General features: G+C 38.9%; 1 protein-coding gene across 1 annotated transcript; it reads right to left on the bottom strand.

Moving 5' to 3' along the window:
• Positions 1-23,409: 23,409 nt before the first annotated feature.
• Positions 23,410-53,505, bottom strand: LOC122050233 (pentatricopeptide repeat-containing protein At1g06140, mitochondrial-like). Its single transcript, XM_042611158.1, has 2 exons — positions 53,427-53,505; positions 23,410-24,083 (listed from the first exon to the last, which is right to left on the bottom strand). Exons 1-2 carry the CDS (start codon positions 53,503-53,505, stop codon positions 23,410-23,412), a joined length of 753 nt encoding a protein of 250 aa, XP_042467092.1.
• Between the last annotated feature and the right edge of the window lie 18,584 nt (positions 53,506-72,089).

Raw genomic sequence — 72,089 nt, 5'->3', positions numbered from 1 at the left:
GAAGACCAAGAGAAAGTAAGCTTCATTACGACGGATGGCACCTATTGCTATAACGTAATGTCGTTCGGACTGAAGACCGCCGATGCTACGTACTAGCGACTCATGAACAAGGTGTTCTGAAAGTAGATCGGGTGAAACCTAGAGGTATATGTTAATGATATACTCATTAAATCACTCCAAACGACCGACCTCTGTGCAGATATAGAAGAAACCTTCCGGACATTACGGACGTACGAGGTCAAGTTGAACTCGTAAAAGTGTCTGTTCGGAGCAAAAGGTGGTCGTTTCCTAGGCTACATAGTCACTGAGCGAGGCATTGAAGCCAACCCTAGCAAGGTCAAAGCGCTACAGGATACGTCGCCGCCCAGAAACTTGAAGGAAGTCCAACGCCTTATGGGTCGCATAACAACACTATCCCGGTTCATCTCCAGGACGGCCGATCGAAGCATGCCCTTCTTCAGGATCCTGCGCCGAGCAACAAAATTCAAATGGGATGAGGAATGTGACCAAGCATTCGAAGAATTGAAGGCCTACCTAAACTCATTACCTATATTAGCTAAGCTATCTGTCAGCGAGCCTCTCCGCATTTATTTGTCTTCAACCAAGCACGCGGTCGGTTCGGCGCTAGTTCGGCCGAACGGCGAAGAACAGCCAGTGTATTTCCTTAGCCACATTCTAAAGGATGCTGAGTCTCGTTATACTAGTCTTGAGAAGCTTGCCTTCGCACTTGTTCTCGCCGCTCGGAGGCTCCGACCCTATTTCCTGGGGCATACGATCATTGTCATGACAAATAGTCCCTTAGGTCGAGTTCTGCTGAACCCTGAGGTGTCCGGACGACTGATCAAATGGACCATGGAGCTTAGCGAGTTCGACATACAGTATCAGCCCCGGACGGCTATCAAGGCGCAGTCATTGGCAGACTTCGTCACTGAGGTACAAAATCCTGAGCCCGAAGCAACCTGGAAGGTGTACATAGATGAATCGTCTACTCAGCAGGGAAGTGGGGTTGGTGTGCTGCTGGTTTCCCCCCACGGAGAACGGATGCACCTGTCCGTACGGCTGGACTATTGAGCAACCAACAATGAAGCAAAGTATGAGGCGCTAATAGCAGGGTTGTAGGTCGCTCGGCATGTGGGAGCTAGCAATGTTTTGATTCATTCAGATTCACAGTTGGCTGCTCAGCAACTTTCGAGAGCATTTGAGATAAGCAATGTCAGGCTCAAGCTTTATGCGAAATCCTTCACAAAACTGAAAGCCAGTTTCCGAGAGGTGCTGATACAGAAGATCCCCCAAGCGGAGAATCAGGCTGTAGATGAGCTGGCTAAGCTAGCCAGCTCGATATCACTGATCGTCATCGAGCAACTAGTCGAGCAGGTGTCTCTGGTCGGCCACATCGACCGGATGGAGGGACTCACATTTCCAAATGATTGGTGAACGGCTATAACAGAGTTTCTGAAGTCATGAGCAACGCCGTCTGATCGGTTGGAAGCGCATCTGCTCAAAAGGAGAGCTGGTCGGTTTGTCCTCATTGGCGACCAGCTCTACAAAAAAGCGTTCTCCAGGCCTCTGCTTAAATGCGTTGGCCCGGAGGATGTGGATTATATTTTGCAAGAGGTACACCAAGGCTCATGCGGCGGGCACCCGGGCGGCCGCTCGTTGGCGAGGAAGATTTTTTTTGCCGGCTACTTTTGGCCAACTTTGTAGGAGGACGCCGCCCGGACAGTCGCCACATGCTTATCCTGCCAAAGGTACCATAATTTCTCACATCGTCCCGCGGAAGAATTAAAGACATCCACGGTGTCCTGCCCGTTCGATCAATGGGGCATGGACATTGTGGGACCATTTCCAATGGCGACCAGACATTGGAAGTTCTTACTAGTGGCGGTCGACTATTTCTCTAAGTGAATCGAGGCCAAACCAATAGCTAAAATAACCGAGCAGATGGTCAAAAAATTCATCTGGCAGCACATCATTTGTCGGTTCGGCATTCCGCGGTGACTCATCTTAGACAACGGAAGACAGTTCTCGGGCCAACAACTCAAGGAGTGGTGTGAGGGGTACGGCATCCAGCAGGCTTTTACCTCCGTTGCGTATCCCTAAAGCAATGGGCAAGCTGAAGTCGCCAATCGGGAGATCTTGAGAGTTTTACGGGCTCGACTCGACCATGAAGGCAGGAGTTGGGTAGACATGCTGCCCGGGGTATTATGGGCACTCCGAACGATGCCCAAGGAAGGAATAGGAGCAACCCCCTTCCACCTGGTGTATGGGGGAGAGGCTATCGTCCCAGTAGAAGTCGGAGTAGAATCCGATAGGATCAGAGTCTACGACGAGAACAATGTTGAGTGGAGGCATTTGGAGCTGGACCTGGTGGACGAGGCGCGAGCCAAGGCCGCCGTCCGGTTGATGGCATACCGGCAGATGATGAAGCAAAACTACAACAAGCGGATAATGCCCAGATCTTTTTCAGGTCGGCGACCTCGTTTGGAAGAAAGTCAAGCCGGTCGGCGATGTGACCAAGCTGGGGGCTCCTTGGGCTGGACTGTTCAAGATAGTAGAAAAGCTCCATTCGGGCGCCTATTACCTCGAGGATGAAGACGGACGAAAGCTAGAGAAACCTTGGAGTGCGAGCCACCTCCAGTCATACCGAGCTGGATAAAAGGTGCGCCAATGTAATACACGACATATATTTATCACCCTTTGTCTCTTCAACCGCAGGGAGTAAAATAGAAGGGTTTTTGCAAAATCACTGTCGAGCGGCTAGTCTTCCCAAACCGTCGAGCGGCGACGTTAAATCCCCGAGTCGGACCGGCAACTATAAACCCCCCGGCCCGAAGACCGTCGAGCAGCGACGTTAAATCCCAGAGTCGAACCAGCGACTATAAACCCCCCGGCCCGAAGACCGTCGAGTGGCGATGTTAAATCCCAGAGTCGGACTGGCGACTATAAACCCCCCGGCCCGAAGACCGTCGAGCGGCGACGATAAATCCCAGAGTCGGATTGGCCACTATAAACCCCCCGGCTCGAATACCACCGAGTGTCGCTCAGAAAGAATGTGTTTTGAGAAGTAAACAAGAACAAAATTGAAAGGTTATGTTGACTCGTCGCATGGCCAGTACGTAGATAAAAGTTGAATAAAAGTAGGATAAATTCGGATAATATTAACTCATCGAACGGCGAGTATATAGATGAACTTCAAAATTTAAAAGCACTCCTCACTCCAGAATATCGAAGATTGGCTCGGAGATGGTTTCCAACAGTTCGGCCAGGTCTATAGGGGGGACGGACACCATCTCCAGAAGATGGCCCTTGGCCTTCAGATAGGCAGTCGTAGCATGGATGGCTTCCTCAAAGGCCAGGACAAGCCGATCGTTGAGCTTATTGCCAAATTCTTCCGAACGAACATAGTTTTGCCTCATCACCGCGAAGCGACTTGATTCGCCATCTTGGTACTCCTTGAGAGCGGCTCGGGCAGCTTCGAGGGCGTCCTGGAGATCCTTCTTATCTCATTGAAATTTAGCTTGGTCTGCCAATCAACTTTCCCGCTCGGTGGATAGCAGGCTAGTCAATTCTTGGACGCGTTGCTCCAGCGCTCGGGCCTGCACATTCTTTGCCTCTAGATCAGAAACGACCCTATTTTTCCTGTTAGTCGCCAGCTTGAACTCCTAGTCGTGAGACTTAACCTGGGCTTCGAGCCCAACTACCCTGGTTTCCAGGCCAGAAGATTTGTGTCGCTCGGCCTCCAGCAGTTTTTCTGTTTTGTTCAGCTCGGTCCGAAGCATGGCATACGAGGGCCCCTGAACGGGCGCCCCTCCAGAAATCTAAAGTTTCTTCAACTCTTCCTCCAGCGCCGCCAGGCGGTTGCTGACCGCGATATTCTCCACCCAGTTCTGCACTCAGATGAAATAATATCAAGAACCAAGCAAAATAATCATATAGGAGTTTGAGGGCATACCCCGGTAGCTTGCTGCAAGTGGCTATCATCGAGCTGACCGAGAGTCATTAGGGCAACACGGGCCCTCACATCCTCCCATATTTGGCAAGTGGTCCGCGGATGGTGATATGATGTTCAGGGGCAGTTGGCCGATCAGCTGCCAGAAGGAATTCTTCTGTTGGGAGATGTAGGACGGTCTTAATAACTCGACGGCCGCTCGGATCAGACTGTGCTGAAGGTGAGCGACCGGACGACTCGCCGAGCGGAGCGGAGATTATGCCCGAGCGCCTAAGCCGACGATGGACTTGTGGCAGAGAACTAACGGGCTGCGCCTCGAGGGAAGCCACTGGCAGATCGAGTTGTGAGGGAGTCCGATCCGAGGAAATTACCTCGACCGAAACGGGGGATGGGTCGACTGCTGCAGAAGGAGCGCCGACCTGCTCTGACACTGGTTCCACAGATGTAGCCGAATGGGCAGGAGGATCCGTCCTGTGCCGCTTCCGTGTCACCAGCGGAGCGTCATTGGCCGAGTGCCTCATGTCCTCCAACGTAGGATGTCCAGCAGACGAGGTAGCATCGCCGACCGCTTCGGTTGCAGGGACCCGAACGACCGACTCTCCTACGGCGGGTGTAGCTTCTTCGCTCTCACCCTCGTGTGAGCCGACCGACGTAATGCCCCGGTCGGCCATCTCCTTAGCTATCGCCGCCTCTATCTCGGCGGCCCTCAACTTCATCCGCTCAGTGGCCTTGGCACGCCACATGATGTCGGCTACATAGTAGAAGAATAAATCAATTAGACCAAAAGGAAAGGGGGCAAGGAAAATGTTTACCCATGCTGCTCGGAAGCTTCGTTCGGATCGGCCTCAATCCGAATATGTACAGCACACCCTCACAAAGCAGCTTATGGATGTTGAATTTCTGCCCGGCCAGTTGGTTGGCTGCATGGAGGTAGGTCGGCTGGCTCTTGTATTTACCAAGGTCTGGCAGGGTCGGCACAACGGTCTGCCATTTGGTTCGGAAAGTTGGCAGCTCGGCAAGACGAAGGTAAAAGTAGTACTCCTTCCAATGTTTATTTGAGGTCGGCATTTTGTCAAAGAAAACAAGGTCAATCCGCGACTGGAAGAGGAAGGTGCCCCACTCAGATTGTTTGGGATAGTAGAAATAATGGAAAATTTTGGGGACTAAGGGAATGGCGTGCAGCCTAAAGAGGACAACTACTCCGCACAACAACCTGAAGGAGTTTGGGACAAGTTGGATGAGCGGGAGGCGGAAATAGTTACATACTTCAAGGATAAACGGACGTAAAGGAAAACGCAAACCAGCTACAAACTGGTCTCAGAAGAAACAAATAGTGTCGGGCGGCGGATCGTGTGGCCGATCGGATGGGGTAGCTAATATTAATATATGGGTAGAGGGGAGTTCGAAGTCGCGGGCGAAGTTCATCGCGTCATCCTCATCGAACCCGCTCTCCATGGTCATATACCATAGGCCGAGAGAGGGATTAGACGGTTGTGAGGTGCTCGCCATCGCCGGAACAGTAGAAAAAGCAAAAACCAGAGAAAAGCAAAAAGATGGACGAAAGAGAGGGTCAGAACAGTACCGAACGAGCACAGATATTGCTAGAATAATAGAGAAAACACAAAGGAGAAGGAAAAGGGCAGAGAGTCCTTACAAGAAAGGATGATTGTGAGAGGTGGCAAGAGATTGTCGGGATGCTGAGAAACTGGTTCGCCGGAGCACGAAGCGCGAATGAAAGCCTCTGAACGCACGAACGCAAAAGTGCGGCGGGGGATAGCGATGAAGGCTTTACAAGGATGGGCCCGATGCTGCCTAGCTGTTGGATTCAGGTCACGGGACCCGAGGCCTGCATCTGACCGTTCATTTCAAACAGCCGAGGGTCCCATCGGAAGTGACAACACCACTGCGTGATGATGGCGACAGCGCCACGTGGCACCCGGTAATAGGATCGCTTTTAATGAGCGCCATCACGTGTTCAGGGACGCATGCTCAGCCTTAATGGCGAGGATTTGCACGAATTCTAAGGGGATTCTAAAAACATCAACATGGACCGACTTACAACCGGCCCGGCGGCTAGCGGAAAGAAATGAAACAAGTTCTATCAGGTAATCTGCCGAACGGCCGTAGGGCACTTTCGTTAGGCCCGTGCAGAAGAACATTTATATCAGGGGCCGAGCGACCATCATACCACTGAGCTAATAGTCCAGTCCGTCGGACCTACAGCCTTCTTCGACTAGACTTGAAGGGAAGGCAAGTGATCCGGTGATAAGGATAGGGGGCCCACATTGGTAGAGGTCAATGACACGTGGGCAGGGAAGTCAAAGTCCAAGGGTCCCGCCAATGGTTCCTGCCGATAGGAGACAAGACTTGGCCTAGTAGCCGAGATAGCAGCCGAACCAGTACGCAGCCGAACCAAACCGCAGGTCGGGTCTGCTGAGCGGTCTGTCCGCCCGGCTGAACGCCTAGCCGAATAGTGTTGCTCGTCCAAGTGTTCGACCGAGCGGTCTTCCCGCTCAACTCGGCACGCTCCCTTGACCGGATGCTGGGAGGCCTAAGCGGCCGTCCCGTTCGGCCTGGTAACAGACAAACAACGCAGAAGAGGACAAAAGGGGCAGTGGGTGACATCGACCTCGAGACAGCTACCGCCGACGGGCAGCATGGTCGGTGACCGGGTCGTACAGAGAATCGTACGGTGGAAGTTTCCACTGTCCTGTCAGAGATTTGCTCGGATAGTTGTGGTATGGCGTCAGACATGCTTTTCTGACACGGGCACTCCAGGTATGCTTTGAGGAACATGTATGCCTTGGGATGCGTGCACGCATTCCCCCGGAAGCCCTATATAAGGACCCCCAGGCTTCGACAGAGGTATGCTTTCTACATCACTGTAGCTACAGTCTTCATTCTCGTCATTCTTTCTTTCCACCGGAGTTAACTTGAGCGTCGGAGGGTCGTTGCCGGGAACCCCCTCCCGCCTCGGTTTTGTGCTTGCAGGTTCTCGCTGGAGGTTCATAGCAGTCGAAGATACGTCATCACTGGGAGCGCCACAGACCTAGCGTTGATCGACTCAGCACTCTGACAGGATCATACCCATTTTCATTCACAAAATTACATCATATACCAAAAAATAATGACGCATGTACCCTTTTTGTTTATAAAATTACATCGCATGTATCCATCTTCTTCAATGAAGATAAACAAGAATACAAAGGAAGGGATTTCTTTACCCTTTCTCTTCTCTTCCTCCGAGAATAATTTTCTACCATAGATTCCTTTCCTTTCTTTATTCTCGATTGAGGGTAAACATAGCAGTAGTGTCTACCTTTTGCTAAAAGATCAAGTTTCCAGTGGATAACGTGGTAGGAGAAATCAAAGGTGACCAATTGGCCGCTCGGTGGTGCTACATCGAGATGGTCAAGTCAGAGGCAAAAGCTGCTTGGAAGACTCAGTGTCTGGAGGTGAACACAATCATGGAGGAACCATCGGCATTGGTCTACGATGAAAAAGACGAGATTCAGATCCATCCCAGTCGATCAGAAGCCACAACATTTGTCATCGCCGACCTGACAGACGAGAAGAAGGCAGAGTTGTTCGCCTGCCTTAGGCAAAACCATGACGTGTTTGCCTGGTCAACTCACGAGCACCCGGGCATCTCGCCGAGCATGGCTCAGCACGAGCTTCACGTCCGACCGGATGCTCGGCATGTGAAGGAGAGGAAGAGGGACTTCAGCTCGAAGCAGAATCAAATCATCCAAGCGGAGATAAAAAAAATTACTAGAAGTCATTCACATCCGTGAGTTGTAATTTTTGTGCTGGCTGGCCAATGTCGAGTTGGTCTCCAAGCTAGGTAACAAGTGGTGAGTCTGCATCAACTTCCATAACTTAAACAAAGCTTCTCGAAGGACTTCTATCCCTTGCCTCATATAGATCAGATGGTGGACTTCACGACAGGTTGTGAGCTGATCTACATGCTTAGCGTACCAGGGCTACCATCAAGTGTCGCTCGCTAAGGAAGACCAAGAAAAGATCAGCTTCATTATGGCCGACGGGACCTACTGCTACAACGTTATATCATTTAGATTGAAGAACGTCAACACCACTTATCAAAAACTGATAAATAAGGTGTTCCGATGACAAATCGACCGAAATATGGACGTATATATCTATGACATACTAATAAAATCACTCCGAGCCGCTAACCTTTGTGCAGATATCAAAGAAACTTACCACACTCTGAGGGCGTACAGAATTAAGCTGAATCCAAGCAAGTGCCTATTCAGAGTGAAGAGTGGCTGATTCCTCAGGTACATAGTGACCACGCGAGGAATAGAGGCAAATCCGAGCAAGGTGAAGGCACTGCATGATATACCCCCGTCTCGTAACTTGAAGGAGGCCTAACGGTTGACCGGACAGATCACTATGTTGTCGAGATTTATCTCCAAATCATCCAACCAAAGTCACCTATCCTTCAAGATCCTGCGATGCGTGATGAAATTCTAATGGGACGTGGAATGTGACAAGGCCCTGGAGGAACTCAAGAAATATCTTACCTCCCTACCGATACTAGCAAAGCCCAATGCTGGAGAGCTACTATGGATTTATTGCCATCCACAGAACATGTTGTTGGCTCGGTGTTGGTGTGGTAGAATGGCTTTAAACAATAGCCAGTATACTTTCTTAAGCATATATTGAAAGATATAAAATTACGCTCTACTGGTCTCGAAAAATTAGCATGTGCATTAGTACTCACCTCTCGAAGTCTTTGCTCATATTTTCTCTCACATTCCATTATGGTGATGACTAACAGTGCATTGAGAAGAGTCCTCCTTAATCAAAAAACATCCGGACGGCTGATCAAATGGACCACTGAGCTAAGCGAGTTTGACATACAGTATCAACCATGGACAGCAATCAAGGCCCAAGCCTTAGATGATTTTTTCACTAAGGTCCAGAACACCGAGTCGAACACAACCTAGAAGATATATGTGAACGGTTCATCCACTTGCCAAGGCAGTGGAATTGGCATCCTTTTAATATCGCCGTGTGAGGATATGATGCATTTGTCCATACTGCTGGATTATCAGGTGATAAATAATAAGGCAGAATATGAAGACTTGATAGTTGGCCTGCAAGTAGTTCAGCAGGTGAGAACCACAAGAGTCTTCATTCATTCAGATTCTTAGCTGGCAGTCCAGCAGCTATTGGGGATGTTCGAGATAAGTAACACTTGGCTCAAATTGTATGCCAAAGGTTTTGAGAAATCGAAGATAAGTTTCCAAGAAGTGACTATATAGAAGATCCCCTAGTCAGAGAACCAATACGCGAATGATCTATCTATGTTAGCTAGTTCTTTATCTCCAATCATCATGGATAAGTTGGTCGAATAGGTTTTGCTAGTGGCACACATCGACCGGACAGCTAGAATAACCTTCTCGAGTGATTGGAGGATACCGTTGATAGAGTTACTTCAATCGGGCGTTATACCAGCTGACCAGGAGGAAGCTCATCTATTAAAAAAAAGGGCGGAGTGGTCCACCATAATTAGAGACCAGTTATATAAAAGATCTTTCTCAAGGCCGCTACTCAAGTGTGTCGGATCGGAAGACATTGAGTACATCTTATAGGAGGTTCATCATGGCTCCTGTAGTAGTCATCCAAGCGGTAGATCACTGACTCGCAAGATCTTGTTGACCGGATATTTCTGACCCGCATTACAAGATGACACCGCTCGAATGGTGGCCACTTACCTGTCTTGTCAAAATAATCAGAACATCCCGCACTGACCTACTGAAGAGTTGAAAGCATCCGTCGTGTCTTGTCCATTCGACTAGTGGGACATGGACATTATTGGACTATTTCCTATGGCTACTGGGCAACGAAGATTTCTACTCATCGTGGTAGATTATTTCTCAAAATGGGTGGAGGCCCAACCGCTTGCCAAAATAATCGAGCACATAGTTATTAAGTTTATATGGCAAAACATCCTGTGTCGGTTCGGCATCCCTCGCCAACTTGTCTTGGACAACGGAAGGCAGTTCATATGGTGGAAGCTCAATGAGTGGTGTGAGGTCTATGACATCTTGTAGGCCTTCACATCAGTGGCCTACTCCTAAAGTAATGGCCAGGCGGAAGTTACCAATAAGGAGATCCTCAGAGGGTTACTAACTCGGCTCGATTAGGTCGAGGGCCACTGGGTCGATGAACTCCCGAGTGTATTGTGGGCTTATCGCACCACACCCTGAGAGGTGATTGGCATAACCATTCCATCTAGTGTACGGGGGTGAAGAAGTGGTTTCAGTGGAAGTCAGAGTAGAGTTCGACCGGGTGCAGCTCTATGATGAAAGAAATGTTGATCGGAGGCTCATGGAGCTCAACCTAGTAGAGAAAGTGCAAGATAAGGCCACCATCTAGCTTATGGCATACCGACAGTGCATGAAACAGAGCTACAATAGGAGGGTGATCCCAAGATCATTCCAAGTCGGCGACCTGGTATGGAAAAGAATTAAGCCAGTCAGCGATGTCACCAAATTAGAAGCCCCGTGGGGAGGACTCTATAAAGTGTTAGTCCATTGGCGGCCAGCTAGAGGGGGTGAATAACCCTGCAAATAAAAATAAATACCTTCCTCAAACTTTACAGCTTTATTAAAACCGAAACTTACATAAAAAGAATAGTAAGTAAACTAAAGATAGAGGCACAAAAGGAATTACCTGGTTTGCAATCATAAGATTGCTAATCCAAGGCAATTAGAGCTCACTATCAAAGTCTCCTTCAGGCAGAGAAATCTCTTACAGAGTTGATAGCTCACACAGTAGTAGAACAGACAAAGAAATTGTTTACAAGTGTTATTTTTTTAACTACTAGGATCAGGGTTGTATTTATAGCCCTGATTGGGGCACCTAGAAGTGTTCCAGGTGTTTGGAGGGGGATAAAATTTTATCTCCCATCGCAACAGATCGTGCCCCGTTGCAATAGATCGTGCTAGGTCGTGTTTTGATAAAGTTTCTGGTCCGAGTGCCTGGAAGGGTTCCGGGCACCCGGACCGAGCTGTTCCAGCTCGACCAGGTCTCGCGCTTGGGGTGCTCTGGGTCGGAGTGGTCTGAGTGCTCGGAGCATAGTAAACCTCCAATTGACTTTTCCTCCAGGTCTTCCACTCCGGCTCCACTCACTTGGGTGATTTCGATCATCCGGAATAAGGCTCACCTGAACCTATTTTCAGTCCTTCTCGATCAACCTTCCGCTATGACTTCTCGTCCCTCGAAAATGTTGGCGCCTCCTTCTCATCCGCCAGCGTACTCTTCCACAGCACTTCGTCCCTCAGACGCACTGAGCCCGTCGACTCCCTCCCGTGTTGTCCTTCTTGCTAACTACTTCTTTCGCTCAACTTCTTGTGCTCCTAAGTTTCTACACACTTAGACACAAGGGTTAAAATACAACAGAATCTAACTTGTCTTAGTCGATCACATCAAAACTACCACGGGGTACTTAGAATTTTTTTATTTTTGATGTGAGCAACCCAAATTAAGTTAGGGTAAATCAAACATAAATAACAGTAAGGTAATGAATTTTGTAAGTACAAAATATGTAAAAAAATTAATAAATGATACCCTCCCTCTAAACTTAATCTCTAATTCTCCCTCTTTAATCACATTAAAATAGAGTAATCTATGCAAATAATTGGAAATAAATTGAAGCAAAGTCCAAGGAATAAAATATAGTGGCTATCATTATAAAAAAGTCAAAAAGTTTTAAGTTTTAAAAATCTTGATTAATTATAATATTTTTGAAAGAAATTATTTTTAATTGTTCAAAAAATTCTGAGAATTTAAAAATCAGAGAAATATCTAAAAGTTGTGATAAAATTTTCACAAAAGATTGAATTAGTTTTAAGCAGAAATAAAATATTTTCTACAAAAGGTTGTATTAAAAAATATTTAAAGATAGTTTTCAAACACAAGGAAATCATGGAAAATTTTCTAAAAATGAAATAGAGCATCCATTTTTGCAAAAACATTATTTTTTAAAAATTAAAAAAAAATCAAATTTTTAACATTTAAAATATGATTAAAATATCATAGAAAAATAATACAACGGTCAAAGAAAATTTTGAAAATATTTTCTTTAATTGATAATATGAGAATATTTTCTAGAAAAATAATGTTTGCAAAAAATACCTCTTAGAAGTAATTTTAAATTGAAAAATATGATTTTTGTGAAAAAAATATAATGAACAAAAAATTTTGAAAAGTTTTCCATAGATAAGAGATAAAATTATCTTTCTCAAAAAAATTAAATTCTAATTAATTTCTAACAGAAATTATGCAAAGAAATTTATTTGAAAACATTAATAAAAACTTTAATTCAGTTAAAATTAGGGCATGCGAAAACAAATTAATTTTGGCACAATTTTGGTACCCAATATAAATTCCATCTAACAAGATTAATCAAAATTTTCTTTAGGATATTTTTTGATGATAATTTTATAATTTGGCCCTGATGATATCTAAATTGCCAATTTAGTCTATTATTATTTCGAGTTTATTGAACATGTGAGCATGCAAGATTTTTTTTTAAATTTTTTTTTTATTTTTATTTTGTCAAAATCCTCTAATCGACAAGACATTGCTAAAGTTCCTTTTAACTCATTATTTTCTTTTAATAATTTTTTGTTTTCTATTTATAATTTGTAAGAAATTTTTGACAACATTTTTATAAATTCAAATAATTTATCCGGAGGTAGAGATCGTACCTGACTTATCTTGTCGATCTCAGAATCTAATGCTCCCCCTGTAGAGATGTTTTCTTCTGATGTTCCTTCCCCTTCATCAATGCTTATCTCAGATGAGCTTTCATTATCTTCAGGTATGTATTCAGCTATAAGAGTTGTTCTGGAAACTTCCTCGGTCTCGGATTCTTCTGACGACGACTCAGTGTCTATCGAGGAGTTGGATTCGACTTTTTTTAATTCTTCATAGAGCTTCAAGAACTTTTCCCAGAGTTCTTTTACACTTTTGTATTTGATGATTCTGTCAAAATCCTGAGCAAGCAGAATGCTCATAAGGTGGAACTCAACCTTACCATTAGTCATAAAATCATTGCGGTGCTTCTCTGCCCATCGATGCTCCTCTAGTTCTTTTCCTTCTTCACTTTTGGGCATATCAAAACCATACTTAATTGTTAGTAAATATAGAAATTGGTTTTAAAGTATACCTCCATTTGACGTGTCTAAAACGTGAACTCTCCCTCGAATACTGGTGGGTAGATGCTAGCTCTAGCCATTTCTTGTTCTTCGATCGGCGGTTAGTCCTTCTGAAGCCACCTTGCTCTAATACCAATTGTTGGTCCCTTAGCCGCCGACTAGAGGGGATGAATAGCCTTGTAAATAAAAATGAATACCTTCCTCAAACTTCACAGCTTTATTAAAACTGACACTTTCATAAAAGGATTAGTAAGTAAACTAAAGATAGAGGCACAAAAGGAATTACTTGGTTTGCAATTAGAGGATTGCTAATCCAAGGTAATTAGAGCTCACTATCAAAGTCTCCTTCGGGCAAAGAAGACTCTTACAATGTTGACAGCTCACACAGTAGTAGAACAAACAAAGGAATTGTTTACAAGTGTTGTTTTTTAACTACTGGGATCGGGATTGTATTTATAGCCCTGATCGAAGCGCCTAGAAGGGTTACAGGCCCCTAGAGGGGGATAAAATTTTATCCCAATCTCAACTGATCGTGCCACGTCATGCTTCGATAAAGTTTCTGGTCTGAGTGCCGGAAGGGTTCCAGGAACCCAGACAGAGTTGTTCCAGCTCGACCAAGGCATGCGCCTAGGGTGCCTTGTTCCAGATAGACCCGACCCCGGGCCGGGTCTGGCCCGAACCCATCCCGGGCCGTAACTGGATCAATAGGGATGGTTTCCCGTTGACTCGGTTCGTCGAGTCGAACTGGAACCGGCCTGGCAAGTTGTTGGGTTGGTTCCGGTTCCATTGGTGCAAAATCGACGGACCACTGGTTAACCACCGATTCAACATTTGGTTTTTTTTTACCGGCTTGAACCGTCGGTTAACCAGCAGTTTATAGCCGTTGGAACCACCAGTTAACCGGCGGTTCATAGCCGTTGGGAGAGGGTGGGGGTTTTTTGAGTATTTTTTTCAACGGTTAGGATCATTCGACCGTTTTTTGATCAATGGCTATGATTTAGTATCTGTTACTATCAAAACTCTATAAATAGAGAGCTTATTTCATCATTTTCACACACATCTTCTCTACTCTTAATCTCAATTTTGTATTCTCTACACGCTTTCATTTTTAATTTTCAATTACAATGGAAGGAGGTCACGGAGGTGCATCATCTTAAGCTCGGAAGGGAAAGAAAATAATGAATCCAGGGGAGGAAGACCCCCAACATTCAATCCACCGATGATGAGAACAAGCATCCTCCGAATCTGACACCCGAAACACAAGGAAGTACCGATGCAATTACTTCTAAGGTTTGGGAACTTCCTCCTCTAAAGTCTTCTATTTTCACTAAATATTTTGAGAAGGCCACTCTTCCGTCAGAAGAAATGCGTGCAAAATGTAAGCACTGTAATGCTTCTTACAAATTCCAAGCCGACGATGGCTATGGGTCATTAAAATGATATATAGAGACGAAGCACCCGATGGAATTTGGACTCGACCGTTCTCAAACACAATTTTCAAGATTTTCTTCAACTAGCGGTAGTACCGATTCCGATTTATTTTTATATTCAGATAATAAATTAAGAGAATTATTAGCTAAATTTGTTTCTGTAGAACATCTTTCTTTTAGTTTTGGATCTAAATGCATATTTGAAGATTTTTATAAAGAATCTCTTAATCCATGTGCTAAACGTGTTCCTAGAATTACACTTACTCGTATAATTAAAAAATTAGTAAAACAAGGAAAAAAATTTTTAATTGATGAATTTAGTAATTTAGATAATAAAGTTTCTTTATATTCTGATATTTCGAATGATCATTCGCAAACACATTCGTATATGGGTGTGACTTGCCATTAGATCGATAACTCTTGAAACCTCTAAAAAGATTGTTAGCTTATAGAGTTTTTGATGAATCACATAAAGCTCATAACATCGCACAATTATTATGTTTAATTTTAGAAGAATATGGCTTAACTCAAAATATTTTCAATATCATTAGATAATGCTAGTTCCAATACCGCTTGTATAGATGATCTAAAATTTGTTTGTCAACCTATTATTGGTGGTTTATTTTTTTCATATTAATTGTGTATACCATGTTTTAAATTTTTGTGTTCAAGATGGTTTAAAATTTTAGAAAGTTATATTAAACCAATTAGAATTGCAATTTCTTATTTATGGCCTCATCCATCTATAATGAAACAATGGGATAGGTTTTGTAAAACTAATAGAATGAGGCATAAAAAATGTTCACGTAATGTACCAACACGTTGGAATTCAACATACCAATTATTACAAGATTCATTTGAATATAAAGAATTATTATGTTCATTTTTTGCACAAAATACTAATACTAATATATATTTATTTTCACAATAATGGAATATTTGTAGTAGTATTTGTGAAATTTTAAAAATATTTAATGATGTAATCGAACAACTTTCCGGTGTTTATTATCCTACTGCTCAATTAGTTTTAGAAAATTTTTCTAATATAGATTAATTTTAAATGAACATATTAATAATGAATCTTTATCTCCTTGCATCTTAGCTATGAAAACTAAATGGGAAAAATATTTTTATTTTATTCCTGAAATTTATTTAATTGCATTTGCTTTAAATCCTAGATTTAAATTAGAAGTTTTACAAGAAATGTTAACTTTATATTACGACACTTTAATTCCAATTAAAGATTCTTCTTTTCCTGATCCTGCTAATATTATATATAATGTTAGAATTTATTTACATGATATTTATAATCAATATTATGCAAAATGTGGAATACAAATTATTATTTCTGAAATACAACAAACTACTAGTAGTAATTTAAAACTTACAAAAGCACAACTTTTATTAAAAGAACGGATAAAACACCCACGAGGATCCTCAAGTTCCACACAGGAACTTGAGAATTACTTTCCGACTTCTTTTGATTTTAATGAAGCAGATAGCGAAAATTTTGATATCTTAAAGTGGTGGCCACAAAAGGCTCAAAGCTTTCCCATCCTCTCCGTGATCGCCAAAGAAATTTTAGCTTGTCCAGTGTCAACTGTTGCTGTGAAGCAGGCATTCAGTGTCGGTGGCAACATATTAGATGAACGACGATCAACTTTATCTCCCAACTCATTGGAAGCCCAAGCATTACTGGATGATAGGACCAGAGTGGAGAAAAGAATCCAAGGAATGCAACTTTCAGATAATGAAGTTGAAGATTTTGATACTGAAGGAACAAATACGACAGGAACGGGAAATGGAAGTGAGTGAAAATGTAAAAGAATAAAAATATAAAAGAACTATGTGGGCTTTGATTCCCCTAAGGAGATGCGTAGGCAACTTAAATAAGTGCAAGCCCTTTTCCAATAAATTTTAATTGTAATTTGTAATTTTTAATTTTTAATGTTTAATTTTTAATTTTTTTAACATAATAATCTTGAACCGTGGTGAACCATGATGAACCGTGAACCGGCGGTTCCGAACCGTGAATTGTAACCGTCTTGGGCGGTTAAGGTTAAAGGTCGACCTGCCTAGAACCGTCGAACTGGCGGTTCTGAACTGTCGGTTCCGAACTGTGGTCAGGTCTAGGTCCGGGTGGTCTGGGTGGTCCGGGCGCCTAGACTCCGGGTGCCCAAAGCATAGTCAACCTTTAATTAACTTTTCCTCTAGGTCTTCGACTCCAGCTCCGCTCGCTTGGGTGATTTCAGTTATCCGAAATAGGGCTCACCTGAACTCATTTTCCATCCTTCTCGAGCAACCTTCCACTCTAGCTTCTCGTCCCTCAGAAATGTCACACGCCTCCTTCTCGTCTGCCAGCGTACTCTTCTGTGGCACCTCATCCCTCGAACGCACCGAGCCCATCAACTCTTTCTTGTGACGCCCTTCTTGCTAGCTGCGTCTTTCGCTCAACTTCCTATGCTCCTAAATTATTACACACTTAGACACAAGGGTTAAAACACAATAGGACCTAACTTGACTTGGTTGATCACATCAAAACTACCATGAGGTACTTACATAAAGTTATTCGAAAGCTTCGCTCGGGAGCTTATTATTTACAAGATAAGAATGGAAGAGATCTTGACTGGCCCTGGAGTGTGAACCATCTCCAGCTCTACAGGGCAGGGTGATAGGTGCATAGTCGAATACCACTACAATTGTAAAACTATTCTATAATTGCAAGGGAACGATGAATGAAAATCCCAAGTTTCCCAGACTCTTACGCTGATCGACCAAGTTAAAAGTCGAGCTGCGACTATAAACCCTAGATACGAAATTATTTATGTAAGAAAATCGAGCGACAACTATAAACCCAAGAGTCGATGAATTAACAGTTGAGCGACAGCTATAAATCCGAGAGTCTATGTCAATTAAAGTCGAGTGATGACTATAAACCCAAGAGTCGATGAATCAATAGCCGAGCAACGGCTATAAACCCGAGAGTTTACGTCAACTAAAGTCGAGCGACGACTATAAATCCAAGAGTCGACGAATCAACAGCCAAGCGGTGGCTATAAATCCAAGAGTCTATGCCAATTAAAGTTGAGCAGTGACTATAAACCCAAGAGTCAACGAATCAACAGCTAAGCAGTGGCTAGGAACCCATAGAATCTGCATCAACTAAAGTCGAGAGGTGACTATAAACCAAAGAGTCGAAGAATCAGCAGTTGAGTGGCAACTATAAACCCAAGAGTCTACCCAACTAAAGTCGAGCAACGACTATAAACCCGAAAGTCGACAAATCAACAATCGAGCGGTGATTATAAACCTGAGAGTCTACACCAACTAAAGTCTAGCGGTGACTATAAACACAAGAGTCGACAAATCAACAGCCGAGCGATGGCTATAAAAACGAGAGTCTACGCCAACTAAAGTCGAGCGGTGACTATAAACCCAAGAGTCAATGGATCAACAACTGAGCGGCTACTATAAACCTGAGAGTCTATGCCAACTAAAGTAGAACGGCGACTATAAACCCAAGAGCTAACTAACGAAATTAACAATTGCGCGGCGGCTAAACCTGAGCAGAATGTCATCAAAAAGTTGAGCGGCGACCATAAACCCCAGTTCAACCATCGAGTGGTGGATAAGATATTTGATTAAGAAGGTAAATAGGTCGTTCGGCCTACACTGAAGTGATTAGTCAGAGGGTGAAGAAAACAATCACTATGTAGAGGGGAAGCGTATGGATTCATACTTGGAAGACTTTCGCAAGCGATATAAGGCTGTAGAAAGTTGGACAACCTTACGGAGTCGAACGGCGATGCATGGAAGGATACTTGGACATTTAACAATTCCCTATGACAAAAGCTAAGAAACTGCCGAATGAGCATGCATTCATTGACACTTAGAAATTTTTACAAACTAGCAAAGGGAGTACAAAAGGCGGCCTAAAAAACTAAAAAGAAGGTTATTCGAGATAGTCAAGCACATAGTCCAACAGTGACTCAGTGAGCTTCTCTCTGTTTATGATCTTGTTGGTTAGCATGGGAGAAAGATAGTCACCGTCCTTCAGTTGTTAGAGAGTCCCATCAATGTCATAGTTGAAGAGGCGAAGAGCTCGATCGGTGAGTCTATCATTGAAATGGTCAGAACGGACATAATTGCACTTGAAAACTTCAAGTTGTCCAGGCTCTTCCTCTTGGTACGTTTTGAAGGCCGCTCGAGATGCCTCTAATTCATCTTTCAGCGAGGCTAGCTTGGCATCTTTAGCGTCGAGCTGGAGCTTCATAGTCGCTTCCTGTGTAGATCGACTATCTCGTTCAGCCACGAGAGCAGCCTCCGCCTCCTTAAGATTTTGGGCCAAGACTCGAGTCTCTTTATTTTTGATGTCTAAGTCCTCGATGGCTCGGAACTTCCTAGCATTGACGAAGTTGATCTTAGATTCAAAACTATTGGCCTGCTTGGTGAGCCACTCAATTTGTAAGGCATGATTGTTGTTCCTGCTCCTCTCCACATTTAGCACCTGCTCGAAGCCCATTAGCTCCTCAAACCTCCTTTCCAGGTTAGCCTTCAACTGAGCCACTTCTGCGGTCAACTACTCAAGGTGAGCCCGGGAGGCTTCCAAATGTCCGCCCAAGGCGCGTAACTATTGCACTTCGCGCTCTAAAAAGGCTAACCTCTATCATATGGTCAGGCTTTCAACCCAGAACTATAATAAAATAAATTGAGTGACAGTCGGGAAATACAGAGGCAAATATAATAATATACATACCTAGTGGACTTCTGAGTATGTCCGTCCGTGAGCTCCCCAGGTGAAAGTCACTGCACGGGCCCGAGCATCAGCCCAGACTTGTGCCAGTGGTCCTTGAATTCTAATTTGATTTTCGAGGGAGTGCGGCTCAGTGTTGGTAGGATGGCGCCACTAGTTCGTCGGTAGGTGGATGATGGTCGTTATGTGTCTTTAGCCACTCGGACCTGATGGCTTAGAGGTGGGCTAGCTTGTAAACTTAGGCAAAAGGGAGGAGTGGATAGTGGACACCTGGGCGGCGGGCAAGGAGGACTGGGGTGGCATATAGGCAACGAGCGACACGCATATGGTCCCTAGCGGCAATGCAAAGAGCGAAGGTGTCCAATCAGATGACAGAGGAGTAGGAACCGCAGCGGTCCCCTGTTTGGGAAAGGCAGGAGATGAAGTCTCAACCCGCTCGGACGATGGACACAAGGCAACATGGGTGGGGGTCTGTAGTGCAAAGGTAGCCAAATGAGACGAGCCTTCTCCTCGATGCCTCTTGCTTCATTAGATTAAGGGCTCGCCCGAGGTTGTTGACTCCAAGGGCACCGCGATCAGCAATAGTGAAGGCCGCTCGGGAGGAAGTACAGTTGTGGTGGTCGCGGCGTTGCTAGCCATCGTCTAGCTTCCTCTCGCCTCGCCAATCGCAATGTCATCGGTCGGATCATCGGATTGGTCAACCGGCTGTAAGCCACGACTCTCCAACTCGGCAACGCCCATGGTATTAATGGCCGAGTCAGTGAGCCTCCTTTTTTTGCTCAGTCGTGCCCTCAACATGATTTGAGCTGCAAGAAAGGAAGAGAAATCAGTTAGATTCAAAGACGGGGAGAAAAAAGAGCATACCTAGGGTAAGGGACAGATGAGTGTGGATCGGGTTTAGCCCCAACACATATAAGACACCCTCCAACATAAACCGATCGATATGATATTTTTTACAGTCCAGACTGGAGGCTACTTGGAGGTAGTCCGCTCGGCTTCGATATCTCCTGAGCGATGGAGGCTTCATCACTTTCATCTGCCAGCCGGTCGAAAAGTTGGGTCGAGCAAAAAAAATGAACAAAAAAATAATGTTCTTTCCAACGCTTATTGGAGGATGACATTTTGTCAAAAAAAGATGGTGCCCACTCAGACTTCAAAGAGAAAGGTCCTCGGCTCGAACAACTTGGCATAGTAAAAATAATGGAACACCCTAGGTACTAAAGGGATGTCATGCAGACAGAATAGTACGACCACCTCGCATAGCAACCTAAAGGAGTTGGGCACTAGTTGATGCAGGAAGATATGAAAATATTTACACACAGCGTAGTGAATGAGAAAGCGGAGACCGGTGCAGAATTGGTCCTTAAAGAAAGGCAAAAAGTCGTCGGGAGGCAAATAGGCTGGTCATAAACAGAAGGGATGGTGATTTGATAATCGGAGGGAAAACGATAGGTAAGTTTCATCTGATCAATTTCATCTCCGTTGAACTTAGACTCAGTAGAAGTATACCACAACTCGGGGGCGGGCGCAGGAGGTTGAGGAGACGCAGCCATGGAAAACAAAAAAAGAAAAAGATCAACGACACAGTGAGAGAAGGAAAAAAGAAAGCTTAGTGAGAAAGATCGCCGACGATGAAGAGGAAGAAGGGAATCGGTAGACCACGTACGCAAAGGAGAAAGGCAATGAAGTAGGGGGATGACGACAAATAAGGGCTTATAAACCCAGTGGACGGTCGCTCTGAGTTGTCCGATCAAGGGTTATAGAAATTGAAGTCGAGATCTGGACATAGAATTTGAAACGGCGCTTGTCACATCAATTACGGATATCTGCTTATCACATCAAGCATGCGGTGGCAGAGATCGGGACATGTGGGAGCTAGCAACAAGGGTTCATTAATGAGGTTTAATTAAAAGGCATGGGTGGTGTGATCGGCAATAATGACCAGAGATTTGTACAGTCTTCCAGAAAAGGGGATGACATCAACAACCATTAAAAGGCACTCGTCCGAGGAAGCGGCAAGAAGTAGAAAATTCGCTAAGTGTGTCATCGCCAATCATCCCGACCCGCAAGGATCCTTGACTGAGAAGCGGTCGAGTAGAGACATTGTTAACATTTAGGTTAGCCAAGCGGCAACTCTAAACTCAAGTTGGTAACTGATAGCCGAGTGGTGTCTCTAAACCTAGGGCTTGAAGCAACTACAGTATTTCTTATTGCCGAGCGGCAGCTCTAAACCCATTGCAGCAGTGGTAGCCAAGCAGTGACTCTAAAGCTTAGAATTTTTGATCAACCATAGAGGTCACCGGAGATATGGTTTGTCCAATCAATCGAACTTATAGCCTCCTTCAACTAGACTTGAGGGGAAGGCTTATAATGCGGCAATAAAGGGGGCCCACCAAGTGTGGGTCAAGGGCGGGGATAACAGTCGACGTGGAGGTCAAAATCAGGGCAGTCAACACCAGGGAACCAATGGGCTCACCAAAAGTGTGTCGAGCAGAGATCAACCTCAACTACTGGTCGTGCCTAAAGGGTCCAATCGACCAGGAAGCTCATCGAAGCAGATCACTCATCCAGCGGGGATCAGTATAAAAAGAACGTTAGAGACTCACAGCTGACCAAGTGAGTGCCAGGACGACTGGAGCTCGTGCCCGGCCGGGCAAGAAACAATTTGTCGAACTGAGCTTCTAAGATGAAAAGTAGCTGAGATTAATCGGACGGGGAGTCTCAGCCAAGTGGATACACTGTTCAGCCAAACAATGGGACCCTTTCCATATATTTTAATATCCCTCTGGGAGGTAATGCCATTGACAACAAGGCATGATCAACAGAGAAATCGTACGATGGAAGCTTCTACTGTCATGTCAAGGATTTGCATATCCTGTTGAGGTATGGTGTCGGAGACACTTTTCTGACATGCCCTTTCATAGGACGGTTGGTAAAATGTGCCCACGCCTTGAGGGGTGTGTATATCGTCTACTGTAGCACTATATAAAGGGGGTTCATGCACCGATGGAGATATGTACTATTCGTTATTTATGCTTGTGCTTTCATTGCTACTACGTTGCTCCGCCTTCTTTCTATTATTCCGGTGACTGACTTGAACATCAGAGGGTCAATATCGGGGACCCCTTCCTTAGCCCGGTACTGACGTTCTATATATTACATATTAGAACGGAATCTTCATGAGATTAACAGAGGAGCTATGTTCCCAATCAATCTTTTTTATAATTTTCGGATAGGATCATGTGTCAAAGTATGTATGTATGTTACCGAGGGAGACATTACTAGGGAGAGCAGGGCATATATAAACTCCTCACGATTCGCGAACGCTTTGAGAAGAATTGAGAAGAAAATAAAAATAAATAACTACAAAATTAATATTTAGACTTGGGGTTTATCCTACTATGTGTCTATGGCCTGTGTACCTACATGTATCTCTCTCCATATCCGTGGGGCTGACACTAGGGGGGTCGCTAAGGTAGCGGATATACCTTTTTTGAAAGCCTCTTCATGCTTATCTCACCATGCGTCTATGGCCTATGTATCTACATATACCTCTCTCCATATCCGTGGGCCCGACACTAAGAGGCCACTAAGGTAGCGAATTTACCTTTTGAAAGCCTCTTCATGCATGCCATTTTTGACATAACCAACAACCCTAACACTCCAGGAAATGTTATTGGCTACCGATCCTACCATAAATTTTGATGTGCCAGTAAAAAAATGACAATACTAAATGATTAAAATCGGATCTATCAGAATACATTTTATAAGTTATTATTAAAAATATTTTAATAATATCATCTTCATATATTAATTAAATATATGTATTATAATTCAATTCTGACCCATGATAGATTTATCCTTTAAAGAAAGGACAGCTTCCAAATCACCACATTTGGCATGCATATATAAAAGTGCAGTTCTAATAAATGCATTGTCATTATATCCAACTCTAAGTATTAGACAAGGAAGCTCTTTTCCTAAATTCAGCATGGGTAATCTATTGGCTAACACTAAAGCTGAGGTGAAAGTGAAGTGATCAAAAGGTGGTCCTTTCTCCACCATAATATTGAGGATCGGCCCTCACACCACAACCATGCTCCATTTGTCAATTAATGATTGTGTTCCAACTCGAATCATCTTGATTGGGTGAAGGCATGAATAACTCATGGCTGTTTCAACAGCTCCATCTCGTAGGTATGTACCGATCATAATATTCAACAATATAACATCCTTCTCCCTCATCAATCGGAAAACATTTTTCGTGCAAGCCAAGGTGCCATATTTTGCATATAAATCAAGAATGGAGTTCTGCAAAGCGACATCAAACTTAATCCCGTTCCTCAATGCCCTCCCATGTATGCTTTTTCCCTTTGGGAGATCAACGAAGTCCATGCAGTACTTCAGAACGATAGACAGGCTAACGCAGTTTGGCGAGACCCCATCAGCAAGCATGTCGGCGAAAACGTTGATCCCGTCTTCAAATTTTCCAACACGAGAGTGGCTGGAGATAAGAATAGTCCACGAGAGAACATTTCTATTTCGCATTTCGTCGAACAACTTGCAGGCGGTATAAAAAAAACCGCATTTGGCGTAGATATTCAGAAGGCCAAGACGAACTCCATCGTCGTAGAAAAGAGAAGCCTTGAGTGCGACGGAATGCCGACTCTGAGCTTCGAGGAGGGGCGTGACGGTTCTAGAGGATGCCTTGAACAAGTGGACGAAGGTAGCGGTGGGGGTCTTCCGTTCGCTAGGTTCTGAATTCACTTATCTCAAACCAGACTGTCTCAAAGTTTCCCGAGGCCTTAGGTCAAAAAAAAAAAAAAAAAAAAAAAAGAAAAAAAAAAAAAGACTTTTAATAATATTTTTTTAAAAAAATAATTTTTTTATTTTTTTCAGACTTGACAACGACGGATTTAATATTTTTTTTAATAAATCAGATTTAAAAGTTGAAGTCATGTAATTTAATTTTAATTTTATGATATTTCAAAATTTGACTATTATCGACATAAATATATAAGAAAATTTTCATACAATTGTTAATAATCTAAGTTCATAAAATTTATCATTTATACAAAATAATAAAAAATATTTCGACGAAAAAAAAAAGCGAAAAAAATATTACCGAGTGAGATAGGAGAAGAATGTCTTCTTAGAGAAACTAATGACGAGGGAGGGAAAAAAATACATGGAGCACTAATGAGAGAATGAGTAGATGATCAACTAATTACAAAATGAGATGAAAAAAAAACAGACATTAGGTGTAAGGTCTTATATAGTTATTTGATAACTCTATATATGATTTTAGGACTAGAGAATATAATAATTATAATTAATATGTAATTAAATGTAGTTGTCATTGTAATTAATTGAAGAGCACTGTGGGAATTGAAAGGAGCAAAATTTGCATTAGAGGCCAGCAAAGTCGTTGCATTGAAAGCCAGCAAAATCTAAAAAGCAATAGAAAGCCAGCAAAATCTGACGTGGCATTAGGGCCCATTAAGCACTAGCACTAAATCGAAGCAAGCCAAATCTGGAACAAAATCTAAATGAAATTTATTTATTATTTAAAATAATAATAGACCCTAATAAAATTGGGGCCCTCGGCATATGCATTAATGGCCAATGCCTTGAGTCGGGTCTCTCTCAAACAAATCTTGACTCATATAATTTTAATTTTAACGTAAAAAATAATTCTTCTAACATACTTGTTGGAATGTATACTAAAAGTCTAGCTTTTTGTATAAACATTTACTTAGAAATAAGAATCATATTAGTCAAATATCTACATTTATAAGCTAAGTGTAGTTGTTCAATTAATTTATATTGTAAATAACATAGTGTGTGGTGTCACACACAGAAGATAATGTTATCAATTCCTTATAAATTATAAACAGTAGCTCATGACTGAGATGGAAAGGAACAAACCATTGGAATAGTCGTAGTGTAATTAGGTATTAGTTTATCTTGACTGATAAATTACACTAGTACACTCTGAGTGTATTGAGCAGGACTATTTAAGATAAGTTCTTTTTATACTGACTTAATAAAAGAACAAGACCTTTGTTATTATGGAAGAGTGTGCTCTTAATCTCGATATAGTAACAAGTACGTGTACTTAGTATTTATTTCTTTGACTTATCAAAGGGTGAGATTTAGCTCGATAAATCAACATGCCCGATAAGTAGGTATATGATATTATTTATAGTGTGTGTTGCTGATTATAGAAGGAAACTGTGTCCTAGTAATCTAGGTTAATGATGTCCCCAAGAGGAGCTCATAAGGATTGTCATGTAAACCCTGTAGGTGGACTTAGTCCGACATGACGATAAGGTTGAGTGGTACTACTCTTGGAACTAGATATTAATTAAGTAAGTTGTCAGTAACTCATTTAATTAGTGGGCATTCTATATCTTAAATACAGGGAGATTAACACACTCATGATAAGAAGGAGCCCAAAATGTAATTTGGGATTGGTGCGATAGTTCAATAATAATTCTTTAATGGTATAAATTATTATTGATGAAATTAAGTTGGGTGTTCGGGGTGAACACGGGAAGCTTAATTTCATCGGGAGACCAAAATCAATTCCTCCTCTCGGTCTCTATCGTAGCCTCTTATTTATAAAGTATTATACCCACTCATACCCACCTTCTTACCCATCTTAGGGTGACCGACCAAGCTTAGCTTTAAACCCAAGCACGGGCCGACCACATTAAGCATTAGATGGTTCAAGTAGTGGTCGGCCCTAGCTTAGAGCCCAAGCTTAGGTGGTTGGCCACATCATAATAAAAGGATTTTATTTTTTTTAAATCTTTCTTATGTGGAAGCTATGGTTTTAAAAGAGAGTTTAAAATTTAAATCTTTCCTTTTATAGCTTGCTACAAAAGATTAAGAGAAAGATTTGAAATCTTTCCTTATTTGTAGTTAAAAGGAAGATTTTATTTTTTGATAAAACTTTCCTTTTTTGTAACCATGTTCATGATTTAAAAGAGAGTTTTAAAATTAAATCTTTCCTATTATAGTTTCTACAAAAGATTAAGAAAAGATTTGATATCTTTCCTTATTTGTAGATTGAGAAGAAGATTTTAATTTTAAAGATAATTTCCCTATTTGGAAATCATCCACAATTTTGTGTTTAAAACTTGCCTTATTTGGAGCACATGAGGTGGCCGACCATGATAAGGGTTAAAAGGAATTTTTAATTAAATTTTCCTTTTTAGCCAATGGCAAGGAACATAAGGGAATTTTAATTTCCTTATTTGCCAAGACCAAGTATTATAAAAGAGAGGGTAGAGGTGCCTCACCTCATAGCACATATTCTATTGGTTCCTCTCTCTTTTCTTCCTTGGTGTGGTCTGTTGGTTGCTACTCGGAAAACCTAGAGGTTTCACTGCATAAAAATTTTGTACAAAGGTCTGAACCTTTTTCTAGCTACCATGTGTTCTTTTAAATTAAATTTTGGATTGCCTGTGGAACTTAACACGTTTGATCCAAAACTTAATCTATTCATTCTTTTAGGTTTTGACTTGGGTCTCCTGTGGAACTTAACACGTTCGACCCAAATCACCTTAAGTTATTAATTCCATTAAATATTAATTCCCATAATTGGTTCCCAGTACTGACGTGGCGAGGCACACGGCCTTCTTGGATATGGGAGCAACCACCACCGACTAGACAAAACCTTTTATGGAAAGCTAATATTTAATTTCCTAAAATAACTTTAGGTTAACCAAAAAGAACAATCAAATCACAAGGAAAAATAAAACAAAAGAACACAACATCGAAAAACATATTCGAAATACTAGAATCGTAAGCCTCTTGTATTTGGTATTATTTCCAAAAATAACTAGTATGATGTGGAAAGAAAAATTACTAGTTATACCTTTTAGAAAGACCTCTTGATCTTCTACCATATTCCTCTTCTAACCTCGGACGTTGTGTGGGCAACGATCTTCCGAGATGAGAAAACACCAACCACCTTCTTCTCCTCCTAGCTAGGTTCGGCCACAATAAGGAAGCTTTACCAAGGATGAAGAACAAAACATCAACCAAGCTCCAAGAGATGCAAGCTTTCTCTCCTTCTTCTTCTTCTTCTCCAAGTAATATCCGACCACCACAAGAGCTCCAAGGGAGATGAAGGATTCGGCCACCACAAGAGGAAGAGAGGGAGAGGATGATGACCGGCCACAACACCAAGGAAAAGAGGGAGAGAAATAATAGAGGTTGTGTCTCATGAAGGCACCTCCATCCCTTCTTTTATATTCCTTAGCCTTGGTAAATTAGGAAATTTAATTACAATAAAATTTCTTTAATTTCCTTGACATGATTTAATTGAGAAAAATAAAATAAAATTTCCCAATTAAACTATAATGGCCGGCCACATCATGGAGGAATAAATTAGACAAGTTTTAATCAACAAATTAAAACTTCCTAATTTGTTTCCGGAAATTTTAAAAATAAAATTTCTCTTCAAAAATCTCTTCATGGTTGATAAAAAGAAATTTCTATAATTTTAATTTTTCAACATGTGAATAATTTTTAAAGAGAAAATAAAATATTTCACCAATCTACAAATAAGGAAAGAGATTTAATCTCTTTCTTTAATATTTTGTAGATCCTTTACAAGAGAAATATTTTAATTTTAATTCTCTTTAATAAATTATATCTTCCACATAATAAAAATTAAAATTAAAATTCTTTTAAATTTAATATGGCCGGCCCCCTCTAGCTTGGGTTCAAGCTAGGGCCGGCCACCTTAAACCATGCTTAGGGCGGCCCTAGCTTGATTCCAAGCTAGCTTGGTCGGCCCCCTTTAGGTGGGTATAAAAGGTGGGTATAGGTGGGTATAGTACTCTATAAATAAGAGGCTACGATAGGGACCGAGAGGAGGAATTGGTTTTGGTCTCCCGATAAAATTAAACATCCCGTGTTCGCCCCGAACACACAACTTAATTTTATCAATAATAATTCATTCCACTAGAGAACTATTATTGAACTACCGCACCAATCCCAAATTACATTTTTGGGCTCCTTCTTATTATGAGTGTGTTAGTCTCCCTGTGTTTAAGATATCGAATGTCCACTAATTAAGTGAGTTACTGACAACTCATTTAATTAATATCTTAGTACAAGAGTAGTACCACTCAACCTTATCGTCATGTCGGACTAAGTCCACCTGCAGGGTTTAACATGACAATCCTTATGAGCTCCTCTTGGGGACATTATCAACCTAGTATCTCTAGGACACAGTTTCCTTCTATAATCAACAACACACACTATAAGTGATATCATTTCCCAACTTATCGGGTTTATTGATTCATCGAACTAAATCTCACCCATTGATAAATTAAAGAAATAAATATCAAATATATGTGCTTGTTATTATATTAGGATTAAGAGCACACACTTCCATAATAACTGAGATATATGTTCCTTTATAAAGTCAGTATAAAAGAAACAACATCAAATGGTCCTATTCAATACACTCTAAGTGTACTAGTGTAATTATATAGTCAAGATAAACTAATTCCTAATTACACTACGACCTTCCAATGATTTGTTCCTTTCCATTTTGGTCGTGAGCTACTATTTATAATTTATAAGGTACTGATAACATCATCTTCTATATGTGACAGCACATATTATGTTATCTACAATATAAATTAATTGAACAACTACAAACAAATGTAGATAAATTGACCAAATGTGACTCTTTATTTAACATAAATGTTTACAAAAGCTTAGGCTTTCAGTATACACTCCAACAATCTCCCACTTATACTAATGACTAAGCTGCCATATCTTCTACCATACATCTGATTTCCATTCCCTCCACATGCCGATCGAAAGCTTTCGCCGGAAGGGCCTTAGTGAAAGGATCTGCCAGGTTATCCGCTGATGCAATCTTGGTGATGACAACTTCTCCTCGCTTCACGATATCTCGTATCAGGTGGTACTTGCGCTCTATATGTTTACTTGCCTTATGAGCTCATGGTTCCTTCGAGTTTGCAACTGCTCCACTATTATCACAATAAATTGTGGTGATTTTGGGCAAACCAGGAATCACATCTAAGCCCATTAGAAAGTTCCTGAGTCATACTGCTTCTTTAGCTGCCTCAGAGGCTGTTACATACTCAGCTTCCATGGTTGAGTCCGAAACGTATTTCTGCTTAACACTCCTCCATGAAATGGCTCCACCTCCTAAAGTAAACACATAGCCTGATGTAGACTTACTGTTGTCCCTATCTGATTGGAAATCTGAATCCGTGTAACCCACAGGGAGCAAATCGTCTGCTTGGTAAACTAGCATATAATCTCTAGTCCTTCTCAGGTACTTTAATATATGCTTTACCACAGTCCAATGTCCTTGTCCAAGGTTACTCTGATATCTGCTGACCATGCCCATGGCAAAACAAATATCAGGTCTCGTACATAGCATTGCATACATAAGGCTTCCTACAGCCGAGGCATAAGGAACTGCTTTCATGTCTTCTATCTCCTTTGATGTCTTAGGAGACATCTCTTTAGATAGAGCTATTCCATGCCTAAAAGGTAAGAAACCTTTCACTACAAGAAAAAAGCTAAACAACAACGCTTTTTTGGCGTTGTCGTATGTACTTAAAAAGTGATGTTGTAGATGGTGTTGTAGAAAGTCATATCAAAGACAACGCTTTAAAAGCGTTGTGGTTGGTCACAAAGACAACGCTTTTTAAGCGTTGTCTTTTCGTTCTTAAAAAGCGTTGTTATAGATGCTGTTGTAAAAATGCACATATCAAAGACAACGCTTTAAAAGCGTTGTGGTTGGTCACAAAGACAACGCTTTTTAAGCGTTGTCTATTCGTTCTTAAAAAGCGTTGTTAAAGATGCTGTTGTAAAAATGCACATATCAAAGACAACGCTTTAAAAGCGTTGTGGTTGGTCTCAAAGACATTGTTTTTTAAGCGTTGTCTTTTATTACTTAAAAACGTTGTCTTTTTAAATTTATAAAAATAGTTTTTCTTAATTAAATAGCAAAAATTATAAAAAATACTCAAAATTTACATATAATTGAATATCCACAACCACAATCATTTTTATAATAAGACTATTTAACAAATAAATAAAACTTTATATTATACAAACAAAATGTATACATATTGATCCACAAATTAAATTTGTATCATACAAGTTATCCTTAACTTCATGACAATAATTTTTCAAACACACAAGTTTTACAAAACCTCATCATTGACTAACCGCTGTTGTTGGTGTCCATCGCATGGAATTGCTTCTTTAAGTCCAGCAATCTCTTCTTCTGAAAGGCTTTCAGCTATCACTCTTAGAGCCATCTTCTTCAACTTGTCATCAGCACACCTGGGGTTGTAGGCAATCAAGAAATTTTGTATGAAAACTTTCATACATGTAAATCTCGTACTAAATAATATGTCAATGTTATATATACATGTAATTCATACCGTAAGTGTGTTTATATCATAATCGACAAGTTTTCTTTAGGGCCAACTTCTACTCAAGCTCTTTAAACACTGCATCAAAATAAAAATTGGCATTAGTTCTATGCTAAATGAAAATCATATTTAGAGGAAAAAGCGGGAGTGCCGTAGATGGATATATTAACCAAGCATATTAATGTTTGACCTGTCTTTACAAGTTCTAAGCATATATATTAACCAAGCATATAACCTAAGAGGAATAAGTTACAAAATGCTACTTGATGTTTGACCTGTCTTTATTGGATTTTGCGGCCCCGGTCTTCTTGTAGCCAGGCACAATGTAATACTTGATGTTGACTCTACCTTTGCAGTTGTTTCGGCTTGAGGAGTGGCAAAGAATGGTGGAGTAGAGGATGGATTTCAGGTATTCATCCGTGCCATCGAGGAAATGACTCCAGTAGGTGACTAGCATGTTGACCAGGGCATGCTTGGAGAAGATGACTTGTTTCAGAAGCTTTTTAGATCAAAGATACGAAGTGCATTGTTATAAAACTAGATGCACGAACACTTGCTTATACGGTTCTTGAAATAAAATACATTCATAACCGTCACTAGCCCAAGCTCAATAAGGAAAATTCACGGTAAATGTGCATAGTATACCTCGGATACTGCAGATGATAGGGAAGGCCAAAAGACAGTTTGACGCAAATATTGAGATTGCCCAAGCCAATCCATGGTACTAATCCTGACAGCTCCTCCAAATCGCACTGACTTGATTGTGTCCACCCATCCTTGTTCATCAGCTTGGAACCTTTGAAATGAAAGCTGCATTGGGTACATGGAAAAAACAACAAAAAGGGAGGATAAATGATAGCCACCAACCTAATTGTTCACAAATATCTGTATAAGTTATTAAGGGTGTTCATAGAAGTTGATCCTTTAGCCGTGTCTGTTAGATGGTCAAATCTAGGCGCCAACTCAAAAATGTTGGCGTCCAAGTGTTAGTGTTCAACTACTTCTGATTTTCTTCATCTTTGAATTGTTAAATACATAGGGTATTTATAGGAAATACTCAAGATGTATCTAAATAAATACATGAACCAATATTAAATGACATACATTCATCATCCGAAGAGTCATTCATGAATCCTCCAATATTCATGCTCCAGATGACCATACATTAGATTATAAGTCCAATTAATTTGATTGCAAGGTTGTAAACAGTCCTTGAGGGCTATTGATAGTGATTCCAGTACGTACTGGAAAATAATGGAACAAACCTATGAAACAGCTATCAAGGGATTCACTTCAACTTTCCTAAACCAAAGAAGAAACAGATGGATTACAAAAGAAAACAATTTGCACCATCAAACTGAAACTTATAATAAGCCTTAATAAATTAATGAAAAAAGAATTGTTTAGAAGTTCACTGAGAAACATATGAAAATACAACAAATGCAATTGCAAAAAAAAAATAAAAAACTAGTATCCAATTAACTTTTTTTTATACTTTCAGATCAAAAGGTCAAATTTATATACTTTGGTTCATGTTCAAGCAAGAGGATAACAATCTCATCGACAGTTAGTATTTCCTTTTAATATAGAACACTAAAAAGAAGGAATATCAATGATGAAACAAACCTGAAAATGCGAGCTACTGAGGCAGCGAGCAATCTGCTTGAACAAGGTAATCATGTAGCGTTGGAACTCTGTCGTGAGCATCAAAGACCAAATATTACCAAATATTAAGATCACTGACAAACCAAATAATACCTTATTTTTAACAGCTATCTAGAGGATCTGGCTTTTTGACTTGAAGCTGGTTCAAAGAAGACAAATCAAATATACAAATACTAAGATGAAAGCATAATGAAGTAGTTAACTTTTTCTACTTTACCTGATTATAAGATCTACAGCTTCTTGCTCAGTATTTTGCTGCACGAGTAATTATTAGAAAAACAAACCCAATAGTGGAACAAAAGCTAGATAATGAAACTAGATAATTTACACTGACAGAACTTTACAGAATAACATATAATACAGTGCTTTGTACTTGCATATTAATCCAAAAAACATCCTTTCACCTAAGTGACAATTTTTCCAAAACATCATCATTCACAAAACATCATCATTCACTAAAAATTTTCACAAGTTTTTAAACTTCAGTGACAACTTTTCTTTGGGGTCAACTGCTCAAGGTCGATCTGGTAACTATGCATTGCATCAAAAAAATTGGCATTAACTATGATTCCACCAAAAAAAATCACCATTCCATGAACTTAAATCTAAATAGAATTATGGCAACTATCATTCCATACCTATTCATAAATATGATCTTGTATGCACTCCGCCAACTCGGACCGAACCTCATCAATTTGTTCACGAGAGTACCCTATTTTTGTGAACTGTGAGCATACACAATTTATGTTAATGGAAAAAATAATCAACACTGATCACTTTGCAATTTTAAATAGTTTATGTCAAATAATTTGAGATAAGCTAAATAATGTTACTATTGATTGCAGTGAATCTCTCTCAATAGTCTCAACTTCTTCAATAATTTCTCTCATAAATCGCATCACAAAAAAATCACATTGTTTCGCATCCGGTTGTTGAGGAGCCTATATATAGTAATTAGAGTCAAATTGTTAATGAAAATTATACACATTACAATATATGTTAAACAAAAGTACACATACCTTAACTACTTCCCACTTAACATTTTTCCTACCTTTCCTTCCCTTGGTTGAATTAAACAATTTTAAGGCCCTTCATACGTTAAGAATATTTGTTAAATAAGATTTTTATTATAATAAATATTTACTAAAAGAAATCTGAACTCACATTTCCATTACGTATTTTGAATCATCATCGCGAATGCGGCAACTTAGGGAATCCAGCAGGTAAATAGCATCCTTGTAAGGTTCAATAACACTAAGATTCCAATGGAAACTAGGCAAATACATAGGATTAGATCATAAAATTGAATAAATTATCGAAAGGAAGCAATTGAAAGTGATGTTTTACTTCTTGCTTACCCGACATTACATGGCACTAACACTAGTTGATCTGTTGATGCACTTGTCAGCTTATCTGCTAAAAGAGTTGCCCTTTGATTCAGGGTTTCAAGCTTAACTGATTTGTCTTGTGCCGTTTTTGCCAGATATGGGAGTTTGTGAGGATTCATAAATCTGAATTTCTTTGTCTTGGTATCTTTCACCATCTTTTTATACAGACACCTATCATTGCAAAGAAAAAAATATTTAGATACTAAATAATAAAATTTAGATACAAAACACTCATAATAAGTTGGAAAAAATAATGATCACTCATAACACTAAGTTATGGTTGATGATAGTAACATCCATACATGAGAACTTACTATGAACAGTCTTGCATATTAAACATACCAGAAATGTATACATGCAAATTCTTTTATTTCTTGAGGACAAGCACATTTAAGATACTTAAAAATATACAAGAAAAAAGATATGAGCAAAGTACTTCCTGTCTAGAAGAACAAATGGCAGAAGGCAAACATTAAGGGCCGGTTGAAAATGAATGAGCTATATTTATGTAAAGTGTACCACATCAATTGATATTAGTAAACCTCTCAATAGAAATGATGAACTATTAACTTAATGAGAATAACATGGTATGAGAAAATTACTAGAAGTTGAATTTTTCAAGAGTAAACTTGTTCACACAACAATATTAGTAAACTTCTTGCAGTTCAAATCAGGGATTTTCTGTCTTGCTAGATATTAGAATTTCCCAACAAACATAAAGCAATGCAGTAATTTCCCAGCATAAGTAAAGCAATGCAGTTGCAACTGAGAAAATAATATTTAGATACTAAATAATAAAATTTAGATACAAAACAATCATGTGGATTAAAAAATAATGATCACTCATAATAAGTTGGTGAAATTGTAACAATAAACCATAATAAGTTGCTAAAATTGGGAAGCAAACATGTGATGAAAAAGTTGTTGAAATTGCTTAAATAAACTTACTTACCATATGTAGGCAACGATCAAATTTCCTGAAATTGACTCCAAATGATACAAAGAATTGATGTCCTCAAGGTCAAGAAAAAGTTCACAATCTTCATCAAACACTTCATTATCTAAGCACATTGATATACATTTTCCTCCATCTAGAGCATGCTTACTGTAACAATATAACATATGTAATGCTCTTGGGACACTTGTTGACAAAGTAGGTTTTGATTTTTTTCGTTCAAACTTCTTCCTTCTAGGCTTCTAATAATTTCAAATATAAACAAGTTAGATAGCTAGGTTGAATAATAATAAAGTGGCAATATAATTAGAAATATAATAATAAAGTGACAATATAATTAGAAATATAATATCTCATATACCTCATCTTGCTTCACAATCTGCTGTTCAGGCCAAGCCACAACAGTTCCTATGGCATCACCAATTACTTCACATTCACTTGGAATTGGATATGGCAAAGGAGCGGATTTGTCCACTTCTTGATCAATGGAGATTCGAATGCAATTCTTGGGAAATGGAATACCATGAAGCATTTTTTCCATGTCATTGAAACAAACAATTGTACCATATGCAGCAATATTTGAGCAAGATTCCAATGTCAATGCAACTGATTGACCCTAAAATATTAAAAAAAAAACATGTTGATTATATTTAGTTTATAATGCTATAATAATAATGAATATCACTATAACTTGTATTTTACCTGTAAAACTTCGTCTTTACCCACAATCTGTACGTCATCTTCTTCAATATTCTTCTGATGAAACTTCACCGAGCAACTGCCTTTGTCATCAATTGAATTGTCCCATGCACCCCTTTTATGCATTAATGCTTCAAGTTTTTGGATGCGTACATCTTCGCCTCCTTCAGCTCCCTTTTATGCTCAGCGATTATATCTAGGGTAACATCATATTTCTTCCTTGTTCTACCAACATTGAAATAGATTGTTGGGTTGATATGACCTCCGATACCCCGGACACGCCCAGAATATTCCTGAGTTTCAAGTGCCTTGGTAAGAATATCCTCTTTTGCTCCTTCGCATTGCAGCTTACCCTCCCTCTTTTGCTGTATATATTCATCCTGTAATGCAACATTAAAAAGAATTATCAGTACTTTACCAAGGATAATTACCAAGGATATGCAATATTGGTTTAAAAAATACTGATGTCCAGGCCGGTTCTTCCCGTGATAGCTCAAGTCAAGTGCTTAGTAAGTCATATTGAACAAATATGAAGTTGACTTTGAAATATTTTTTCCTTTTTTGGCATTCAATCATATATTTACTTCTGCACAGTTCTAAAAAAGGCACATATTTGATTGAGCAATTGACTACAAGTTTAATAAAATGACAAAATTTTAATAAATTTTCACTACACAAACCCATAAAGAGAGGACCACCACATAATTGAAGCTAATTGTCTGGAGTTGCAGGAAAGAATAATCAAAAGTAAAGTTGTTCCCAACCTCTCAAGTTTCGATTCATGAATCTTATGCTTTAATTCAAACTAAAACAGCACAAAGAGAATGCTCAAGGAGACAAGGAGCTTTATTTGTCACCAATCAAGTGGGAAAACATAATAGAAGCTTCAGAGCAGTGGTCTGGGGAACAACTTTACTGGCCCTTGGGTTACTAAAGCTTACAAATTGCTTACTGCCAAGAACGTTTCAAACCTGGTTGATTTATCTGCATCTGTTCTATAGAAACTCTAGCTATCACCTCTAAGTTCTCAATGCATTCACCATTAATTGATTGCAGCAAAAGGAAACCACTGCATGTAATAGACTTTTCGACTTGATCTCTTCTCCAAGTAAGAACATTTCAAACCTAGATACCTAGTAAATCCACATCTGTTCTATATAAACCCGTCACCTCTAAGCTCTCAATGCATTCATTCACCATTTACTTCCTCAATACATGCTCTAGTACTGAGAATTCAAGCTATGCAAGGAATGGCTGTTAAACTCCTCCTCATTGCACTGCTTGCCTTGGCTTCCTCACGCAAAGGGTATGCATGCATGCAACTTTACTCTCGAAAACTAGAAGATATATTGAAGTCATTATCAGAAGAACATGAAAATTTACTTACAATCTTGTGTACTGTGTCCACCAAATCTTCACCTTCAAACTCTCCTCCTTTGTTGGCGCGTCCTTTCTTCCACATAATAGCTCTATTGATGTCATTATCATCACATAATTCAGTCCCCTACAACAAAGAAAAATCAAATAACAAATGTGAAATAATTTAATGTGAATCAATTAGAGGGTTCTTAGAGGAAATATATTTTAAAAATACTTACAATTTCTTCAGCAAAGCGTGCATACCCTTTGCGTGAGAGTCGATGAGGATATCTATTTTTTTTCCTTCGCTCTTTTTGTTGATCACTGAGTTTCTAGTTATTTCAAACAGCCGACATATCAAATTTGAATAATACATAATGAATTATGATCGAATAGTTTCAAAAGAAAAAATTTAGAATCTTACAATGAAATCTTCAAAAATGCGACTAATGACAAACGCACGCCAATCTTCTCTTGTAATTTCAAAGCCAACAGGTGGCTCATTCAACTCCTCAGGTTTGTCACGCCTGCTTAAAATAAATTTTTGGGTGAGATGGGTCTTGTATTGCCTCCACTTACTGTTTGTAGACCTCAAACATCCCTTTTTCCACTTTGAGTCAACATTATAAATCAACTGTACATCAAATAAGTGGAAAACATTAATAAGATTAATTAAGACAAACATAAAATATATCTATCATTAGTAGTGAAATATTATAATTGTTAAAACATGCTAACTTACTTACATTGACTGATTCCCATATTAATTCTTTGACAGCAATTGGGACTTGCTTCCATGTCTTGTATTTAATATTAACCTTTTGCCGAGCCAAGACACCAATGTAACTTTGCATGGCTACAAGAGCTGATCCTATCGGTTGTCCAAAATTATTGAATGACACCTCATTTCTAATACCTTGCATTCTTTGCTTTGTAATCTTATCCAACTGTGTGCGACCTCTAGAAGTTCTTGAGGAGATAGTGTCTTTGGAATCCAACACTTTATCACCCTCGCAACTCTCTTCACGGGCAGCTGTAATGACTTCTTTACCCTTGTCCAACTTTGCAAGTTGCCCTATTCTCTTACTCTTTCTAGTAGAATCCATTGATCTGTAACAACTTAGACTGATCAACATAAGTTTAGTTAGAAACATGCATAAACTCACAGCAAGATGATATATTTACACCAACAAATTCACAACAGTATGAAAAAAAATAAAAGATAAAAGCAGAAACTTGCAGCAACATCACAACATATCTGATTCGAATTAAAGTGAGGAATATAACATATTAATATTGTCCACAAATTCATCCTCATAGGTAAATTGTTTACACACTTATATTCAAAAGCAAAAATTCAGCAATTAAATATTGTCAATCCAACTTCCATCACAGTCTTCACGAATACATGGTGGTTCATTATCATCTTCTCCGTCAATATCCATTGATGGTAACCCCCTACTAAAACATTGATAGTGGATAGCAGTGTCCTCTAACTCTTCGCCCTTTAGGTATTCAAAGTAGTCTCTGTTTGGTGTTGTAAGTACAACACTCCATAAAGGATCTTTAGGATCTTCAATGTAAAATACTTGCTTTGCTTGGCTTGCCAGGATAAAAGCGTCATATTTGAATCCAAGTCTATTGAGGTTTACCAATGTGAAACCAAGATCATCTACTTTAATGCCGTTATTATGCTCCACCCAATTACATTTAAACATTGGAAGTTGAAATTTATGGTAATCAACTACCCATATTTCTTCTATAACTCCATAAAAAACCATATCTGACACAATAGGATTTTTATCCTTTGCACTTGCAACTTGCATTGTCTTTGCAACTAAGCTGACTCCGGAGTTTTGAACAACTCGTATAGCATCACGCTCTTTTGTAGCATAAGTAACCCCATCAATCAAATAGCTAGAGTATTTTAGTACTTGCTTGTTAGGCCCGCGAGCTATCCACATCAATCTTTCTGAAACTTGATGAGTGGAATGGTCAACTACATCAGCAACCTAAATTTTTTATGCAATAAAATTTTAATTATGCATAAATATGAAAATGAATGTATGCCAATATGTAATACTAAAGAAACTTACACGATCACGCAACCAAGTAATAAACGTTCGATTATGCTCATCTTGTAACCACTTCTTGGACTTAGCCTTACGAGGAAATCTTGCATTCAAATACGTCATGTGTTCCCTAATCAAATTATTTGGTATAAATAAACCAACAGAATGTAAGCAAACCACATTAAAATATTAATAAGTTAGATACATTACTCGATATAGAGATCAATCTCAGCATCATTTGCCAATACATAACGATGTGCTTGCGTCAACTCATCGTGAGTAGTGGAGTAGACTACTGCACCTGATAAAGGCTTAGTAAGTTCTATTTGTCGATGACTTGATGGGATCCCAATTGTGTGCACACTAGACAGATAGTCTGAGCAAAATTCAACAGCCTCTTCAGCAATATAAGATTCAGCCATACACCCTTCAGGTCGATTGCGATTTCGCACATAACCTTTCAAAATCTTCATGTATCTTTCAAATGGATGCATATACCTATACCAAACCGGTCCACACAGTTTCACCTCCCGCACAAGATGAACACTTAAATGAATCATTATATCAAAAAATGAAGGGGGGAAATACTTTTCAAGTAAACACAATATTGTCACAATCTCTCTTTGCATATCATCCATCCTTGAAACATCTATCACTTTATTACATAACACATTGAAGAAGAAACACAAGCGAGTGATAGTGTCTCTAACATGTTTGGGCAAAACACCACGTATCGCCACAGGAAGCAATTGTTGCATTAAAGCATGGTAGTCGTGTGACTTAAGGCCAATAAGTTTTAAGTCCTTCAACGACACTAGGTTTTTAACATTAGATGAGTAACATGATGGAAGTTGTATTCCAAACAAAGAATTCAAAATTTTCCTTTTCTCATCCTTACTAAGTGTATAACAGGCTGCTGGCAAAAATGTTTTCTTCTCCCCCATCCTTGGTGCCAAATCTGTCCTGACATTCATTTCCAAAAGGTCTAATCTCGCTGCTACTCCATCCTTTGTTTTTCCTGGAATATCAAGTAACGTTCCGATAAGACTTTCACAAATATTCTTTTCAATGTGCATCACATCAAGAACATGTCGAATGTATAGATGTTTCCAATACTGAAGTTCAAAGAAAATTGATTTTTTTTTCCAGCATGATTTTACATCATCATTCGACTGAGACTTTCTACTCATTTTTCCCCAATGACAATTAATTCTTTCAACTCTTTCAAAAACTTCATCGCCACTTAATGGTTTTGGAGCAGGGTTAAATTCTTGGTTCCCATTAAATGCCTTCCGTTGCCTTCGATAAGGATGAGTTGCAGGTAGAAACCTTCTATGACCTGTATAAGACATTTTCCTACTATGCTTCAACCTTGTTGAATAGGTATCTTCACCACAAATAGGACATGCATGATATCCTTTCACAATGCATCCTGACATGTTCCCATATGCAGGAAAATCATTGATCGTCCATAATAAGATAGCCCTAAGCATAAAAGTTTCTTGGCGATATGCATCATATGCTTCGACACCTATATCCCATAAGCATTTTAAGTCATCAATTAGAGGTGCTAAGTAAACATCAATATCATTTCCCGGCTGTTTGGGACCAGAAATTAACAATGTGAGCATCATAAATTTTCTCTTCATACACAACCATGGAGGAAGATTATAAGTAATCATTAAAACTGGCCAACAACTATATGCAGAACTCATTAAACCATGAGGATTCATCCCATCAGCTGATATAGCCAATCTGAGATTTCTTGCCTCAAAACCAAAATCTGGCCATTTGCGATCAACTATTTTCCAAGAAGGTGTATCAGCTGGATGACGTAAATATCCATCACAAAGTCTTTTTTCGGCATGCCAAGTCAACTCCTTAGATATCTCTTTATTCCGAAACATTCTTTGAAATCTTGGAATAGGGGGGAAGTACCACAAAACCTTGGCAGTAAGCCCTTCATTGATCATTTGTTTGTTCCCAACTTCCACCTTGACATCCCGCAAGTAGGGCAATTAGTTAAATCCTCATACTCCTTCCGGTATAAGATACAATCATTAGGACAAGCGTGAATTTTTACATAATCCATCCCTAATGCAGATAAGCTTTTCTTTGCATCATACAGAGATAAAGGCAATTTATTGTCATCTGGAAGTATTTCTCCTAACAAACTGAGTAGGTCAGTGAAACTTTTATCACTCCAACTATATTTGGCCTTCAAGTTGAATAATTTCACAATTGCAGATAACCTTGTAAATTTAGTGCATCCCGGATATAAAGGTGTCTCAGCATCTTCAAGAAGCTTATTGAATTGGGTTGGATTCTCAGCATAACTATCATATGCATCATGAACCATATTTATTGGTTCCTCACGAACATATTCATTTGGCCCTACTTGGTCACTTTCATTTTGTGAAATCCCTATCGTAGATCTTTCGCCGTGCCATATCCATGTATGATATGTCATATCTATACCGTTACAATATGTGCCCTGATAGTTTGTATATTTTTCTTCTTTAGATTGCCACATTTTGCACATGGGCAAGATATTCCCATATTCGGATCATTAGTGTTTTCCATTGCAAATTGCAAGAAAGACTCAACTCCATTCTCATATTCACGTGATAGTCTATCCTTTGACATCCAATCTTTGTCCATTCTTTATAACTAATCAATCAACAATGAGCTAATACCTAAAAATATTAACACAAACAATAGTGTGAAACTATAACAAAATATTTAAACAATTAATCAAAATTGTATTTCTACCTGAAAATTTTTGACCATACAGGTTTCTCATCAAAATGCAATCCCAATAGCAAATTTCTCACTTGGGGAGATAACCTAGTTATCTATATTATCCATATGTACATGTTTGTTAGAGTCTACGTATAGGTAGTTAGGTACTTTTGCCTTGGTATAAATTGTAGAGTCATATAATATTGGAGCATTCACCAAAACATATTCTCTATTGAAACATGTTAACCTTTAGTTGAAAAATGAAACCATTCCAGGAAAATGCTTGAATTATAACTTATAATAAGCAACTTTGTTTCTTTAGCACTTGAGAATCTGCAACTTCCTCAAAGGGGCATCAACATAAGCAACTCAATGCAATAGTGCATGATGTATTAAATCATACTTAAGCCATTAAGCTCTTAGAAGGCAAGTGACATAAATATAACAATAGTAGTTGATATAAATTCAACAAACTGAGTAGGCACAAGTCACTGCCCAGAATTAAGATGAGATAATGCAGAACACAAGTTTTAGATACAATAAAAATGAGAGATATTCTCTGCGCATTAAGGGTACACAATAAAAATAATAGTAGAATAACACTAGAGATTGATTAATTTCAAGCTGCACATTATACCTGACGACAAAGAAAGGCTGGAATGTGAATAATATCTGTAACTTGGCCAACAGCTTCACACTGAATTTGAGAAAAAAGGATAGCATGTTATATGCTTCATGCTATTTTTAAGGATTAATACCTACTGCCAAAGTCTATAGCTAAACGTTTAAAAATTCCAGATTAAATCATGAGAAAATACAATCAGGGGAGGGGGAAAATTGATGCAGTATGAATCCGGCAAAATGGCTAGTTCGGAAAATAATCAAAAATAAACAAAATCTTATTCTAGAGGGATGGAAGAAATTTTACCTTTCTTTCTTCCGTTCCTCCTACTCTCGAATCTGCTCTGCGAGGAAGGAACTAAGATCGAAGGGTTCAGAGGAGTTGAGGAGCCGTGAGAAGATTAGGAAGGGTAAGCTGACTTTGATTGAGGAGATGGGGAAATGCGAGATTAGGGATCTCGACTTGGAGGAGTTGGGCCAGCGTGAGGAGTTTTGCGTGAGGAGTTTGGGTTGAGATTAGGGTTCAGAGGAGATCACGCGGCAAGGAGAGGAGAAGGCGCTCGTGGAGAGGAGAAGGCGCTCGTGGAGAGGAGTGGAGAGGAGAAGGCGCTCGTGGAGAGGAGAAGGAGAGGAGAAGGCACTCGTGGAGAGGAGAAGGAGAGGAGAAGGCACTCGTGGAGAGGAGTGGAGAGGAGAACTCGTGGAGAGGAGTGGTGAGGAGAAGGCGCGCGCGCGTTGAGGGTTTAGAGTTTAGCAAAGCGAGGGCTGCGAATTTATTTTAAGTGAGTTTAGGGGAAACATACACAACACTTTAAAAAACGTTTTTTAAAAAAATGTTGTCTTTGACCATAAACAACAACACTAAAGACAACACTTCATTAAAAACCGTTGTCTTTAGTAAAAAGTAAATACCATAGACAACGCTTTTCACTAAAAGCGTTGTAAAACAAAGAACGACAACGTTTTTATTAAAAAGCGTTGTCTATTGGGTGTTGTTGAATGCAAAAATTCTTGTAGTGTTTCTTGGAATCCTGCATACTAAAACGAGCAAGGATTGTATCTATATATGAAGCTTGGGACAGACACAACATTCTTTTCTTGCGATCCCTTATTACTTTGATCCCAAGAATGTGTGCACACTCTCCTAAGTCCTTCATATCAAATTGTTTGGACAACCATACCCTTACGTCTGATAATACCTTGACATTGTTGCCAATTAACAAGATATCATCTACGTATAGTACAAGAAATACCACCACGTTTCCGTTACACTTCTTATATACACAAGACTCATCCGGACTTTGAATAAATCCATATGACTGGATTACTTCATTAAACCGGATGTTCCAAGATCTTGAAGCTTGCTTCAGTCCATAAATGGACCGATTGAGCTTGCACACTAGATGCTCTTTGCCTTTTTCAATGAACCCTTCTGGTTGCTTCATATGGATGTTCTCTTCAAGACTTCCATTAAGGAAAGCTGTCTTGACATCCATTTGCCAAATCTCATAATCCATATGAGCAGCAATGGATAAGAGTATCCGGATAGACTTAAGCATGACTACCGGTGAAAAGGTTTCCTCATAATCGATTCCCTCTTTCGAGTGTACCCTTTCACAACAAGCCTAGCTTTGAAGGTTTCTACCTTCCGTCATCCCTCTTTTCCTTTGTAGATCCACTTGCATCCAACGGCTTTTACACCATCAGTGGTTCTACAAGCTCCAGAACTTATTAGAGTACATAGACTCTATTTCAAAATCGCCTTTTGCCAAGATGTCGCATCTATATCTTGGAGTGCTTTCATATGTCCGGGGATCAGGTTCATGTTTACCCGGATCAAGTCCAAGACTCTCCCAAAACATGAATCTCTCAGTCGCCTTACAACCCTCCCACTACGACGAGGCATGTGGTTGTGTATCATGTGTGACACGTGTTGCGCTTGTGGTACTTCATCTTGTATCGTTGGTACTAAAGTAGACGTGTCCTCTCTTAGTTCTTCTAAAACAACTTTACTCGGGCTTGTGATCCATTATATAGTTTTCTAAAACTGGGCATTGGTGCTAACAATGACCTTCCGGTCTTTAGGACTATAACATAAACCTCCTTTCGCTCCTTTGGGATATCCCACAAACACTCAAACTTCGTATACGAGATTCTAACTTATCAAGATCTGGTTTTAGCACATGTGTCGGACTACCCCAACCGAATATGTCTTAGACTGGTTTTCGCCCATTCCACAATTCGTGGGAGTAGAAGAAACCGATTTAGAAGGTACTAAGTTCGGAATATATACCATCGTTTCCGAGCATATCCCAATTTGGTAATTCAATAACTCATCATTGATCTAACCATCTCCATAAGAGTCCTATTCCTTCGCTCTGCTACACCATTCGGGTGTTCCAGGTGCAGACAATTGGGATTGAATCCCGCCTCGATAAGTAATTCCTAAACTCTCCTAAGAGGTATTCGCCACCACGATCGATCGTAGTGTCTTGATACTTTACCTAGTCGTTTCTCCACATCGCCTTGTATTCTTTGAACTTATCAAAGCACTGACTGCGCATTAGGTAAATGTATCCGTATCTTGAATAATCATCTATAAAAGAGACAAAATATTCAAAACCACCTCTTGCCTGGACAGACATAGGACCACATAAATCAGAATGAACCAATTCTAACACTTCTTTGGCTCTATACCCCTTGGCCTTGAACGACCTCTTGGTCATTTTACCTTCCAAGCAAGATTCACAAGTTGGAAAATTTTCTAACTCTAATGAACCCAAAAGTCCATCGGCTATTAGCCTCTGAATCCTACTTAAGTTAATATGACCAAGCCTTAGATGCCAAAGATATGCTTGATTCATTTCCGAAGGTTCTTTTCTCTTATTTGAGTTATAAGGTGAGTTATAAATTTCCATGTTTTGCTTTGTGGGAGAAATTGGATTTAAAATATATAAATTGTCAACTAATGTACCAGAACAGATAATCACTTTATTTCTCTTAATAACTACATCGTTACTAAAGGAAACTGAATATCCATCTAAAAATAGTTTAGAAACTGAAATTAAATTCTTTCTAAAACTGGGTACATAAAGACAATTTCTTAAAACCAAATTTTTATTTCTACTAAAAGATAAGTACACGTCTCCCACTGCAACAGCTGCCACCTTAGTAGCATTGCCCATGTAGGCGGTAATCTCTCCTTCATATAGTCGTCGGGTTTCCTGGAACCCCTGCAAGGAGTTGCAGACATGATTAGTGGCTCCTGTATCTACACACCAGGTGCTGGTAGATAACACCGCTAAACATGTTTCAACAACTAGAGCATGAGATATACCTTTGTTGTTCTGATTCCTACGAGGACAGTCCGCCTTCCAATGCCCTGACTGCTTGCAGATGAAGCACTTGCCCTTCGGCTTCTTCATTCCAGCTTTAGGTCCTGTACTCTGAGATTTATTCACTTTCTTTGCTGAACCAACTTGTTTCTTCTTCTTCTTTCCTTTCGGCTTAGAAGTAGAACCATTTTCAACATAGTGAATATGAGAGTTGTGACAAAACAATCCTTCTGCTGCCTGAAGTTCTGTCAGTAGTTATGCCAATGAATATACCCTTTTGTTCATATTGTAATTTAGGCGGAATTGCTCAAAACTTCTAGGTAGTGTTTGGAGGATCATATCGATCTGGGTTTCCCCATCAATTTCTCCTCCAAGGATTTGTATCTCGTTCAGATAAGCCATCATCTTTAGGATATGATCCCTCACAGGAGTACCCTCTTGCATGGTGGCTGTCATTATCTTTCTCATGGCTTCTTGTCTAGAAGCTCTATCCTGATGACCAAAGAGTTCCTTGAGATTGTTCATAATATCATAGGCTGTTAGTAAATCTTGATGTTGATGTTGCAATACATTTAACATTGAAGCTAAAATGTAACACCACGCCATCTCATCTGCTTTTACCCATTTCCTATGATATTCAATCTCCTCTTGGGTAGATTCACCAGTAGGTGCTTCAGGACAAGGCTCAGTCAGTACAAATTTATAGCTTTCAGCAGTAAGGACAATGTCCAGGTTCCTTTTCCAATCTATGTAATTAGGTCCAGTAAGTCTATTCTGTTGAAGTATGATGGACAGTGAGTTGAAAGTCATCCTAAGAATCACAAATAACTTTTGGTCAGAACTCTAAATTTAGAATAATATTGATTCCTCAAACAATACTATTTTAAATTAACCAACACCTCAAACCACCGTGAATTTTGTATGCCACGATAGTGTGGACGTATACAAATTCAACATTTGTAAAAGGAGGGGTTTAACCCATTAATTTTATTATCTTGTCAACCTAACTTTTTGATAAATAAAATTAATAGTTGGTATCTTTTGGTCACACAAATAATAGCAGTGACTTCGATGGGAAGGATACTATTAGTTGTGCCTAAGTGTATACCATTACTTGATGCTAAGTCCATTAATAAGATTGTGCCCCTTCCGATGGGGAAGATCACACGCTCTTAATTAACTTCCTATAGTCATCCCAAATGAAAGTTTGTTCTAGTGATCCACAAACAAGCTCATCCGATATGGAGGAAGGCACTCAGAGCCAACGCGGAAGCTTGTTTGCATCACTTATAAACCAGTAACGGAGACCATGGGTTTTATTTAAAAATCCCTCTCCCACTTAGTTATTTATAAATGAGGAATTTTAACTATGCTAGCTTACTAAACATTTATACTAACATACACAGACAGCACAATATAAAAGCAATAAATAGAAAATCTAATTTTCAACTATTATGGCTTTTATCTATGGTTGTCCTCCGTGTGTTGTCATCCCAAGCTGCTGCCATATTTGGCCACTGCCACCGGGTCTAGCTGTCGCATCCATCTTGCTCCTTGTTCCGCTGTGCCTCTGGTCCTCAGAAGGTTCCACGCTTTGCAAGATTCGATCCGCGACATAAATAGAATTTTACAATTTTGATCCTATATTCCATAAAAGGAATGTACATGTATCTAGATCAAAAATAAAATCCTAATAAAACTAAATACAACTCCTGATGTATTTTATAATACAATCATGCACACACATATAAATGCCCTTGACATGTCCAAGCGTCCAATCACACACATAAAACTATAAGCCATAATAGTTGGATCCTGCATCCACAAAGTTAGCACATCCTACTATTATCCTGCCTAAATTATGTATGACATGTGCATAATTAAACTAATACCAAATACACAGAGGCAAAACCCTAGCTCTGATACCAATTGTTGGTTGCTACTCGGAAAATCTAAAGGTTCCACTGTACAAAAATTTTGTACAAAGGTCTGAACCTTTTCCTAGCTACCATGTGTTCTTTTAAATTAAATTTTGGATCGCCTGCGGAACTTAACACGTTTGATCCAAAACTTAATCTATTCGTTCTTTTAGGTTTTGACTTGGGTCTCCTGCGGAACTTAACACGTTCGACCCAAATCACCTTATGTTATTAATTCCATTAAATATTAATTTCCGTAATTGGTTCCCAGTATTGACGTGGCGAGGCACACGACCTTCTTGGATATGGGAGCAACCACCACCGACTAGACAAAACCTTTTATGGAAAGCTAATATTTAATTTCCTAAAATAACTTTAGGTTAACCAAAAAGAACAATCAAATCACAAGGAAAAATAAAACAAAAGAACACAACATCGAAAAACATATTCGAAATACTAGAATCGTAAGCCTCTTGTATTTGGTATTATTTCCAAAAATAACTAGTAAGATGCGGAAAGAAAAATTACTAGTTATACCTTTTAGAAAGACCTCTTGATCTTCTACCGTATTCATCTTCTAACCTCGAACGTTGTGTGGGCAACGATCTTCCGAGATGAGAAAACACCAACCACCTTCTTCTCCTCCTAGCTAGGTTCGGCCACAATAAGGAAGCTTTACCAAGGATGAAGAACAAAACATCAACCAAGCTCCAAGAGATGCAAGCTTTCTCTCCTTCTTCTTCTTCTTCTCCAAGTAGTATCTGGCCACCACAAGAGCTCCAAGGGAGATGAAGGATTCGGCCACCACAAGAGGAAGAGAGGGAGAGGATGATGGCCGGCCACAACACCAAGGAAAAGTGGGAGAGAAATAATAGAGGTTGTGTCTCATGAAGGCACCCCCACCCCTTCTTTTATATTCCTTAGCCTTGGTAAATTAGGAAATTTAATTACAATAAAATTTCCTTAATTTCCTTGACATGATTTAATTGAGAAAAATAAAATAAAATTTCCCAATTAAACTATAATGGCCGGCCACATCATGGAGGAATAAATTAGACAAGTTTTAATCAACAAATTAAAACTTCCTAATTTGTTTCCGGAAATTTTAAAAATAAAATTTCTCTTCAAAAATCTCTTCATGGTTGATAAAAAGAAATTTCTATAATTTTAATTTTTCAACATGTGAATAATTTTTAAAGAGAAAATAAAATATTTCACCAATCTACAAATAAGGAAAGAGATTTAATCTCTTTCTTTAATCTTTTGTAGATCCTTTACAAGAGAAATATTTTAATTTTAATTCTCTTTAATAAATTATATCTTCCACATAATAAAAATTAAAATTAAAATTCTTTTAAATTTAATATGGTCGGCCCCCTCTAGCTTGGGTTCAAGCTAGGGCCGGCCACCTTAAACCATGCTTAGGCCGGCCCTAGCTTGATTCCAAGCTAGCTTCGCCGGCCCCCTTTAGGTGGGTATAAAAGGTGGGTATAGGTGAGTATAGTACTCTATAAATAAGAGGCTACGATAGGGACCGAGAGAAGGAATTGGTTTTGGTCTCCCGATAAAATTAAGCATCCCGTGTTCGCCCAGAACACACAACTTAATTTTATCAATAATAATTCATTCCACTAGAGAACTATTATTGAACTATCGCACCAATCCCAAATTACATTTTTGGACTCCTTCTTATTATGAGTGTGTTAGTCTCCCTGTGTTTAAGATATCGAATGTCCACTAATTAAGTGAGTTACTGACAACTCATTTAATTAATATCTTAGTCCAAGAGTAGTACCACTCAACCTTATCGTCATGTCGGACTAAGTCCACCTGCAGGGTTTAACATGACAATCCTTATGAGCTCCTCTTGGAGATATTATCAACCTAGTATCTCTAGGACACAGTTTCCTTATATAATCAACAACACACACTATAAGTGATATCATTTCCCAACTTATCGGGTTTATTGATTCATCGAACTAAATCTCACCCATTGATAAATTAAAGAAATAAATATCAAATATATGTGCTTGTTATTATATTAGGATTAAGAGCACACACTTCCATAATAACTGAGATATATGTTCCTTTATAAAGTCAGTATAAAAGAAACAACCTCAAATGGTCCTACTCAATACACTCTAAGTGTACTAGTGTAATTATATAGTCAAGATAAACTAATTCCTAATTACACTACGACCTTCCAATGGTTTGTTCCTTTCCATTTTGGTCGTAAGCTACTGTTTATAATTTATAAGGTACTAATAACATCATCTTCTATATGTGACACCACATACTATGTTATCTACAATATAAATTAATTGAACAACTACAAACAAATGTAGATAAATTGACCAAATGTGACTCTTTATTTAACATAAATGTTTACAAAAGCTTAGGCTTTCAGTATACACTCCAACATGGTCGGCCCTATTCTTTTCTCTTTTCTTCTTCTTGTGGTCGAACCTCAACATCTCTTAGAGCTTTTGTGGTGGCCGGATTTTTCTTGGAGAAGAAGAGAAAGGAGGCTTTGCTCTTGCATCCCTTAGAGCTTGGTTGGTGGTCGAGACTTACAATTTCTTGGAGAAGTTGCTTGGCCGAAACTTGGAAGAAGGAAGAAGAAGGGCTTGGGTGGTTCTTGCCTTGGAAGATCATCGCCCACACGACGTCCGAGATAAGAAGAGGATGACGGTAGAAGATCAAGAGGTTGTTGCATACAAAGAACAGTATAATTAGTAATTATTTTTCGCATCATACTAGTTTTCTTTGTATAGTTTTTGAAATACCAAACACAAGAGACATTTGATTCTAGGTTTTGGATTTATTTCAAATTTGTGTTTTCTTTGTTTTTTCAAATTTGTGATTCGATTATTCCTTTTGGTTAAACCTAGGGTTATATAAGGAAATTAAATATTAGATTTCACTAAAAGATTTTGTCTAGGAAGTGGTGGATGCTCCCATACCCAAGAAGGCCTAGTGCCTCGCCATGTTTAACCTGGAAACCGATTTCTGAAATTAATATTTAATTGAATTTATAACATGGGTGGATTTGGATCAATAATGTTAAACATCGTTTGCGATCCAAGTTTAAACTGTTGGTGCAACGGGATTGGCAAGAGGGTGGTGAATTACCTGTAACACAAAAAGTATACCCTCCTCAAACTTTCAACTCTAAGATAAAGCAACAGGAATAATAAAATAGATAACAGAAAAGAAAAGAGATGACTCAGCGGTTTTGATTTGGTTACAACCAAGAAAGTTGTTAATCCAAGGCGGTTGAATAGACGCACTAGTAGAGTCTCCTTCTCCAAAGGCGGAGAAGCCTTTTACACAATTGGAAAGCACAGAAGTTGCTAAGAAATGAAAGTATAGAGTTGTCTTTCGTTGATGTTCGAGGCCCCTTTATATAGGGGTTCCAGAGCTTATCAGATCACCTGATCTTCAGGATCAGGTTTTGACTCGAGAAGGATCAGTCGACCGATCCCCAGGTTCGGTCGACCGAACCTGCGTACTTGGCCAGCCTTCCATCCAGATGCAGTCTGTGTGGATCGAGCCTGCGTTCGGTCGACTGATCCCATTGTTCGGTCAACCAATCAGCTAACGATCTTTCCCTGAGCTGGCTCGATCAAAATGCTTGACTGAGTCTTGGGTTTATCTCCGGTTCAGTCGACCGATCAGAGGATCCGTTTGACCGATCAGCCAACAGCTGGTTGCTATGTGTATGCTGATGTGTCACCAACGGCTGCCTTCTGTTGATAGGGGTTCGGCCGACAGATCATGGCGTTCGATCGACCGAACACTTGTCAAATCAACTCCCGATTGACTTGCTCTGGTTCGGTTTGCTTGGGTGATTTCGGCCAACCGGAATAGGGCTCACCCGAACTCAATTCCCTGCCTTCTCCTCGAGCAGTCTTCCGTCCCGGCTTTACGTCCCTCGAACGCCGTGCATGCTCTTCACGTCCATCGGTGTACTCTTCCATAGCTCTCTTGTCCTTCGAACGCACCGAGTCCATCGGCTCCCTTCCCGTGTCGTCCTTCTCGCTAGCTGCGTATTCCGCTTGACTTACTGTGCTCCTAAGCTCCTGCACACTTAGACACAGGGATCAGACAAACAGGACCTAACCTAAACTTGGTTGATCATATCAAAACAACCACGGGGTCCAACAATCTCTCCCTTTTTGATGTGCATCAACCCAAGTTTAAGTTAGGGTAAAAACAAACAGATAGTAATTTTAAGAAAATTACGAAACTAACATTTTAAGCACAAAATTTTTAAAAAATAAAAAAATAATAATTTTCCTAACTCCCCCTAAACTTGTTACTCAAGTCTCCCCCTTTGATCACAACAAAAACCGGGGGGGGGGGGGGGATTTTCTATGTAAAAAAATGGTTTTCCTAGTAAAAATTTTTTAAAAAGATTTCCTGTTCCGACATTTTTAACAAAATTCTAAGTTAGAATTTTATGAAAAATATTTTTGAAGATTTTTCAAGGAAATGTTTAAAAACTTTTCAAAGCATTATATAATTCTAATTTTAATGCTTTTATCAGAAAGTTAATTAAACAGTTTATTTCGATATTTCAGCTTCCAGGTTGTGGCGAGGCACTAGGCCTTCTTGGTTATTGGAGCAACAACCACTTCCTTAGACAAAGCTTCATAAAGAAATACTAAACATTTAATCTCTTTTCTGGCAGCCTTAATTTATAACAATTTTAATTTAGGATAGATTTTGGAACCCAATAGAGGTTCCTTCCTACAGGATTAATCAAAAATCTGGGGGGTACATAAGTTTTAGGAATTTTCCTAAGTTGACCTTGATGCTTTCTAATATACCAGTTTAATTTACTAAAAATTCTTAATTTAGATTTTTGAAAAACATTTGAACATGCAGCAGATTTCAACTTTTCAATTTACATTTTCAAATGATCATTTTCTGATTTTAAATTATCTAGCAATTTACTTAAATCTGCGTTCTCATTTTCTAATTTAAGTAAATCTTTACAAAGAGATTTAATAAACTTAAAGGACTGCTTGGGAGTTAGATTACGTACCTCACTTACCTATATATTCGTAGCTCCCCCTTCATCGCAGCTTTCTTCTTTTGATGTACCTCCCCCTTCATCTATGCTCATTTCTGAGCTTGACTCTTCTTCTAGCTGATGGTTAGCCATTAGTGTTAACCCCGAGAATTCTTTGACGTCTGATTTGGAGGATGAAGAATCATCCCATGTAGCCTTCAGGCTGTTGCGTGTAGAGGATGTCGATTTTTGAGGCTTCTCCTTGTTCTTTTTCTTCAGTTTGGGGCAGTCATCCTTGATGTGCCCTTCCTCGTTGTAGTTGTAGCATCGAACCGTCCTTTTGTTACATTGATGCTTCCTCGACTGTGATTTAAATTTATTAGTATTAAAATATTTATTGAAACGTCTTACTAATAGAGTCGCTTCGGATTCGTCGATCGAAGCTTCGGAGTCAGAACCGTTTATTCTTGTCTTTAAGGCAATGTTCTGACTAGTCTTCTCTACTCCATTGGGCTCTGCAACTTGAGATTCGTGAAGTTCAAAAGTAGAAAATAAATTTTCTAAAGTACTTACCTCGAAGTCCTTAGAGATGTAGTATGCATCTACTAAGGACGCCCATTCTGGAGTTCTGGAGAAGGCGTTGAGCGAGTACCGGATCGAGTCTCAGTTCGTTACTTCTTCTCCAAGGTTGCTTAGTTGAGTTATTAGCTCCTTACTCCTTGCTTGGAGTTACGCTACCTTCTCACCATTGTTCATCCGGAGGTTTGTTAGTTGTGTCCGAAGGATGTCACGCTTTGCAAGCTTCGCTTCGGAGGTACCTTCGTGAAGCTCCAGTAATTTTTCCCAGAGGTCTTTCGTGGAGTCGTAGCTTCCGATCTGACTTATCTCCTGAGATGGCAGAACGTTGAGCAGGTGGAACTCAGCCTTTCCGTTGGCCACGAAGTTGGCCTGCTCCTTCATCATCCAGTTGTACTCTTCTTTGTCTTTTGGCGTTTCATATCCATATTTCATTATTAAGAGTATATCAAATTTAGTTTTAAAAAATACCTCCATTTTCTGCTTCCATGTAGCGAAATCTCCATCGAACTTCGGGGGATGAATGTTCGCGTCAACCATTGTCCTGATCTTTGTGCTTCAGACGACGGTTAGTCCTTCCGAGACTGTTGGGCTCTGATACCACTTGTTGGTGCAGCGGAACCGGCAAAAGAGGGGTGAATTGCCTGTAACACAAAAAGTATACCCTCCTCAAACTTTCAACTCTAAGATAAAGCAATAGGATTAATAAAATAGATAATAGACAAGAAAAGAGACGACTCAACGGTTTTGACTTGGTTACAACCAAGAAGGTTGTTAATCCAAGACGGTTGAATAGGCACACTAGTAGAGTCTCCTTCTCTGAAGGTGGAGAAGCCTTTTACACAATTGGAAAGCACAAGAGTTGCTAAGAAATGAAAGTACAGAGTTGTCTTTCGTTGCTGTTCGAGACCCCTTTATATAGGGATTCCAAAGCTTATCAGATCACCTGATCTTCGAGATTAGGTTTTGACTCGAGAGGGATCGGTCGACCGATCCCCAGGTTCGGTCGACCGAACCTGCGTACTTGGCCAGCCTTCCATCCAGATGCAGTCTGTGTGGATCGAGCCTGCGTTCAGTCGACCGATCCCATTGTTCGGTCGACCGATCAACCAATGGTCTTTCCCTGAGCTGGCCTGATCAGAATGCTTGACTAAGTCTTGGGTTTATCTTCGGTTCGGTCGACCGATCAGAGGGTCCGGTCGACCGATCAGCCAACAGCTGGTTGCTAACGTGTCTGTTGATGTGTCACCAATGGCTGCCTTCTGTTGATAGGGGTTCGGTCGACCGATCATGGCGTTCGGTCGATCGAACACTTGTCAAGTCAACTCCCGGTTGACTTGCTCTGGTTCGGTTTGCTTGGGTGATTTCAGCCAACCGGAATAGGGCTCACCCGAACCCAATTCCCGGCCTTCTCCTCGAGTAGTCTTCCGTCCTGGCTTTACATCCCTCGAACGCCACGCACATTCTTCACGCCCACCGGTGTACTCTTCCGCAGCTCTCTCGTCCTTCGGACACATCGAGCCCGTTGGCTCCCTTCTCGTGTCATCCTTCTCACTAGCTACGTCTTTCGCTCAACTTCCTGTGCTCCTAAACTCCTGCACACTTAGACACAGGGATTAGACAAACAGGACCTAACCTAGACTTGGTTGATCACATCAAAACAACCACGGGGTCCAACATAAACCACTAAGAACAGATAAGTTAAATTTGGAATCAATAATGTTAAGTTCCATTTGCGATTCCTAATTTAATTTCTAAAGAACACAATAGGTTGTTAGTAAAGATTCAGGACTTGTACAAAATTTTTGTACAGGGGAACCAGTATGATATTCCGCATAGCAACCAACAATTGGTATCAGAGCTAGGGTTTACCTCTGTGTGTTTGGTTTTCAGTTTAATTATACACATGTCATACATAATTTAGGAAGGATAATAGTAAGATGTGCTAACTCTGTGGTTGCAGGATCCAACTATTATGGCTTATAGATATTGTGTGTGATTGAACCCTTGGACATGTCAAGGGCATTTTTGAGTGTGCATGATTGTATGTATTAAATACAGCAGGAGATGTATTAGTTTTAGGATTTTACATCTTTGTTTCGATCTAGATTACATGTACATTCCTTTATGGAATATAGGATCGATAAATGTAAAATTCTATTTTTATCGCGGATCATATCCTTGCGAGGCGTGGTACTTTTTGAGGACCAGAGACGCAGCGAAAAAAGAAGCAAGACGGATGCGGTGACTAGACCTGATTGCGGTGGCTAAAGATGATAGCAGTTAGGGTTGGCAGCACACGGAGGACAGTGATGGAAAAGTCCATAATAGTTAGAAAATTATTTTTCCATATTTGTTTCTTTATTTGCTATGATATGTGCTTGTATAGTTAAAATTCCTCACCTTAAATAACTAATTGGGAGAGGGATTAGTAAATAAATTCCACGGTCTCCATTACTGGTTTGTAAGTGATGCAACAAACTTGCGTGTTGCCTCTGAGTGCCTCCCTCCACAACGGATGAGTTTGTTTGTGGATCACTAGATCAAACTTTCTTTATGGATGGTTATAGGAAATTATTTAGGATGTGTGTGATCTTCTCCAACTGAAGGGGCACAATTCTATTTAATGGACTAAGTATCAAGTAATGGTATACACTTAAACACATTTAATAGTATCCTCCCCAACGGAGTCACTGCTATTATTTGTGTGACCAATGGGATACCAACTATTAATTTTATTTGTCATAAAGTTAGGATGACAAGATAATAAAATTAATGGGTAGAACCCTCCTCTTACAAATGTTTGAATTTGTATATGTCCACACTAACGTGGCATACAAAATTCACGGTGTTTGAGGTGTTGGTGAATTTAAATGATATTATTTTGAGGAATCAATATTATTTTAAATTTTAAAGGTTTGACCAAATATTTAATCGAAGGAAGACCAACTATTAATTTTATTGACAAGATAATAAAATTAATAAAATCTCCTCTTACAAATATTTGAATTTGTATAGGTCCACACTAACGTGGCATACAAAATTTACGGGGATTTTGAAGTGTGGTCTTGACCAAATATTTTAGTGATTCTTAGGATTCCAAATGTTTTTCAATTCCATGGCTGTTATACTATAGAATAGACTTAGTAATCCCAATTATATAGATTGGAAAAGAAACCTCGACATTATCCTAACTGCTGAAGGCTATAAGTTTGTACTGTTAGAGGTCTGCCCTAGTGTGCCTAATAGTGATCATTCTAGTGAAGAAGAGATTGAGTATCATAAGAAATGGGTCAAGGCAGATGAGATGGCGCGGAGTTACATTTGGCTTATTATATCAAATGTACTGCAACATCAGCATCAGACCATGCCTATTGGCCATGACATGATGTACAATCTCAAGGAACTCTTCGGACACTAGAATCAGGCTGACAAGCAAGACTGAATGATCTCTAGGTACTGGACTAAAAGCAGGAATGAAAAAGCAGAAAGACAAGTGCTTCATTTGCAAGCAGTCTAGACATTTGTAGGCAGACTGTCCTCGTAGGAAGAGAACAATATAGGTATATCTTATTCTCTAGTAGTTGGAACATGTTTAGTGGTGTTATCTACCGGTACCTGGTGTGTAGATATGATAACCACTGATCATGTCTGCAAGTCATTGCAGGGGTTCCAGGAAACCCGACAACTACACGAAGGAGAAATCACTGTTTACAAGGGCAATGCTATAGAAGTAGCAGCTGTTGCAGTGGGAGATGTTTATAAGAATAAAATATTAGTTTTAAGAAATTATCTTTACGTACCAAGTTTTAGAAAGAACTTGATTTCAGTTTCTAAACAATACAAGGATGGATATTCTGTCTATTTATGATAGCAAAGGTGTTATCAAGATAAATAGGAAAGTTATCTATTCTGGTACATTCGTTAGCAATTTATATACTCTAAATCCAATAACTTCCATGATGTAACAAATGGAAATTAATAACACATCTTCTAATTCTAATAAGAGAAAGGAACCTTCGGAAATGAATCAAACATATCTTTGGGATCTAAGGCTTGGTCATATTAACTTGAGTAGGATTCAAAGGCTTATAGCCGATGGACTCTTGGGTTCATTAGTGTTGGAAAACTTTCCAACTTGTGAATCTTGCTTGGAAGGTAACATGACCAAGAGACCTTTTAAGGCTAAGGGGTATAGAGTCAAAGATGTGTTAGAACTGGTTCATTCTGATTTGTGTGGTCCTATATCTATCCAGGCAAGAGGTGGTTTCAAATATTTTGTCTCTTTTATTGATGACTATTTGAGATATGGATACATTTACCTGATGGCCGCAAGTCTGAATACTTTGATAAGTTCAAAGAATACAAGGTTGATGTGGAGAAACGTCATGATAAAAGTATAAAGACACTACGGTCTAATCGTGGTGGCGAATACCTCTTTGGAGAGTTTAGGAATTACTTATCAGAGGCTGGGATTTAATCCCAATTGTCTGCACCTGGTACACCCCCAACAGAATGATATGGCAGAACGAAGGAATAAGACTCTTATGGAAATGGTGAGATCGATGATGAGTTATTCAAAATTACCAAATTCGTTTTGGGGATATGCTCTGAAAACAGCGGTGTACATTCTGAATATGGTACATTCTAAATCAGTATCCTTTACTCCCATGGAATTGTGGAATGGGCGTAAGCCTAGTCATATTCGGATATGAGGTAGTCCAGCACATGTGTTGAAGGGAGATACTGACAAGTTGGAATCACGTACAGAAGTTTATCTGTTTGTAAGATATACTAAGGGAACGAAAGGTGATTTGTTTTATAATCCTAAAAATCAGAAGATCATTGTTTTTCACCAATGCTCGATTTTTAGAGGAAGATTATGTAATAAACCATAAACCCATGAGTAAAATTGTTCTAGAAGAAATGCGAGAGGGCACGCCTACTTTAGTACCAACAGTACAAGATGAAATATCACATGAAACTGCAATACGTATCACAAATGATACACAACAAGAAACAGTGTCTCGTCGTAGTGGGGGAATTGTGAGGCAACCTGAGATATTCATGTTTTTTGGAGAGTCGTCGGACTTAGTCCCAGGTAAACATGAACTTGATCCCCGGACATATGACGAAACACTCCAAGATAAAGATGCAGTATCTAAGCGAAGAGCAATGAATAAAGAATTAGAATATATGTATTCTAATAAAGTATGGGAGCTTGTAGAATCACCAAATGGAGTAAAAGCCATTAGGTCTACAATAGAAAAAGAAGGACAGACGGGTAGGTGGAAACTTTCAAAGCAGGCTTGTTGGAAAAAGGGTATTGATTATAAGGAAACCTTTTTCACCAGTAGTCATGGTTAAGTCTATCCGGATTCTTTTATCTATTGTTGCTCATATGGATTATGAGGTATGACAAGTGGATATCAAGATAGCTTGCCTTATAGGAAGTCTTGAAGAAAGCATCCATATGAAGCAACCAGAGGGGTTCATTGCAAAGGGCAAAGAGTATCTTGTATGAAAGCTCAATCAGTCTATGGACTGAAGCAAAGCTTCAAGGTCTTGGAACATCCGGATTAATGAAGTAATCCATATCTATGGATTTATTCAGTATCCAGATGAATCTTGTGTATACAAGAAGTGTGATGGAAACGTGGTGGTATTTCTTATACTATACGTAGATGACATTTTTGGTGGTTGGAAACAATATCAAAGTGTTGTTAGAAGTAAGGGTATGGTTGTCCAAGCAATTCAATATGAAGGACTTGGGAGAATGTGCACATTTTCTTCCCATCAAAGTAATAAGGGATCACAAGAAAAGAATATTGTGTTTATCCCATGCTTCATATATCGATATAATCCTAGCTCATTTTAGCATGCAAGACTCCAAGAAAGGTTTTCTACCTTTTAGGGATGGAGTAACTTTATCTAAAGAGATGTCTCTGGAGACATCAAAAGAGATAGAAGGCAGCTCCTTATGCTTCAGCTGTAGGAAGCCTAATGTATGCTATGTTGTGAACGAGACCAGATATCTATTTTACTGTGAGCATAATTAGCAGATATTAAAGTAATCCAGGATTGGGACACTGGACTGTCGTAAAGCATATATTAAAGTACCTGAGAATGACTAAAGATTATATGCTAGTTTTTAAGGCAGATGAGTTGATCCCTGTGAGTTACACGGATTTTGACTTCCAATCAGATAGGGACAATAGTAAGTTAACATCGGGGTTTTGTGTTTACTTTAGGAGGTAAAGCAATAACAATGGAGGAGTGTTAAGCATAGATGTTTTTCGGACTCCACCATAGAAGCTGAATATGTGGCAGCCTCTGAGGCAACCATAGAAGTTATATGGCTCAGAAACTTCATAATGGACTTAGACATGATTTATAGTTTCCCCAAAAACAATTATTACAATTTATAGTGGTGCAGTAGCAAACTCGAAGAAACCATAAGTCCATAAGGCAAGTAAAACATAGTAGAGCGCAAGTACCACCCAATACGAGAGATCATATAATGAAGAGAAGTTGTTGCCGCCTAGATTGCATCAGGTGATAACCTAGGAGATCCTTTCACTAAGGCCCTTAAGGCAAGAGCTTTTGATGGGCATGTTGAAAGGTTAGGAATCAAATGTATGGCAGGGTATATGGCAACATAGTCTTTTAGTATAAGTGAGAGATTGTCGGAATGTATACTAAAAGTCTAGCTTTTTGTATAAACATTTACTTAGAAATAAGAATCATATTGGTCAAATATCTACATTTATAAGCTAAGTGTAGTTGTTCAATTAATTTATATTGTAGATAACATAGTGTGTGGTGTCACACACAGAAGATAATGTTATCAATTCCTTATAAATTATAAACAGTAGCTCATATCTGAGATGGAAAGGAACAAACCATTGGAATAGTCGTAGTGTAATTAGGTATTAGTTTATCTTGACTGATAAATTACACTAGTACACTCTGAGTGTATTGAGCAGGACTATTTAAGATAAGTTCTTTTTATACTGACTTAATAAAAGAACAAGACCTTTGTTATTATAGAAGTGTGTGCTCTTAATCTCGATATAGTAACAAGTACGTGTACTTAGTATTTATTTCTTTGACTTATCAAAGGGTGAGATTTAGCTCGATAAATCAACATGCCCGATAAGTAGGTATATGATATTATTTATAGTGTGTGTTGCTGATTATAGAAGGAAATTGTGTCCTAGTAATCTAGGTTGATGATGCCCCCAAGAGGAGCTCATAAGGATTGTCATGTAAACCCTGCAAGTGGACTTACTCCGACATGATAATAAGGTTGAGTGGTACTACTCTTGGAGCTAGATATTAATTAAGTAAGTTGTCAGTAACTCATTTAATTAGTGGACATTATATATCTTAAACACAGGGAGACTAACACACTCATGATAAGAAGGAGCCCAAAATATAATTTGGGATTGGTGCGGTAGTTCAATAATAATTCTTTAGTGGTATGAATTATTATTGATGAAATTAAGTTGGGTGTTCAGGGCGAACACGGGAAGCTTAATTTTATCAAGAGACCAAAACCAATTCCTCCTCTCAGTCCCTATCGTAGCCTCTTATTTATAAAGTACTATACCCACTCATAGCCACCTTCTTACCCATCTTATGGTGGCCGACCAAGCTTAGCTTGAAGCCCAAGCAAGGGTCGACCACATTAAGCATTAGATGATTCAAGTAGTGGTCGGCCCTAGCCTAGAGCCCAAGCTTAGGTGGCCGGCCACATCATAATAAAAGGATTTTATTTTTTAAAATCATTCTTATGTGGAAACCATGGTTTTAAAAGAGAGTTTAAAATTTAAATCTTTCCTTTTATAGCTTGCTACAAAAGATTAAGAGAAAGGTTTGAAATCTTTCCTTATTTGTAGTTAAAAGGAAGATTTTAATTTTTGATAAAACTTTCCTTTTTTATAACAATGTTCATGATTTAAAAGAGAGTTTTAAAATTAAATCTTTCCTATTATAGTTTCTTCAAAAGATTAAGAAAAGATTTGATATCTTTCCTTATTTGTAGATTGAGAGGAAGATTTTAATTTTAAAGATAATTTCCCTATTTGAAAATCATCCACATGTTTTAATAGAGAGATTTTAATTTATAAAATATCCTTTTATAAACAACCATGAAGGGAAAAATTATTAGAGAAATTTTTATTTTAAAAATTTCTGGAAACAAATAAGGAAGTTTTAATTTTGTATTTAAAACTTGCCTTATTTGGAGCACATGAGGTGGTCGGCCATGATAAGGGTTAAAGGAATTTTTAATTAAATTTTCCTTATTAGCCAATGGCAAGGAACATAAGGGAATTTTAATTTCCTTATTTGCCAAGACTAAGTATTATAAAAGAGAGGGTAGAGGTGCCTCACCTCATAGCACATATTCTATTGGTTTCTCTCTCTTTTCTTCCTTGGTGTGGTCGGCCTTATTCTTTTCTCTTTTCTTCTTCTTGTGGCCGAACCTCAACATCTCTTATAGCTTTTGTGGTGGCCGGATTAATATTTTGCTTGGAGAAGAAGAGAAAGGAGGCTTTGCTCTTGCATCCCTTAGAGCTTGGTTGGTGGTCGAGACTTACAATTTCTTGGAGAAGTTGCTTGGCCGAAACTTGGAAGAAGGAAGAAGAAGGGCTTGGGTGGTTCTTGTCTTGGAAGATCATCGCCCACACGACGTCCGAGATAAGAAGAGGAAGACGGTAGAAGATCAAGAGGTTGTTGCATACAAAGAAAGGTATAACTAATAATTATTTTCCGCATCATACTAGTTTTCTTTGTATAGTTTTTGAAATACCAAACACAAGAGGCATGTGATTCTAGGTTTCTGATTTGTTTCAAATTTGTGTTTTCGTTGTTTTTTCAAATTTGTGATTTGATTGTTCCTTTTGGTTAAACCTAGGGTTATATAAGGAAATTAAATATTAGATTTCATTGAAAGCCTTTGTCTAGGAAATGGTGGATGCTCCCATACCTAAAAAGACCTAGTGCCTCGCCATGTTTAACCTAGAAGATGATTTCTGAAATTAATATTTAATTAAATTTATAACATGGGTGGATTTAGATCAATAATGTTAAGCATCGTTTGCGATCGAAGGCTAAACCACTAAGAACAGATAAGTTAAATTTGGAATCGATAATATTAAGTTCCGTTTGTGATTCCTAATTTAATTTCTAAAGAACACAATAGGTTGTTAGTAAAGGTTCAGGACTTGTACAAAATTTTTGTACAGGGAAATCAGTATGATATTCTGTATAACAACCAACAATACTAACCTCTAAATCTTTTATAATATAATAAGAATAGACTATCAAAATCCACTTTAAGTTCTTAGAAAAGCATTTAGAGTATATCTGTTAGATATATGTGAATGGAGAAAAGATAGAAGAGGCATGGAGCTTCATTGTGAATGAGACATTAGTCCCATATTGGGATATTCAAGGCATGTTGTTTAATTTATATTGATTCACATGCATTGAGGATGTGAACAAATGCATGGAGAGAGACTCTCTCTCACGTGCAGGTGCGCAGGGGGTGCAAATCCAAGGTCCGGATTGCACTGAACCATGTTGACTCGTGTACGGGCACGACCTGGGCGCGCCACAATGTCAGACCAGTCGGGGCAAATTTTACCCAAGTGGAACAACCAACATTACTGTTGATCCTGTCTGAGAAGCTGACCGCAACGGAGATCCGGAAGAAAGAAACCCACCGTGCTGATGAAGAACAACGCTGATAAACCTCGATCCGAGAAACCCAAAGCGGATCAAGAGAAAACCAGAACCACCGAAGGAAATCTGATAAGTAGGGAGGAATCCCAGTCCGAGGGGGAGAACGCAAGACTTCCCAAGCTTCCAAGACCCCCTGCACACAAGAGACCAGCCAACACTATCGTCAGTGACCCAAGACCGGGGTGGGAATCCCTGGTTAGGCCCTCTGATGCTCAAGTTAGTGATCTCTCTTGATGTGAAGGAAGAAGAAAGAAGATGAACAGTAATTAGGAAATTAGGGTTGTGAAAGTACACGATGATGTGAACTTACCTAGCCAACGGAGAGGATTCCCCCTTTTATACCACTTCATATAACCTCCGTAATCATGAAGTGGACCCCGGTTTGTTAAAATTCGTTATGAGATGATGTCAGGTGTGTACTTACGAAAGATGATTTTTAAGGAATCTTTTTTGTACCACAGATGTACCTTCTTTGTCATTTAGCACCTGCAAGATAACCTGAAAGCATATTTCCCGCCGAAAAATATATAACACCTGTCATGAATTATTTTATATAACACCTGTCATGAATTATTTTATTTGACACCTCCTTGTTATGTTACAAAATAACAATAAGCTGCCTTTTATTCAACATGTTTCTAAGACATTGATTGAATGATCTTTATTAACTATCTACTTGAAAGAACATTCCTGACCGATATTAATCTATCCTTATCCTAAGGGTATGTAACGACCGATGATGACCTACCTTTACCTTGAAAACATGTCCTGGCCGATATTATTCTACCTTCATCCAGAAGATATGTCTTGACCGATATTGGCCTACCTTTACCTTAAAGACATGTCCTGGCCGATCTTGTTCTACCTTCATTCGGAAGGTATGTCTTGACCACTATTAGCATATCTTTGTTCGGAAGATATGTACCGGCCGGTATTGGCCTGTCCTCCTTCGGCAAGGTATATCCCGACCGATATTAGCCTATCTTTGTTCTAAAGGCATGTCCCGGCCGATATTGGCTTATTTTCATCCAGAAGGTATGTCCTGATCGATATTATCCTACCTTTATTTGGAAGGTATGTCTTGACCACTATTGGCCTATCTTTGTTCGGAAGATATGTACCGGCCGATATTGTCCTGACCTCTTCGGCAAGGTATATCCCGACCGATATTAGCCTATCTTTGTTCTAAAGGCATGTCCCGGCCGATATTGGCTTATTTTCATCCAGAAGGTATGTCCTGATCGATATTATCCTACCTTTATTCGGAAGGTATGTCTTGACCACTATTGGCCTATCTTTGTTCGGAAGATATGTACCGGCCTATATTGGCCTGTCCTCTTCGGCAAGGTATATCCCGACCGATATTAGCCTATCTTTGTTCTAAAGGCATGTCCCGGCCGATATTGGCTTATTTTCATCCAGAAGGTATGTCCTGATCGATATTATCCTACCTTTATTCGGAAGGTATGTCTTGACCACTATTGGCCTATCTTTGTTCGGAAGATATGTACCGACCGATATTGGCCTGTCCTCCTTCGGCAAGGTATATCCCGACCGATATTAGCCTATCTTTGTTCTAAAGGCATGTCCCGGCCGATATTGGCTTATTTTCATCCAGAAGGTATGTCCTGATCGATATTATCCTACCTTTATTCGGAAGGTATGTCTTGACCACTATTGGCCTATCTTTGTTCGGAAGATATGTACCAGCCGATATTGGCCTATCCTCCTTCGGCAAGGTATATCTCGACCGATATTAGCCTATCTTTGTCCTGAAGGTATGTCTCGGTCGTTACTGGCCTACCTCCTTTGATTCTTTCTTCCTTTTCTTTCCTCATCTGGAGACCCATAAAACCTAACCCATATCAACTGTCATTGGTCTCAGCTCTTATATAAGGAGACTACGACCACAGGCAAAAGACACGAAAAGCTGAATCTCTACCTACGTTCCCCATCTCCTCTATCGTGCATTTCTTGCTCGATGGAGTGTCTGTGATAGCACAGCCAGAGGTGGGGAGAATCTGTTTCAAGGAAACTGCGTTCGTCGAAGGCCTCGGTTTAATCAGTTCACTCGTCCGATCACTTTCTAGGCTTCGCTAGGCATAAGCCTTCACTCAGTTCACTCGTCCGGCCGCTTTCTAGGCTTCGCTAGGCAAAAGCCTTCTCTTCGCTCAATCGGCCTTAAGTTTCAATCAGTCGGCCTCTTCGCTCAGTTGGCCTAAGCCTCTACTTTCGGTCGGCTGCCGCTTTCTAGGCTTCGCTAGGCAGAAGCCTTCTCTTCGCTCAGTCGGCCTTAAGCTTCAATCAGTCGACCTCTTCGCTTAGTTGGCCTAAGCCTCTACTTTCGGTCGGCCTTAGCCTATTTCGCCCAATCAACCACTGTGAAGCCTTCTTTCAGCACTTGGCATACATCATCCCCTGCTGCAACCTGAGATTATCAGCTCAGGTCATTTCAACAAATAAGTTGAATTTATTTTATGTAATTTAAATTCAACTAAGTCTCAAAAAATCTCCGACAATAGATTGTTCTTGCTAACAATAACTAAGTCTCGATTTGTTATCAATTCACTAAGGTTATTAAGTCCTATGATTAATTCCTTTAGCTTGGTATGTAGTTGAGCAACCATTTCTCATGTAATTCCAGAAATTGTTGAGTTGACTTCCGAGTAGATCTCTTCTAGCTAGTTTTCCTTCAGAAGTGCCTTCATGTAATTTTAGAAATTTCTCCCAGAGATCCTTGGTAGAATTATAGGCACTGATTCTATTGAGTTCCTGAGTTAGTAGTACGCTCAGTAGCTAAAACTCAGTCTTACCGTTGGTCATGAAGTCGATCTATTGCTTCTTATTCTATTGGTGCTCTTCCTTTTCTTCCTGCTCATTCTTAAGTACTTTGAAATCATATTTAATAGTTAACAATATATCAGAATCTATTTTGAAAAATACCTCTATTTGACGTTTCTAAAGAATGAACCCCCCCCCCCCCTCGAACTTTAGTGGGTGGATATATGCTTGATTCGGTCATCTTCCTTGTTTCTTTAGTCAACAGTTAGTCCTTCTAAGATAGTTGAGCTCTGATACAATTTGTTATGATCGATGGATCAGCTAGAAGAAGTGAATAGACTGCAAATTAAAATTTAAACTTCTCTTGCTAACTTATTTTTAGTAAGGGCACACTAATTAATTAATACAAGAAATAACATAAAAAAGAAAGTAAGAGATTCAATATTTACTTACAATCTACGTGGTTGTTAATCCAAGACTATAGAAAGCACTATCAAGCTCTTTCTTTGACAAGGTCGAAGGCAGAGTAGCCCCTTATAATAGTTGGAAGCTTAAAATAAAATTACAAAAGTGAGAAACAAGTGTGTTACATTTCCAACTAGCATTAGGGCACTATTTATTACCCACTAGTCGAAGTAACCATTTGCTGACGTGGCACATCTAAGGTGCCTCAATTGGCTGGAGGAGCCTCCATCTAACTAAACTTTATCCATGTTGCAACATTCATTTTGTTGAATTGGCGAATTGGAGCTGACTCAGTTCATCAAAGGTGCCTCAATTCGGCTGATGTAGAATCCACTACTTATCTCCGCGGCATTGACTCCAAGTCTTCGAAGGCGCCTCGAACAATTGAAGTCTCCTCAAGTCATATACATGACAACATCTTATCTGGGCATTAAAGGTGCCTCAAGCTATTCAAGGTGCCTCGAGTCTTCAGGTCATCAAGGTGCCTCCGTTCAATCATAGGCGCATTGAATGGTCAACTTTCAAGTTGATCATTTTCTGACTTCGCTCGCTTAGGTGATGATCCGACCATTCAGAGTTGAGCTCACATAAACTCAACTCCAGCCTTCTCCTTGAGCAAAATTCCTCTAGACTTCTCGCCCCTCGGATGCACCACATATGTCCTTCTCACTCCACCAGTATACTCTTTCACAGCTCCTCGTCCTTCGGATGCACCGAGCCCATTAGCTCCCTTCCCATCCTATCCTTCTCATTCGCTATGTCTTCTACTCAACTTCTTGTGTTCCTAAGTTCCTGCACACTCAGACACAAGGCATCAAACACACAGGATCTAACTTAACTTGGTTGATCAACATCAAAACTAACCTGGGGTGTACACTCTCGACCATAGCGTTCCTAGTATGTAGCCTGCTGGTGATAAGAGTTCTCAAAGGAAGACTCATATATATGATCTAGGATCTCACAATTCTCAAGATTTTGCATCACCTCCACTAGATGTTAGGTCAAATCTATGACTTATCTCTATAAATCCTCAATCAACATTATGTCATGAATCCTATAATTATAGTACTTGGATTCCTCAATTGGAACCTGCCTATTGTTACAATTTGTAATTATGACTATGATGACCTTCCATTGGATATGATCGACTTTTATACCAACTGACACTAGACAGGATAGTGATTATCATATGAGCTAATGAAAAGGAAGATTTGAGGAGAATACAAGAAGAGAAACCGTATAAAACAAAGAGAAGTTTGTCGTTCTCTAGGTTTTACCCAAAAAAAATGAAACTTTATTAAGCATAGAAGATGATTTCTCAACCAGCTAAACAGGTGTTTATATAGACTATAAATCCTAAGACTCAAAGAAAGGAAAGAAATTCTAATATATAGATCTCAATTTCTATCTTATAAAGAAAGAAAAAAAATCTTATAAAAAAAAGAAAAATTCATAACAGAAATCTTAATAGAAAGAAATTACCAAAATAGGATATTTATATAGACAAACTCTGACCTATAAATGCCCGACATACCAAAAATATTCTAAATATCATAAAAATAGAAATGACTAAAAATAGAAAGAAAAAATGTTTAGATCCTTTAAAAAGGTCCTAAATGGTATTTTTTGGGTCTGAAACTTAGAGGTTATGGGCTCCCCATAACAAATGTAGCTCTTTAAATTTTGCACACGTGAACCTAGACAGAGTTTGATTCCAAGTCTTGAGTCTAAAGTTATAACCCATTGAAGATTAGGTACTCCTATGTTGGTCTTCCATCAGATGCTCACTGTATTGAATATCTACATATGTGCATCCCATTTTTGATTCAGGATCTTTATTTAGGAATATGTATCTAGATGGAACATTATTGTTGAATAGAAAGGGAAAATGATTTTTTTTTCTAATTAGGTTAAATGTATTTTTCTTGGTATGAGTAATATATCAAAAGCTTATATATTATATAATCCCGACACTAAAAAAATGTTCTCAGTCATGATGTTGTATTTGATATAATAAGACACTTGGGGTCATGGAATAAAAATGGCATTAACAAAAAACACTCTTATAGATTTTGATGATAATGAAAAAGTGTTGCGACTTCCTATAGAGGATAGACAACATGAGAAAATCATTAAAATATTTAATAGCATATTAAAGTCCAATTGAAGTCGAATCACAAAGGATACAATGTGTTCAAAGAAAACCAATATGGATGTGTAATTATGAAATGACTTGATCAAGGTGATGATCCACTTACACATTTTGTTTTGTTTTCGTAATGTGGCTTTCCTATCTTTGAAGTGACACTATGTGAATTTTGTTGATTGAATTTACCACTGTTTACTTCGGCAATAATTAATTATGAAGTAACATATGATAATCAACTTCGATATTAAAATTGATGCAGTAAATGTTATTTTAGATTTTGGATGTTAAAAAATATGGGTCTCACTTCTAATTTTAAGTAGTATTTTACTTAGTAATATTTATTCAATGAAGTAATAAGCCACAAAATAAAATTTATTATTTCTAAGTGATGAAATAATAAGCTTAAACTTGTTAAAATACTTTTCCCTTCTGTAATAAGTTAAATGGGCTAACATTTTTCCACCTATCCCCATTTTGCTAATATGTTGGTGAAATTTCAACAATTGAATAAAAATATAGAGTTAAGTGATCTTTCTAAAGGACAAGAGACAATTGGTGTAAAGTAAGTTTACAAGACAAAGTTAAAAGAAAATAATGAAATTGATAGTACAAGGTACACTTGGTAGCAAAGGGCTATAAGTAAGAGTTTGATGTGGATTATAAAGAAGTTTTTACTTTGGTAGCAAGAAATGATATAATTAGATTGGTGATAATGATGATGACTCAAAATTCATTGTCTATCTTTCAGTTAGATGTAAAATCATCATTCCTCCATGGAGATTTAGAAAAAGGGATATTTATCGATCAACCTCTTGGTTATGTGAAATTTGATAATGAGCATAAAGTTTATAGATTAATGAAATATCTATATGGATTAAAAAAGGCCCCACATGATCGGTAAAAATGTATAGAAACTTATTTTTTGAATGAACGATTTCATAAATGTTCTTATGTACATATTATCACTAAGATTGAACATTAAGGGAAAATGTTAATAGTTTGCTTATATGTAAATGATTAATCTACATTGGAATAGTATATCTATACTTGAATTTTTTTTAAAAAAAAATCTATGATGACAAAATTTGAGATGTCTAATCTTAATATGATGCATTATTTCCTTGATATTGAAGTGGTCAAGCTTCTATTAAAATTTTTATTTCTCAAAGAGGGTATGTATCAGAAATCCTAGACAAATTTTAAATGAAAGATTGTAATCATGTAAACAATCCATCTGAGTTTGGAGTGAAGCTACACAAAAACATTAGAGGAAAGAAGATTCAGAGTCATACTTGTGTTCGATGGGGCCTAAAGCGAATAATAAAAAGTGACCTTTTATTGCTATAAATAATAATAAAGTTCAGTTTACAAATAACATATATACTAAACACATAAATAAACTAAAAATAATATATTACATTAATAAAAAGTTAATAAATATTTATAATACTTATATAAACACTACTCATCTAGCTATTTTAGAGATAAAAATATTTATCAAATCTGTAAAAACTAATTTTCAGATTATTTCTTTCTCAATCGATAACATTGCTAGTCCATTTAGTGTATCTTGTGACACTGAGACTAATGTGGTGGTTACAGGCAACGACAAGGTGGTAGGTAGCAACCACCACACGATTATGTCACAATTCTCACAAGCGGCTGGTGTAGCATGCAACAACCACTATATCTCGGAGCCGTGAGAATAGGATTTAGCAGCCATTTAGGGTCCATGCCTTTCAATTTTTTGTATAATTAAAAAAAATGGACCTTTCCTTGGGTTGGGCCCTAAGACAGTTGCCTCCTTGGCCTTATGGAAGGAACGACTCTGAGAAGGTTGATGTAACACTTTATAAACATATAATGGAGAGTTTAATGTACTTGATCACAAGAAGGCATGATATAATGCATATTGTAAATATGATTACAAGAACATGTATTATGATAAAAAATGCACCTCTTAGTTATAAAGAGAATTTTTTGGTACTTGTAAGGTAGTAAAGAGTTTGAGTTGTTCTACGAAAAGAGAAAAATATTAGATTTATTTAGTTTTACAGATACTTATTATGTAGAAAATCTAAATAATTGAAAAAGTACATTTGGATATATTTTCATATAAGGGTCATCGTGAAACAATATATTGTTATATTATTATATATTATTATCCACTAAAGCTGAGTTTATTAACATTTGTGTTTATCAAGCTATTTGGCTAAAGAAAATCTTTAAAGAATTATATTCCATAGAGAATGACATACAATAGTTAAAAAAGTTTTCTAAAAATTTAGTACTACATTGTGGCAAAAAAAAAAAAACCGAATACGCTTGCCCCTAGCACCCCCGCCAACTCGTCCCAGGGCCAACATGGAAAAGGTAAATCACGGGCGGCTACTAGCTTTTGGAATAGTGACTAGCACATAAGGGAGACATTTATGATCGGCTTTGACGAGATTCGAACCCCAGACTTCATTGTGGTAAATTACTCTTAAGGAATCTCACAAATGATGAAATCATTAATCTTTTTAAATGTAAAAGTGAGGATCAAATTCCTGATATACTAATTAAGTCTCTTAATTTTTTTTACATTTCAAAAGCTCAGAAAATTACTTGGTATTTTACTTACATAGAGATTTAAAATTTAAATTCATATTAAACTGATTGCTACATTTAGAATATCAATTTAAGAGAAGAAATGTTGATAAATTTAGGGGGTGTTTGGTTTAAGGGAATAAGAGCGGGGAATGGGAATAACAATCATTGATTGTCATTGTTGATGTTTGGATTATAGGAATGAAAATACAAATAAAGGAATGAATCCTTATAATTGGGTAATGACTCATTCTCATGTCTCCCCCGTTCAATGAGTCATTACTCTAGTTTCAACAAGGGGGCTGGGGGCGAGCGTATTCGCCTTTTGCCACAATTACTCTATTTTCAACAATCAAAATATTTCCTTATTCTAAAAATACCTTTGACCAAAAACTAAAATTTTCCCCCTTAATATCAAATATCAAATATCAAATATCAAAATATATTTATTTAATTTTTCTTTTATATTACTTTCTCTTTCCTTATTATCTCTCATCATATTTTCTCTCTCCTCATTTTATCACCAACTTTCTCTCTCCTTAATCTCTCTCATCGCATTTTCTTTCCTCTTTTCTTCTCATTACAATTTCTTTCTCATTACACTTCCTCTCTCCTTAATATATTCCATCACACTCTCTTCTCTCTTTTTTTCCCATCACACTTTCTCTCTCATCATACTTTCTCTCACCTCAATCTCTCACATCACACTCTCTTTTCTCTTTCTTCTCATCACACTTTCTCTCTCAGCATACTTTCTCTCGCCTCAATCTCTCACATCACACTCTCTTTTCTCTTTCTTCTCATCACACTTTCTCTCTCATCATGCTTTCTATCTCATTACACTTTCTATCTCCTCAATCTCTTTCGTCACACTCTCTCCCTTTTTTTCTCAATACACTTTCTCTCTTTTCACACTTTTTCTCTCATCATACTTTCTCTCTCTTCAATCTCTCCCATCACATTCGCTTTCTTTTTTTTTTATCACACTTTCTCTCTCATCATATTTTCTCTCTCCTCAATCTCTCCCATCACACTCTTTCTTCTCATTTTTTTCATTACATTTTCTCTCTTTCATCCTCTCTCATCATATTTTCTCTTGCATCTTCTATCACCATGTTCTCTCCCATCACACTCTCTTTTCTCATTTTCTCTCATCGTACTTTCTCTCTCTTCATACTTTCTCTCTCATCATATTTTTCTCTCACATCTAATTTTTTCTCTTATTTTCCTTTAA

This window comes from Zingiber officinale, chromosome 3A, assembly GCF_018446385.1.
Source record: "Zingiber officinale cultivar Zhangliang chromosome 3A, Zo_v1.1, whole genome shotgun sequence".
In the NCBI taxonomy this organism is placed as follows: domain Eukaryota; kingdom Viridiplantae; phylum Streptophyta; class Magnoliopsida; order Zingiberales; family Zingiberaceae; genus Zingiber; species Zingiber officinale.
The sequence above is the reverse complement of the archived record's forward strand: the minus strand, read 5'-3'. Positions and strand labels throughout refer to the sequence as shown.

What these genes read in the sequence shown, in the direction of transcription:
- LOC122050233 (XM_042611158.1), bottom strand. Translation starts at nt 53,505, where the DNA reads ATGAAGGAGCAGGCCAACTTCGTGGCCAACGGAAAGGCTGAGTTCCAC. An exon ending in TCTGCCATCTCAGGAGATAA is followed by an intron (nt 24,084 to 53,426) that starts GTCAGATCGGAA and finishes AAGTGAATTCAG; the next exon opens with AACCTAGCGAACGGAAGACC.